At 42.1% G+C, this 52,464-nt stretch overlaps 1 protein-coding gene across 1 annotated transcript; it reads right to left on the bottom strand.

Moving 5' to 3' along the window:
* Positions 1-19,141: 19,141 nt before the first annotated feature.
* LIPK (lipase family member K) lies at positions 19,142-51,493 on the bottom strand. The gene is made up of 11 exons (XM_080822470.1): positions 51,378-51,493; positions 46,025-46,168; positions 40,570-40,685; positions 38,333-38,447; positions 35,519-35,717; positions 34,284-34,393; positions 32,999-33,135; positions 27,591-27,737; positions 25,680-25,751; positions 23,355-23,426; positions 19,142-20,000 (listed from the first exon to the last, which is right to left on the bottom strand). Exons 3-11 carry the CDS (start codon positions 40,672-40,674, stop codon positions 19,761-19,763), a joined length of 1,197 nt encoding a protein of 398 aa, XP_080678596.1. The 5' UTR covers positions 40,675-40,685; positions 46,025-46,168; positions 51,378-51,493; the 3' UTR covers positions 19,142-19,760.
* Positions 51,494-52,464: the final 971 nt, after the last annotated feature.

Genomic DNA, 52,464 nt, shown 5'->3' with positions numbered 1-52,464 from the left:
TCAAGTGGACCCTATCATCCTCACCGTATGGATTAAAAAAAACCAAGGCTTAGAGAGATTTCAGATCTGCCCAGGTCACAGAGCCCACAGGTGCCAGAACTGGGTGGAGAAGGCAGGCAGCCTCCCAGCAGCGCCCGTGCATCTGACCATCACCCCATCCCGCCTCCCAGTTGTGATAGATTTGACCTTACCTAGCTCAATGAACGTCCTCTGCTCCAGAAGACTCCGCACCGACTAGGAACCTCTAAACTTTTGGATGGGACGTCAGGTTGAAGAACGAGATGTAGCTGCAGTGACAGTTAGCAGCTAGAGAGAGCAGAGACCAGAAGCCCATGGCAATGAGGAAACCCGGCCGGTGGCGCCTCCCAGGGCGTCTTCCTGACGCACCAAATGCCCTGATGTGCTTGCAGATTGGGAAATAGTGGTCTGCGGGGTGCCAAGTAACCAGTATGACTGAATCCTTTATGTTTCCTTGGAGTGGCAGCTGCTGTCGGGAGGGTTCAGCGATCTTTTCCAAGCCTGGCATGAAATGGGGAAGTCGGACGGACTCGGGATCCTAATGGACAGAACCAAGACTCGGGATCCTAATGGACAGAACCAGGCATAGAAGCAAAATCTACCTCCTCAACACCAGACCACTTCTGCTGGAGTCAGATGAAGCAAAGTCTGGAAAAGCACTGATATCAACCGAGTGGTGTGGAGGGGGGTCACTGACTGTGGGCTAAATGGTGAGGATGAGGCCACCCTGACTCCCAGCTCCCGGGCCGGCAGGACCTGGAACTAGCAGAGCATCAGGGGAAACTGACACATACGTCCAAGGGAGGCAGTGACCCTTGTGGGCGCCAGACCACAGAACAGTTCACCTCGACTTAAAGCAAAGCAGAAGCAGGCACACGTGGGGGGCTCAGTGGGCTGAGGGTCCCGCTCTTGACTTTGGCTCAGGTCATGATCTCAGGGTCTTGGGATTGAGCCCCACATCGGGCTCCTTGTTCAGTAGGGAGCCTGCTTCCTCCTCTCCTTCTGCCCCTCCCCCTGTTCTCACTCTCTCTCCCTCTCTAAAATAAATAAATAAAATCTTAAAAACAAAAAACAAAAAACCAAAAAACAAAGTAGAAGCAGAAGCCAGAGGAGAATGACAACTTAGCTCCACCCCCTTCCCCAAACAATAGTGGAGGCACAGAAGCAGGGTTTCTGTTTCACTCTGTATTCTGTACCCCTCTAGGGCCCCAGGAATGACTGAAGCTCTCCGGGACGAGAAAAGGGGAGACAGTGAAGTCCTACCGAGCAGAGGCAGTAGTTTCCGTTCTCTGAGTCTGGACTCGTTCTGCACCCCTTTCAAAAACAAAGCTATTACTTGCATTTGTCCAAACCCTCAGATCTGTTCCACTGGAATGGGGAATTCATGCCAGTTACAGCAACGTGAAGTGAGAGGAAGCACTCTGATTGTTGGAAGAGGTGGGAGGATTATGGGTTATTCTGCCCCCCCCCCCTTTTTAAAAGATTTTATTTATTTGAGAGAGAGACAGAGACAGTGCAACAAGCAGGGCACAGGGAAAGGGACAAGTAGACTCCTGGCTGGGCAGGGACCCCGATGAGGGGCTAGATCCCAGGATCCTGGGATCATGACCTGAGCTGAAGGCAAATGCTTGACCCACTGAGACTCCCAGGCGCCTAGATTATTTCCCCTTTGAGGCAAGACTCCATTGTTCCTGACCCTGACTGCCCAGTGACAGAGGTGAGGACCTGTTGGGAAACGCACATGGCTTCTGACTTTCAAAATCACTTCAAACAGAACTTAGCAAACTCTCTGGGGAGTTCTGGGAGGCACAATGTTATTAGTATTAATGTAGATTTGTGGCCATGCTTGGTGTGGGAACAGCAAGAATGGAGCTAAACGCCTCCAGCCTTGACAGGCTGCAGACCAGGGCGAATTTCAGAACTCTACCTGGTGGCCCTACCTCGTGGCCTTCTCAGATCGCCTCTTGAATGCTTTCAACATGTTGAAACGAACTAAAATGAAACACATTGCAACTTCTTCCTTGGCCCTGTGAAATACAAAACTATAGCTCCTACTCTCTAGAAGCTCAAATTTTCCCTGCCCTCCCTGCCCCGTCCCCAATGAGGTGATATTAGAGCTGGAACATGATCTTGAGCAAAATGTAGATTAAAGGTCAGCCTTTCTGAAACCGGGTGGTGTTTCTGATACCTTGATCCAAAGATCATATTGCTGTCTGAGCCAATTTTTTAATGATGGCTCCTCATTCAAATATCAAGGTGTCTAAAAATATGTGCTTGAACATAGAACATAGATCCTTGAACTTGGTATCTATTGGTGACAATGATTATTATTTTCCTTCCGATGTTCTAATTCAAAATATTTTATTTTTTTTAAAGATTTTATTTATTTATTTGATAGACAGAGATCACAAGTGGGCAGAGAGGCAGGCAGAGAAAGAGGGAGGAAACAGGCTCCCCGCTGAGCAGAGAGCCCGATACGGGGCTCGATCCCAGGACCCTGGGATCATGACCTGAGCCGAAGGCAGAGGCTTAACCCACTGAGCCACCCAGGCGCCCCTCAAAATACTTTTGCTATTACCTCATCTTTTTTTGTTTGTTTGCTTCTTTCTCCCCAAAGATTGATTTTTTTTTTTTTTTGGTAACACCTAACTTTGTATCAAAGGGAAATCGTTTTCCCTTGAAAGCAACTCGAGGTTAAAAATAGAAAGGAATGAGAATTTTAGAAAAAGAAATAATTAAACCTTACCCCCTTTAGACAAATTTTTCCCTGGAATAAAAGACTTTGCATGAACAGAAACACAGAATCTGTTGCTTGCTCACCAGATAATTTATCTAATTCATTATGCATCCTAAAATTCAAACCGAGCTTTAAGCGTGCACGCACACACACACACACACAATGATTGATTAGCCCACCTTGGCCTTAGAAAAGGCACTTTAAATTACATTTAACTATTTTATTTCTTTACCCATAAAGCAGAGTTGGCCATGCTCGTGACACGTATAAGAAACAATGCTGTTTCTGAAGGGACCTATCAGAATGGAGCGCTCTCTCTTAAATGCTGGCTGGTGTTGGTGAATCTCCCAGCCAGCCCCAGTAGACTGCACCCACCTTTAAACGCCGGATGGCTATAGGATAGAGAGGCAGAACAGAGAAAAGGCAAGTGAAAAGTTCTATCATAAATAACTGAAATATTAAAGGTTTCTGAAAAGAGGTCATAAAAAGCTAATTGAATGGACGCTCATCCTGATCGGAAATGAGCAAAGGAAAGATCACGTCCATTTAAAGAGAAGTAATTACCAAAATGCAGGTGTTTGCCTTTGATGACTTCCACGTCCTGGAGGGGCTGGATCAGGACCGCATTCATAGCAAAGGTCAAAGCTTCAAGGGAATGAAGAGGAGGGGCCGTATCATCTGCAGGGAGGAGATTTACAGCATCCAATCCTCCAAGCCTGTTTACCTGCCTACCTGCTTACTTTAATGTGCAGAATTTATGTATGGTATTCCCTACAGCTCATTTTGTATTTGAATTCCTGTAGGAGGTATGTTCAAGTGGGAATTTTGTTTTGTTTCGTTTTTTTTTTGTTGTTTTTTTTTAAACATGCACAGACATGCACAGACACACACACACAGGACACCTGGCCAGGAATTTACGTCATATCTAGTTTTAGACACCATCTCATCAATTTGTGTGGGTAAATGAAAGGCAGTTGGAAAGAGCAACAAGAAAACACTATTTTGATACATGCTCCTGTTTCTTTTCTGAACTAATTTTCTGCTGTGTTACATTGCTGTTAAATCACCTTCAAATCCCCTCAACACCCCTGAAAAATGGGTCAATGGCTTTGATTTCATCCCTCCCTAATCACCATCAACCTCTAATATATTTGCTGGGTGAGTGAATAAACGAACAGATGAACCCAGAAGTCCAGAAAACATGGCTTAATTACTGAGGAATTAACTATTTAACTATTTAACTGAGGAATTAACTATTTAGCTATTTTTTATTATTCATAAAAATAGTGAAATCTTAACTATTTATTATTTACTTTGTGTCAGGTGTTTTACCTCGTTACTCTATAGATTTTACTGGATCTCTTTGCTCTTAAGTATGCCTCGAAGAACATTTTTCATATATAGTAGATTTAATAAGAGAGTAAACTCATAGGAAAAGTCAATCTTGTTTTTGTTTTTGTACTAAATTAGAATAATTCCACCGTTAGTCATAGATTACACTGCATGCTGATACAATAAAAAATTACTACTGGATAGTCATTTTTCTGTTATTATTAATATACCCTTAAGTCTATTATGGCATAATCAGATATCTTTCACGCAACCTCTCTTCCTTAATTTCTCCATACACTAAAAAAAACCTCTTAAATGCAGAACCATTCAAGTTTTTTTCTACAAATAATCAGATTTCTTAGGAGATAACCCTTTTCTGTATGCCAGCATTGTCCAATAGAAACATGATGTGAACTACACATATCATTTAAATTTTCTTATAACCACATTTTTTAAAGAATAAGGAAATTGGTGAAATTAATTTTTATATTATACTTCCTTTAAACCATTAGACCTCCAATATTATCATTTCAATATATAATCAGTATTATTAACAAGAGCATTTCTTTATTTTTATGATTTTTGCACTAAGTCTTTGAAACCTGATGACTATGTGACACTCACAGCACATCCCCGTGAGGACTAACACATTATAAAAGCTTTAGAGCCACATCAGACTAGTGACTGCGTATTGGAGGGGACAACTCTGTCCTATCAGTCTTGTGCTTGCTCTCTTCTCCAACCAGATCCCTTATTTCTTCACTGGAACTCTACCCAGATACATAGCTTTGTGTCAAATGTCTGACCTGAATTATGTACCTGCCTACGACACTGTCTACTCTCTGAATCATCAAACATATCTTCTCAAGTGCTCAACCTCTGCTCTCCCCAGCTGAGCCTTGAGTCTTCCTGTCCAGCCAAACATCTTGCTCACCAATATTTAGTTATAATACTTGATCAAAAGAACCCCGATCACCAGTGTTCTCCAGCTCAATAAATCTAGATAGAGAGCTGCTTACATTGACTCCATGCCAATAACAAATGCCAAACTGTTATTTAAAAGGTTTTTTTTTTTTTTTAATGATTTCATATTTCCACTGGGTGGCTCAGTCAGTTAAGTGCCCCACTCTTGATTTTGACTCAGGTCATGATCTCAGGGTCCTGGGATGGAGAGCCCCACACTGGGCTCTGTGCTCAGCAGGGAGTCTGCCTCTCCCTCTGCCCTTTCCCCTGCTCATGCTCTCTCTCTCTCAAATAAATAAATAACTTTTAAAAAATGTCGCTAAAATAATTTTGCCTTCATTTAAATTCATTTGCAAGCTTGACAGCTTCCTAGCTCCACCTCTTCTGAGTGTTGGCTGAGTAACAGTAGTTACATATATGTGTGTGATTCATCTAGCTTTTTTTCAGGGGTTTTGCCTTGAGACCAGGGCTATCAGCAAACAGTCTCACTGATTGTCCCTACAAGGCGAAGGAGTCCTTAATGTACAACTGAGAAAGTATTTGTCCATGCCTAGATATGTGGTTCTAAGTAGCCCTGTGGTATCCAAAGCAGCCTTTCCTCCAGCTGGAGTGCTGGAACTTTCTAGCTCCATTCCCTGGATCAGTCTAATGCCTTCTCCACGTGGCAGCTACTGTGATCCCTTTAAATCACACATCTGAGTCTGTTTTGAGCACTCTTGAAATTAAAACTCTTAAATGGCTTTGCATTCAAAATTCTGTGACCGCCTAGGAAAGCCCACAGCCCAGGCTCTGCCTCCCTCTGGAGCTCACCTTGCCCCACTCTCTCCCTGGCTCCCCGTGCCTCTTTAATTGTCTCCAGCAAGCCTAGCTCTTTGCCCCCTGAGCCAGTCCCCTGCCTGCAATATCTAGAACACTTGACAGATCTGAGATGAAATTTTGTTTGCTCAGAGACTTCCTTCCCTGTCCACCTAGATGAGGGTGTCCTTCTTGCCAGTAGATGTATCAATATTATAATTAAAGATTTAATTATGTGAGTAAGCAGCTGTCAGATATCTGCTTTTCTCATGAGTCTATAAGTTTCACTTGGACAGGAACAGTGTCTACCTTATTGCTCTTTGCATTCTGAATGCCCAATTAGGTCGTATTAGGTACTCACAGCCTCAGAACATAAAGATGAAGAACTTGGCAAAGTCAAGATCCCGAATTTTAGAGAACTGATATTGTGGGGGAAAGTTGTCCAATATTTACAAAATTCAGTTCTTTCACCTGGAAAGAAAGGATGAGGAAATTACCACTTTATAAGATTATTATGAAGATTAAACATAATAGATGTAAATAATAGATATAAAGTGATGAGACTGTTATTTACATGTGGGAAGGACTCAATGTTCTTGAAGGATGTGTAGATGGTGATTTTTGCCAAACCATATACTTTCTTTGTGTTTGTTCCCTTGCACTCCAGGTAACATTCACATACTAGGACTTAGGTGTTTTATTACAGGGAAAGAATAATTTGGCCAAAAAATTGATACAGTTCTTTTGACAGCTATACTTTCCAATGCAAATTATAAACACATGTTTTAATTTATGTTTTGCACTTTCTGGTACATTTTAGTTATGTGGCTCAGTTCTATGTAAGTGCCATCACTTCTGGGACACTGCCAGGAACAAGAGTCAGCATATGACTGGCTGATATGCCATCATCACCAAAGAGGGTCTTTGCTGTGAAGTCTTCTGGTGCCCTGCCAGCCAAACTTCCCCATTCAATACCCTCCCCCTCATATCTAAAGCTCCTTTATATATGATAAGAAATTCTTGAGAAAGGAGTCTTGGTCAAAATATATTAATCATATGTCTTAAAAGCACCCCAATTCCTACAGGACCTAAACCAGTGCTAGAGGACAGAGAGGACACTCCTAGCCATTCAGCAACTATATATTGATGACTGATTTTGTACAATCATAATGAGACACATCCACAGCCATTAGGGTGTCGGACTCCTGCCCAAGTTCATTTGGAGACCAGATTAATCTCTATATTCCCTGTCCCTTCCTCTTTCTGTAGATACACCCAAGACTTCCTTTACAACTCAGGCCATTCCTTTTCTCCTCTGGGCTGTCTTCTCTACTCTCAGCCTTCTGTGATCTTTCCTTTCTTTGAGGTTCAGTAACACTTTGGGCTTAGTATCTGTTATGACAAGCTATCAGCTTCTATGTACACGTGATTTTATATCCACTCCTTGAAAGCATGTGGAAGTGCTTTTGGGAATTAGAGTAACCACCTGGTTATTTGTTATTTGACCTTGGGTACCTTAGATAATTGTTTCTGGTACTGATCTTCTTCACGTGTAAAGTGTGTATACTAATATATAAGTCATAAACTATCAAAAGGATTAAGGGAGATAATGTGCGTCTTGTTCAGTATGTCACACAGCAGGGATGCTATGAGGATATTCATTCTCAACCCCATGTCACACTCAGTACCTCTTCCCCTTCTCTCCCTGTAGCACCGGAGAGTAGAGTGTCAGACAAAGTATCAGGGATGATTTAATTGACTGTGTGAATAAATGGGGAATGATTGATTGATAAATACTATGATGCTGGCAATATGGCACTGTGATTCAGTACTGGCTCTTGAACTGATAGATAGCTTTGGGTTATCCTCTCTACCCCCCAAAAATGACTCCATCACCTCAGAAAGTTATTAGCTTTTCAAATATTCCATCTTCTTAAGTGGAAAATGGAGGAACCATGGAATCCTTCTTCAGGGTCAATGTGAGAATGCAATGAGAGAACCATCTAGAAATCACTGAGCAGCATGCGTGGCAAGTGTTAGGTATCTCAAAGAAATAAGTAGAGATGACTTCTATTAATGTTACTCAGATAAATATGTCCAGGGAAACATGTCTTGTGATTAAATAGGACTACACATGTGCCATTTAACATCTTGGTAATTTCTTTCTTTTTTTTTTAAGATTTTATTTATTTATTTGACAGACAGAGATCACAAGTAGGCAGAGAGGCAGGCAGAGAGAGGGGGGAAGCAGGCTCCCTGCTGAGCAGAGAGCCCGATGAGGGGCTCGATCCCAGGACCCTGAGATCATGATCTGAACTGAAGGCAGAGGCTTAACCCACTGAGCCATCCAGGTGCCCCATCTTGGTAATTTCTATGTGAAATAAGGATTCTATTTTTCCATATGGGATATAAATCATGACTGGAAATATGAAGCCATAATGTACCCAGCACTTTATGAATAATAATACCTACCCACCCCTTTCTATGGAACTGGCATTGTGCTAAATTCTTCTGCATTATTACCTCACAACAACTCAATAATAGAGGTGCTTAACAATATTTCCATTTTAAAGGTAGGAAAAATGTGGATTAGGGTGACTAACTAACTTGTCTAGGATATAAAAATAACAGTGGACTGGGAACCAAACCGAAAGACTTCAGGGTCCATGATGAAGTGCTGTCCTCTACAAATTCACTTCATAAACAGCTCCAGTCTTCATGACAGCCACATATGGCTGAGGCAGGAATGAGGTCTCCATTTTGTGGGAAAAAAAAAAAAAAAAAGGAAGTAGCTAGAATCCATGAGAAATGACTTTTCTAGGGTCACACAGCTAATAAATAGTGGCATTAGCTCTGAACCTCCATTGTCTAACATGACCATGAGGATCGTTTCCATAGGAATTCCATGTTCCTGCTCAGTCAAGAGAAGAGGTGATCATGCATGAGAAAACACTTTAAAATTTATTTTCTTTTATTATTTCTTCATTATTGAAGTCTAACCGCCCTGCAATGTTATATTAGTTCAGGGGTACAACACACTGATTCAATAATCCTTTATATTCCTCAATGTTGGCCATGATCTGTCTGTTTTGAAAAGAGCATGAGGTGTCATAGAAAGAAGGGTTTGTTGTTGTTGTTTTTGTGATGACGATCTTTGTAACTGTTCAAGGGTTCCCACGATACCCTTGAAAGGAAGGGCTGAGAACTGGTGGTTCATTTCACTACACAGAACGCATCCCTCTGACGCCAGGCTGGGGGGTGGGATCGCAGAGGCCACCAGGCCCAGAAGAGGAGCCCCGAAGACGGAAGCCCAAAGGTGGGAAAACACGCAGCCTCGGTTAAGAAGGCTCAGGTGAAGAAGAAGGCAAGGCCTGTGACTGCCGAGGACGGCAACCTCTCAGATTCCAGTTCTCCTAACCACAGAGGGCGCAGGGCTCTGTGGAAGGTTGGGTAATTCTCCAGCGGGGCAGGGCAAGGCTTCCCTGACAGGAATCGGGTTGCGTGGGGTCAAGGGGATGACTCCTGGCTGTGACCCTGATGGGTTGTGGTTGCGGGAGAACCACCCTAGCACACCTGTCAGCAGATCCGTCCGAGGAATAACAACCCAGCTGCCCAACCTGGCTCTCCTCGCTGCTGGGCTGGTTTTGACTCAGAACTGGGGTGTCCTGTTTCACCTACCCGCCCCCTGCCTGCTCCGTTCTGACCCCGCCCACTTCCCCCCGCCCCCGGGACTGGCTCGGCCGCTCCCTTTCTGCAGTTCTGGTGACACAAATTTTGCTTCACTGGCTCTGTTTCTTAAAATCTGTATGAAATTCTGGCCTGGCCCCCTGTGCAAAGCCCCCAGGCACCCCCATACCAGACAAGAGCCTCCCTGACCAGAGGGTCTCGCCTGCGCTTTCTCGTCGGTTCTTTATGGAGACAACACAAGGAAGTGATGAGAGTTGGAATCCAGATTCAGAGAACTCTTTTTTTTAAAGATTTTATTTATTTATTTGACAGACAGAGATCACAAGTAGGCAGAGAGGCAGGCAGAGAGAGAGAGAGAGAGGAGGAAGCAGGCTCCCTGCTGAGCAGAGAGCCCGATGCGGGGCTCGATTCCAGGACCCTGGGATCATGACCTGAGCCGAAGGCAAAGGTTTCAACCCACTGAGCCACCCAGGTGCCTCCAGATTAGAGAACTCTTAAGACCCAGATTTGCCTCTGATTGGCCCGAGCTAGTATGCAAGGCTTCTGAGCCTCTGTGGTCTTTAAAATAGCCTAATCCCTTTATCACCGAGATATGGGCAGGGATAAGTGGCTCACGACACCCCTTTGGTAAATCCCCTAGAAGTCAGTAAGTGCAAAATACTGTTTGCTATTTTTTTTAAAGATTTTATTTATTTATTTGACAGACAAAGATCACAAGTAGGCAGAGAGGCAGGCAGAGAGGCAGGCAGAGAGAGAGGAGGAAGCAGGCTCCCTGCTGAGCAGAGAGCCCGATGCGGGGCTCGATCCCAGGACCCTGGGATCCTGACCTGAGCCGAAGGCAGAGGCTTTAACCCACTGAGCCACCCAGGCGCCCCTGTTAGCTATTTTTATTACTACCCACATTGGGTTGAAATTCCCTAGCATCTTTTAAACTCTGTGTAAGTCATAAGATGAGGACCACATTTTCCTTGTTTAATGTCCTATTATCTCCAGCCTCTGACACATAGGAGGTGCAGAGTAAATTATTATTATTACTTTTAAAGATTTTATTTATTTATTTGACAGGCAGAGATCACGCGTAGGCAGAGAAGCAGGCAGAGAGTGAGGAGGAAGCAGGCTCTCCACAGAGCAGAGGGCCCGATGCAGGGCTCGATCCCAGGACCCTGGAATCATGACCTGAACCGAAGGCAGAGGCTTTAACCCACTGAGCCACCCAGATGCCCCAGAGTAAATTATTTTTTGAGATTTTATTTATGTATTTGTTTATTTAGAGAGAGCACGAGCAGGGGCAAGGGCAAAGGGAGAGGCAGAATCTCAACCAGACTGTATGCTCAGTGCAGAGCCCAACTCGGGGCTCAATCTCAGAACCCTGAGATCATGACCTGAGCTGAAGCCAAGAGTTGGACACCTAACTGACTGAGCCACCCAGGTGCTCCACAGAGTAAATTTATTTCAAAAAATGACTTGTAACTCTAAGGAGTTGTTTGCAAATTTCCTTGTTGGAAATCACAAAGACAGCCCTAGAAGGAGACCCCTTAACCCCTAGTCCTGCACAAAGTAGGCTTAGGGTGGAACTGAAAAGTGGTTCCATGTCAAAAGTTTCTCCCCTCTGGAAGCTGCCAATATTCAGATTCCTGAACACATAATACAAAATCAAACTAAAAATACGATATTTACATGATTGATGAGAGTGACAGCGATGTGCCTTGAAAGTTCTACCAAAAATAAATTATAAATTTAAAGAATATTTTTAAGAGACAGCACTAAAGGCAAGAAAATCCAACCTAATTAGGAAATGCAACATTGTGACTTAATTTTAATTGAATTCCATTCTGTTTAGGGCAAACAGTGTGTTGAGGAGAATGAGTAAGATGCGTGGGAAGACTTCAATAAATAAACCTCATTCCAATGAAAGACGGGCATCTGGTTAGAGAAGCAGAGGCAGATGTATCTAGAAAAGCAAGTGCAGTCAGGTTATGAGGAACTGTGAAATATAGCTAAGGAAGCTGGAGTTTGGTGGAAGAAAATGAAAAGCAGCAGAGTCATGGTAAGTTTTGGTACAATGGTATTTCATGGTGAAAACACCCTTGGAAGGAGGGATAGGGAAGATGAGTCAGTGGAAAAACTCAAAGATATTAAGGAGGAAGCAATAAAGCTTTTTAAAAAAGATTTTATTTATTTATATGACAGAGAGAGAGTGCACGAGAAGGGGGAGGGGCAGAGGGAAAGGGAGAAGCAAGCTCCCCGCTGAGCAGACAGCCTGATGCAAGGCTTAATCCCAGGACCCTGGAGACCATGACGTAAGCCAAAGGCAGATTAACCAACTGAGCTACACAGGCACCCCAGGAATAAAGCTTTTGTCGAGAAAAACTGACACAGTACAAATACTATATTGGCCCACCATGCTGGAAATAGAGTTCCAGTCCCAGCTTACTCACTAACTCATACCCATTGGGCACACCACTTAAACATATGGCTCGTAAAAGACAATTTTAGGTAGAACATAGCAGAACTTTAAGATTGTTAATAGTTGTGCTTATTTTAGTTACTTTCTTCATGTCAGGAGTTACACTAGCTCTGCATTAGCACAGTGATATAATCTTGAGAAGAATCATACAGTCTTAAGAATCCCACCCACCAGCATGGTATCAGAGGGGTACAATGAGTTTAGTGACATGGACCAACCAGTTCTCAGCCCTTCCTTTCAAGGATATCGTGGGTATGGCCAGCATGCTTCTAGCTATCAGACAACAGCAGGGTCTGGAAATACCATCCTGCCATCAAAACTAGAAGATTGGAGCCAAAGTAATAAGCAACAGTTTTCGGACCTTGGAAATCTGGTTGCACAGGACTGTGATTGCTGAGAGGAAGGAAACAAATGAGGTGTTCTCTAGAAAAACCTGAATGTTCTGCCTACCGATCATTTCTAGATCACAACAAAGGGAGGGGAACCCACTCAGGAGGAGTGGGGTCAAATCATGGATGTCAGGGAAGCCCCTGGTTGTGAGAAGAACCTGAACCAGGTGCCTTTGGATCTGTGCACCTTGGGTTCTGCTCACACAGACCGCCATCGCTGGCACTTCCTGGAGGACTACTTCCTGGGTGAGGAGGTAAACCTTGTCAAGAAGATGGGTGAGCACCTGACTCACCACCATGAGGTGGCTGGCCCCCAGGTCGGCTGGGAGAGGAGCTCTTCAAAAAGGCTCACCCTGAAGCACAACTAGGAAACTCTGGAGCCCAGCAGATGTTGAGGGGTCCCTCTGGCATCCCCCTGGTGCCCAGGTTCTGCCTGAGCCTCTCCCTGCAGCCAAGAGACAACTCTTCAGCCACTGTGGAACATTCTCCCAAACCCTGGACCCAATGGAAACAGTACAAGCTTTTTGCAGAAAAAGAGAGAGAGAGAGAGAGAAAGAGAAAAAGAAAGGGAAAGGAAAGGAAAAAAAGAAAAGATAAGGAAAGAAAGAAAGAAAAGAAAAGCTCAGTGGGTTTTATGCTTTATGAAGCCAGAGGCTGGTATTCAGGGATGATGAGGATGATGAAATCTGGGAGTCAGAATACCAGAGAAAGAAGGGTAATACAGAGGAAGGGCTTCTGAAATATGGAGAGGTCTACCTTTGAGCTTTTGGCTAAATAACACTGTGCCCACACAGAAGGTGAAATATCACCAGAGTGGACAGAGTAAAACTTCCAGAGAGAGAGGCACCTGGGTGACTCAGTGGGTTAAAGTCTCTGCCTTTGGTTCAGGTCATGATCTCAGGGTCCTGGGATCAAGTCCCACATCGGGCTCTTGGGCTCTCTGCTCTGCAGGGAGCCTGCTTCCTCCTCTCTCTCTCTCTCTGCCTGCCTCTCTGCCTACTTGTGATCTCTGTCTGTCAGATAAAACAAACAAACAAACAAACAAACAAAACTAAAATTTTCAGAGAGAGAACAATTGCCAGCAAAGTGTAAGCAAAACAATTTCTAGAGTGTACCTAGTATGGCAGGGATGCATTTGAATTCCCACCAGCTGGCATGGAGAGAGGTTTCCGAACACCCGGGAGCATTCAGTAGAGACTTCCAAAAGTGCATACCTCCTAGAAGGGCAGAGCTTCCTCAGAGGAGAGATTAGTCTAGAGCAGCCCTTAAGGAGATGAAAAACCAAAACCCAAACAAAGAAGTCTCAAAGCAATCAGGCTTAGTTTCAAGCAAACAAACTGGACCCCAAAAGAATTTCCAACCCTATTTAAAGGAAGACAATAAAACTTAGCCCTCAGCAATGCAAAATTCAAAGTCTGATATCCAATAAAAAAATTAAGCAGACAACAAAGCAGGAAATATAACCCATAACCAGGAGAGAATCGATCTATAGAACGAACTCATAAATGAGAAAGGTAATCCCATAAACAGAATGTATGTTAAATAGGTTCTGAAAGATGCTGACTATGCTCAAGGATTTAAAGGAAAACATAAAATAAGGAGGGGGAAAAATGGAAGATATAGACAGGAGGAGCAAGATGGCAGAGGACTAGGAGCCCAAATACCCCCCTGTCCCAGGAGTTCAGTTAGATACCAAACCATTCTGAAAACCTACAAACTCAATAGGAGATAGAAGAGAAGAAGAGCAGCAACTCTAGGAACAGAAAAGCAACCACTTTCTGGAAGGTAAGATGTGCAGAGAGATGGATCCAAGTGGATTTACGGGAAGATAGACCATGGCGGGATGGACTGGCCCCTGGCAAGCGGCGGAGCAGCAGAGCACAAAATCAGAACTTTTACAAGTCTGCTCCACTGAGCGACGTCACTCCAGAGGCTAAGTGGGGGTGGAGCCCTCGTGGGGACAGTGTGTTCTCAGGACCTATGGGGTCACAGAAAGACCGGGGGTGTTGGACTGTGGCAGATCTCTCAGGTTTTGTATTGGGGAAGCCGACTACAGAGACGGAGCCAAGGAGGGGGCTCTCAGCTTGGGGTTACCATAAACCATGATCCACTGCACAGTTGGGTCACTGCTCTTTGAGCTGGGACCCCACAAGTGGCAGATCCGGGGAGACTCACCTTCCTCCTCTGGAGGCAGGAATCTGCTGGGTTTGGAGACTCCAGATGGGGCTGTGCTCCAGAGACAGAAACACTCAGTCACAGGCTGGGTGAGCGTCGAGTGTGGCCAGAGACCAGGGAGAGGGGAGGGATTTACTGCCCTTCTCTGAGGGCGCACTGAGGAGTGGGGCCCAGAGCTCTAGGCTCTTTCAGCTGGATGTTGGGAGGCCGCCATTTTCATTCCCGTCCTCCAGAGCTCTATGGAAAGTGGAAAGCGTTTAGGGAACAAAAGCTCCCAAGAGCAAAACTGCGCAGATTACTTAGCCCGGCCCCTGGCAAGGGCAGCGCAATTCTGCCTGGGCAAAGACATTTGAGAATCACTGCAACAGGCCCCTCCTGCAGAAGATCAGCAAGAACATCCAGCCAAGACCAAGTTCACAGATCAACAAGAACTGTGGAACTCCAGAGTAGGGGAAAGCAACACATAGAATTCATGGCTTTTTTCCCATGATCCTTTAGTCTTCCAAAGTTAAATTTTATTTTTTTATTCTATTTTTTAAATTTTTCCTCTTTCCTATTTTAACCTTTTTAAACTATTTTATCTTATCAATAACTTTTTAAAAAATCTTTTAAAATTTTCATTGTTATAGTCGCATTCTGTCCCTTCACTGTATTTAACCTTATTTTTTGTATACATATAGGTTTTTCTTTCTTTAAAATTTTGGGATACAGCTTCTTCTAATAGATCAAAGTATACCCCAAATCTAGCACATGGCTTTGTTCTAGTCTCCAGCTCTATCACATTCTTTCCTCTTTTTTTATAACCAACTTCTTATCAATTCCTTCTTAAAAACTTTTAAAATTTTCATCTTTACAGTCGTACTCCATCCCTTCATTGTGTTTACCCTTATTTTTGTATATATATATATGTTTTTCTTTCTTTAAAATTTTGAGAGGCAGTTTCTTCTACCAGACCAGCATACACCCAAAATCAAGTGTGTGGCTCTGTTCTATTCACCAGTTGTATATGTATGTATGTGTGTGAGTGTGTGTGTGTATATATATATATATGCACACACAAAGATATATACAGACACTATATATATAATATATATTATATTTATTATACATATATATTATACACATATATAATATATATGTGTGTGTATAATGTATAATATATATATTTATTATACATATATTATATATGTGTGTATATAATATATACATATATATTATAGATATGTGTGTGTGTATATATACATATATATAAAATATATACATACATATTTCTTTTTTTCCCCACCTTTCTTCCCCTCTGGTTTCAGGTCTCTTCCAATTTGTTTAGTGTATATTTTTCTAGGGTCATTGCTACCCTTTTAGTATTTTGTTCTCTCATTTATCTATTCTTATCTGGATAAAATGACAAGGTGGAAAAACTCACCACAAAAAAAAGAACAAGAAGCAGTACCAATGGCTAGGGACATAATTAATACAGACATTAGTAAGATGTCAGAACTAGAGTTCAGCATGTTGATTATCAAGGTGCTAGCTGGGCTTGAAGAAACATTGAAGATACTAGAGAATTCCTTTCTGGGGAAATAAAATCCCTTTCTGGAGAAATAAAAGAACTAAAATCTAATCAAGTTGAAATTAAAAAAGCTATTAATGACGTGCAATAAAAAATGGAGGCTCTTACTACTAGGATAAATGAGGCAGAAGAGAGAATTAGTGATACAGAAGACCAAATGACAGGGAATAAAGAATCTGAAAAAAAGAAAGACAAACAACTACTGGACCACGAGGGGAGAATTTGAGAGAGAAGTGATACTGTAAGATGAAACAATACTAGAATAATCAGGATCCCAGAGGAAGAAGAAAAGAGAGGGGCAGAAGGTATATTGGAACAAATTATAGCAGAGAATTTCCCTAATTTGGGGAAGGGAACAAGCATCAAAATTCAGGGGGCACAGAGAACCCCCTCAAAAATCAATAAAAATAGGTCCACACCCTGTCATCTAATAGTAAAACTTACAAGTCTCAGGGACAAAGAGAAAATCCTGAAAGCAGCCTGGGACAAGAGGTCTGTAACATACAATGGTAGAAATATTAGATTGGCAGCAGACTTAGCCACAGAGACCTGGCAGGCCAGAAAGGACTGGCATGATCTATTCAGAGCATTAAATGAGAAAAATATGCAGCAAAGAATACCATATCCAGCTAGATTGTCATTGAAAATAGAAGGAGAGATAAAAAGCTTCCGGGATATGGGGCACCTGGGTGGCTCAGTGGGTTAAGCCTCTGCCTTTGGCTCAGGTCATGATCTCAGAGTCCTGGGATCGAGCCCCACATCAGCCTCTCTGCTCAGCAGGGAGCCTGCTTCCCTCCTCTCTCTCTATCCGCCTCTCTGCCTACTTGTGATCTCACTCTGTCAAATAAATAAAATCTTAAAAAAAAAAAAAGCTTCCAGGATAAACAAAAACTAAAAGAATTTGCAAACACTGAAAGAGCCCTATAGGAAATACTGAAAGGGGTCCTCTAAGCGAAGAGAGAGCCTAAAAGTAACAAAGCAGAAAGGAGCAGAGACAATATACAGTAACAGTCACCTTATAGGCAATACAACGGCACTAAATTAATATCTTCCAATAGTTACCTTGAATGTAAATGGGCTAAATGTCCCAATCAAAAGACATAGGGTATCAGAATGGATTAAAAAAAACAAGACCCATCAATATGCTGTCTGCAAGAAACTCATTTTAGACCCAAAGACACCTCCAGATTGAAAGTGAGGAGGCGGAAAACAATTTACCATGCTAATGGACATCCAAAGAAAGCCGGGGTGGCAATCCTTATATCAGTTAAATTAGATTTTAAGCCAAAAAAAAAAAAAAAAAGGAAGATATAAAGTAGACCTAAATGGGATCTCTAGAGATGAAGAATATAGGCTCCAAAATAGAAAATGCATCAGATAGGATTCCAGCAGACTAGACACTGCGTAAGGAAAAATTTGTGAATATGAACACACAATGGACATTATCTAAAAGGAAGCACACTGAAGGAAAACAGTGGGAAAAACATCCAGCTTTAATGACTTGGGGATCAACAGCAAGTGGTCTAATGCATTAGAGATCCAGGGAATGTGAAGGCACAAAAGATGTTTGGAGGGAAAAAAAAAGATGTTTGGAGAAATATTTTAGTTAAATTATTAAATTAATAATAATTATTAAATTATCAAATTTGATGAAAACTTTAAGTCCACAGATTCAAGAAGTTCATTGAATTCCAAGCAGAATACACAACCAAACCACCCCAAGGCTCAATCAAATCAAATTGTGAAAAATCCCTTGGTGAAAAGAGAATCTTAGAGTAAAGTATTTGTGCAACAAATACAAAGAAGGAATAGAAGAACTCACATAGTTACCAGAAACTACATGCCAGGAGATAATGAACAACATTAAAAAACATTAAAAAAACATTAAAAAAAGAGTGGTGCCTGGGTGGCTCAGTCGGTTAAGCATCTGAGTCTTGGATTTGGCTCAAGTTATGATCTCAGAGTCCTGGGATTGAGCCCTGCATCAGGCTCCTCACCCAGCACAGAGTCTGCTCAAGATTATCTCTCTCATCCTCTGCCTCTCACCCCACTTGCATGTGTGTGCGCATGCTCTCTCTTGTTCTTTAAAATAAATGAATATAATCTTAAAAAAAAAAAACAACCCTGTGAGAATAACAAAATAGGAAGCATATCAGTCCAAGATTCTCTTATCAGAAAAAAGAATTTTAGAAATGAAGGCAAAATACCTTCACCGATCAGCCCAGGTGGAGATTCTGGGAGCCTCTCAAACTTTTTCTAAGGATGTATGCATTGCCACTTCTCATGCTTGCTCCTGGGGGACAGGTCCCAGGGCCAGGCACCTTCTCTGTTCATTGCTGACCATCAAGGAAATGCGAATCAGAACCATGAAAAGCTATCTTCTCGCAACTGCTGGGATGGCTATAACAACACCACCACTACCAATAAAACAAAAGACAAAGAAATAAGTGTTGGTGTGGATGTAGAGAAATTGCACCATTACACAGTGTCAGTGGGAATATAAAATGGTGCAGCCACTATAGAAAATGGTACGGAAGTTCTTCAAAATATTAAAAACAAAACTCCTCCATGATCCAGGATTCACACTTCTGGGTATATATTCAAAAGAATTGAAATTAGGACCTTAAAGAGATACATGTACTTCCAAGGTCATCCCAACATTATTTGCTGTGGCCAAAATATGGAAACCACCTAAATGTCTATAGATGGATGAATGGATAAAGAAGATCTACTTTAAACATACATAAAAGGGAATATAATCCAACCTTAAGTGATGGCAAAACAGAGATTTTTTTCAGACAAACACTGTCAATTGATTGCTAGCAGATCTACAAAACAAGAAATGTTTAAGGAAGTTCATCAAAACAAGAGAAAGAAGGTAATAAGGAATAGGGTCTCTCAAGCTTTTAACCAAAGAGACAAAGTAATAATAATAATAATAATAATAATAGTAATGGTTTGTTATTACTATCAATAGTAGTTCGCTATTGCTGGTAAGACACAAATGTGGTGGTTTTAAAGAATATCCATTTATTTTCTCACTCTTGCTGTGGGTCCACAGTCTGGACATGGTGCAGCTCCCTCCTCTGCTCAGGGACTCCCCGGGCTGCACACGAGGTGTGGCCAGCCTGCTTTCTCCACTGGAGGCTGCACTGGGGAAAAATGGGCTTCCATGCTCACCCAGGATCTGGCTCTAATTTATCCCACAGCTGTACGACGGAGGATCCATCAGTTTGCTGGTTGTGGGCTGGAGGCCACCTGCAGATGCCGGATGTCACACGTGGCTCCTTGCCAAGCAACCTTCCATATCTGTTCACTTCGCCAAGCCGACAAGAGGAAGCTCTTCTCCAGTCTACTTAGATGGAGTCTCATATAATACAACGCAATCAGGAAGTGACATCCCATCACCTTTGCCATAAACGTGATCTAACCAAGGGCGTGGCACCGTTACCTATGCCAGTTTTGTTGGTCAGAGGCAAGTCTCAGGGCACTCCCATACTCAGGGGGAGAGGATTACCCCAACACATGGACGCTAGAAGGTGAAAATCACCGGAGGGGTCACCTTAGGGGTTTGTGTGCCATGTTATTAGTTTGAGAATCCACTTACTTAGAGAAGGGAAAATGCATTTACTTTTGCAAACATTCGTCCATCAGTCTAATAAGGTCTTGGTAAATTTCCTTGGGCGCGTCCTGTCCGAGGTAAAAATCCACATGATTGTAGTGTGGGATCAACTTGTAGTAAATAAGCCTGGTAATCTTAGGGAGTAAATTCTCAACATCTTTGAGATCAGCCACACGGTCATGCCCTCCACTCCACACAGCCGTTGGTACCTCCATCTTTGTGACGTCATATAAGGGAGGTGTAAGCTAGTTACAAGTAAAGAGATAGAGAAAAAAAAAAAACAGTTTTTACGAAAACCACCTAATGAAGTAGCATTAACCATTAATTGTTTTTTTTAAGAGTATATTTATTTAACAGAGGGAAAGAGATCACAAGTAGGCAGAGCAGCAGGCAGAGAGAGAAGGGGAAACAGGCTCCCTGCTGAGCAGAGAGCCTGATGTGGGGCTCAATCCCAGGACCCTGAAATCATGACCTGGGCCAAAGGCAGAGACTTGACCCACTGAGCCACCCAGGCGCCCTAACTATTAATTGTTAAGCAAGTTCCTCAAATGCTCCAAGCATGCAGTTAGAATACACTTAGTGATCTATAAACATTAAAATGTTCAAAGTACTTAAAAACATTTTTGTGCAATAAGTTCAATTGTGAGCAAATGAACAATGATCAAAAAACCCACAACCATTTTATTCCTGATTTGCACTTGGAGGAAAACAGGAAAGAATTCTAGGGGAAGGGGGCCCTTATTTCTATGGGGGCCATCTTTCTAGTAACACTTGCATGGGGACTATGTCCTTTTCCAACAAAATAGATGTGTTTATGTATTGGATACATGTAAATACTTCTTCTCATACACGGAAATCTGGACAAGGAGTTACTGACACTTGAGCAGGCTCTTGGGGGAGCATTGAAACCAACAGAAGAAAACATCTGAAATGTAAAGTTAAGAAGGAGACAGCCTGTTCCAGAGAAGAGTGGCTGTGGTACTAATCTCTTGTCCCTTCTCTCTGGACATACAGCGTTTCTCACGTGGATCCGACGAATTCCGTCCTCCAGTTTATCAGTGGTCCAAGATGACCAGGCCTGGCCTATCCATCCTTCATCCTTCTGGCCTCTGTGACTGGATGAGAGATGGGTACATGGCTAAAAACCAAGCCAGAGCTCTCTCTGGAACTTTCGGCTAGAGTAATTGAGAAAAATACTGGCTTTTTCTTTGGGTTTGCGGTTGGAAGAATGCTATGAGCTAAGTACAACCAGGCACCCTTTCACTACTATTTTTTAAAATAGCTTAAGAAGGGAAAGGGCATACACAAGCAGAAGTGGGGGAGAGAGAGGGAGGGATCGAGGGAGCAGGAGAGCCCAGAGGACAGTGTTTAAGTTTCTACCTATTGTGAATTTCCCACCACACTTCTTAGCTCAGTAAAGCATACTGCTTTTATATTTTTTAAACTTAAAATAGAGTTGTCTTCTGTTTAAGCCTCCAACTCTTGGTTTTGGCTCAGGTGGTCAACTTGGGGTCTTGAAATCAAGGCCCTGCATGAGGCTCCATGCTGGGAGCAGAGCCTGCTTGAGATTCTCTCCCTCTGTCTCTGCCCCTCCCACTCATGCTCGCTCTCTTTCTCTAAAAATAAATAAATACATCTTTAAAAAAGAAAATGCACCATCATTAATTTTGGCAGCAACATTAGGAAGAAAAGGTCATACAGACAAAGGTACAGATCCTTAGGAACTTGTAACCTTGCCCGGGAGAGGTTTCCTAGATGAGAAATGCACACGGAGGGCTGTCCCTAACTCGGTGAATGTGCACCCAGAGTTCCCTGAGCAGGGCGGTATTCAGGCAGAGAGCATGGCTTTAGTCATTACAGAAGTCACTGGCAGTCCGTGTGTTGGTGTCTGGGTCTTCGCATCGCTAAATATCTTACTGTTTCCGCGTAGGCTCTACTGCTGGGAGACTGTGGCCTTGGGCTTAGAAGCAAGTGGTCAGTGAGAAGGTCTAGCGGCAACAGGGAGAAAGGCCGGGAAGCAAGTGAGTGTGGGTCGGCTGCGAGCAGAAGGGCTCAGGGGAGCAGAAGGGCTCAGGGGAGCCGGCGCAGTGCCCAAAAGCAAAGAACAGCAGAGACAAGTAAAGATGCGCTTCCCCTGACTCTGTGGGTTTCTCAGCGGGATCATACACGGCACAACGACCCGGATGCAAGGATGGCGAGGGCACAACCCAGAGGGAGCATGTGCATGTTAGCAAGTTCATGGCAACAGACTGGGTCTCTGCAATGATTTAGGACCCTGTGAAGGACGAAAGGGGGCCCAGAAGATGGCAAAGCAAACATGAACATGAAAATCAGGATGCAAATAAGACGTGCTGGCTTTGGGCCAAGAAATTCTTTTTTACTCTCGTGGTAATAAAGGATTGGTGATTACATTGATAATCACGCCTGCCTAATTTAGGGCTATTACTTATACTTGTGACAAAAGCTATTGCTTCGTACACTTGATGTCGTCTACCCTCAGTTTGGGATTTTCCATTATTCATTCCCTCCAAGGTCCCAAGCAAAAGATTGTAAATGAACTTGAACTACCCCCTCACCCCACCCAGTCTTCTGAGGATCTGTGAGCACAATGGTAATGCTAAGCCTTGTGACTCAGCTCTCAACCAAACTGATGTCTGAGGCCACGGGTAAGTTCATCAACCAAGACACTTTCCTTTGAGCAACTATCTACTCTTTCAAGGATGAGGAATCAATCAATTACAAGAGTAAACGGCACTTGGGACATAGTGGTTGAGTCTGTGGGTGGCCAGCAGTTTAGGAGAAAACTATAGAAGTTCGGGAGGAAAATTGAATTTTTCACACCAGCCAAAATTATGCAATTTCAATACTGCAGTTGGGGTAGCACTGAAAATTTGCTTTTTAAAATTTTGCTTTTTAAATTTTTTCCATATTCCTGATTTGAGGAACTCATGTGTCTTTGATGACCACTTGTTTAATTTCAGCTCAGTCTATTAGCATGAGGCCAAAATTATATACAGATTTCCTTATAAATACTGGAAAAAATAACAAATAGAACATAACCTATTGCCATTTAATATAGAACTTTGGCCCCAAAAGTTTTCAGAGACTGTGTTAGGAAATACCTTGACTCCCTATATCTCTGACAGATAACAGCACTTCTTCCTCAGAGTGATAGTTCTGTCTGGTATATCTTTAATGATCCATATATATATATATATTTATATATATATATATTTTTTAAGGAGTCATACATGGCATCCCAAAGTGCTGAGAGTTTCTATTTTTTGAGAAGGAAGAAGTGCAGTGGAGGAAGAATGGATATAAAATCCAGGAACCCTGGGTCATAGTCAGGTCCATTACTAGCTAAATAATTTTGGCAATTTATGTAACCTCTCTGAGCCTCTGCATAATGAGGACAATCATATTTGCCTTGCACGGTCCTCGTGAGGATCACAGCAATGATATGGAACCTGGCAGGGAACTGAGAAGTAGCATCTGATTGATATAAAATATCTGGGGTAGTGCTGGTGTTTAATGAGTGAATACTACTTTATTAGTTTGCAAGCAGGTGGCACTGATGATTATTGTCATCTCTGTACCTGGTGGAAGTGCCTCATATTCTGATCAGGGTTTCCCCAATCAAAAGCTTGGAACAGACCAGAATTAGCAGCCTATAATAAAATAAAAATAAAAATGCATTACCGTGATATAAGAAGACAGCACACATTGAAAGACAATAAACAGAAAATATACAAAGAGGATGACATCACATCCCACTGTTTTGGCACAAGAGCTAAAACCCAGTAAAGAGGAATAAATCCGATCATATAAATGATAAATATTGATATACCAATTCACAGAACTGACCATCTTTCAATCCCTTCCCTCATACTTCTCGCACGAAAGTCCTCAGACAGCAATGTCCTTAAATGTTCTAATGCCTATGAAATGTTTATAAGGATGCTGGGTCACATGATTCTTGAATATCTTAGCTTCAGGAATTTGAATATTTTTTTTAAAAGGCACCAGCTAGACATCTCCTACATTGAAAAGTGGCTGCTTTCATGTACAAACAGCTTTGTACGTTATTCTAGTCAGGCGGTCTAGGATATTAGGACCATATTCCTTATTGTTAAACATTTTTGTCGCCATTGCAAGGAATGTTCACTCGGAGTCTCCTCAGCGCTTTCTGTTTGAGGTACAGTGTTGCTGTCCCCCATCTGCAGGGCCAGGCAGCCTGTGTCTCCCGTGTCATCTGTTCCGGTGGCCACAGCCTCCGGGTCTGAGACACCACACGCTCCCACATTTGCATTTTAATGTTTAGACTTTGGCTATTAGAACAGAAACATTCATAAGCTTCTACACCTAAGGGTTCCTTCTTCTGTGATTTGCCAGGAAGCAGGTAATGTTCACATTTGTCTCAAGGGCTTCATGAAATGATTCTCAGGCTACTCCAAGGGTTTTTTTCTTAACTTGACTCTCTGATTTTTTTTTTCTACCCTCGTTGATTTTATCCGATTTTTAGTTTAAAATTAGTCCCATCGTGATTTCTAAGGACAGATGCAGTGGTCTGCTGCTGTTGGAATTTTGCAGGGTTTTGGCAATGGGAGGCAACATCGTGGGCTACTTAGCTCATCTTCCCCCAACGCTCATCTGTGAAGTGGGAATGACAACATCCTCCTCACGGGGCTGTGGAGATTTTTTTTTTTTTTTTTTTTGGTTGTGAAGATTAAATAGGGTAACGCAACAAGATAAAATAAATAAATAGGGTAATGCATATGAAGTGAGTGACACCTAATTACCACCCTCAGCATCAGCCTCATCAGCCCTGCCGTAGCTGTCCGTGTAACTTATGGCCACGTGATTGATCTCATCCCCTCCCCCCATCGTCCTGACTTATTTCTGTCCCGAAGAGGATTTTCTGTCACAGGAGAAGAGACCTTCTGAAGAGCAGTCAGCTGGGAGATGCGTAAGCGACTGGTGAGGACATGTGTAGAATAGGGGTCCCAACACCTCCATGGAGAGACTGTTATTAAGAATTCAGTGAGACTGAATGAAATCACACATATGAGCAGCAGGAACACATAGTAAGTGCTCAGTAAATGTGAAATTGAGGTCGCGTCACCTGGAAGGCCACGCCCATCACAGGCTCCAACCGTCTCCTCACCGGAGGAGGCCTTTTTCCTGCAGGAACTTGAAGGCTTAGCTCCTGGGGGTAGAACTCTTCAGAGGAGTTCAGAAATCCTCAGCTAGTATTTCAGGCTATCGAGAGCAGTGCTTCTCAACCTTAAACCATGGAACAAATTTAGTTGGGTGGAGGTTAAAGATTCCTAGGGATCTCAGATACATTAAAACTCTGGGAAGACCTTTCTCTCCTCCTCCTTTCCCCCCCTCACACACACACACATTCACACATACTTGGCTCAGAAAGCTCTACTAATTGAATTTGACTTGTCTCTGCACTTGCTGAATATTGAGTAATAGGGTAAGTAGAACACTTAAAAAAATTTTAAACTGAGGGTAAAACCAGAAACCATTAATCTAGTTTAGTCCCTCTCTAACATTTAATTTGCTCAGAATAAAGCATGATTTCCATACTCTGAAACGGCCCACATGCCAATAGGAGGCTGAGCAGATCTTTCTGGAACAGCCTGTACCATGCTGTATAAAGTTCTGTTAGAACTGACATTATTCCAAAAGAGGAAATACAAGCTTTCCCAGAAAAGGCAGTTTGGAGGGATCCAACAATCAGAGTTCAGTCAGAATCTGTGGGAACCAGGCCTGTACACCAGACACTACTGAGGACACGAACAGAAGAGAGAACAGGAAGTCGCCGCACAATCCCACAGTGGGCTCTGTGAGACCACTCCTCAGGGGTCTCCGAGACCTACGTGGGCCTCATCTCAGGAATAGAAAGCTCTTACCTGGGCCCAGTGTAGCATATTCTGAACAGATGTGCCCGCGGAGCTCTGCGCTAAGTAAACATCCAAGCGACTCTGCAAAAGAGAGATTTTTTCCTCATCTGGAGGCTACTCATGTGACCACACCACAGATAAACCTGAATATTCTCTCTCTCTGTCAGGAATAAACACGTACCATACCCTCTTGAAGAACTTTCTCCTCCCTTGGCTATAGTCTGCCCTGTGCAGCCGTCCGAAAGTTCAGAGGCCATCCCACGGGGTCGAAGGCACTAACAGGTATTCTCTCCAGTCTCACCTCAGACAGGTCCAAGAGCCCATGGGGTCAAGGGGTAAAAGCCCTGGTGACCTTCCTCACCCTGGGTTGAGTCCCAAAAGACATTCCCAGAGAGTTGTTTATCATGAGGCATTGACAAAAGATCTGAATGTTTGCTTTCTAATTTTAACAACGTGGTCAATATTCTATAGGGCTCTCTGAAAGTTTGTGGGACATAATCCAACCAGTATTGTAACCTCCATTAACATTTAGATTTTTTTTCTGAATTAAAAAAATTTTTATTTTTTTTCATATTTTCCATTGTGTATTTTTTTTGCATATACAAAAGAGTTATATATTTCCACCAAAGTGAGCCTAGAAGCATCATGGAGCTTTTAAAAAAACACAACCCTTCATGAGCTATCCAAACCTATTGAGTCAATATCAAAACCTCTAGGGGTGAGTTCTGGACTTGTGTATTTCTTCGAAGTTCCACAAACTCTTACTTATGCGTCCCTGCTTATTCACTAAAACAAACATCCTTGTAGAGACGGTAATATTCCATAGGATGGTCCCCAACAGTGAAAAATAATGGGCCAATCTGACTGTAAAAGTGTACAATGAAGGCCCTCCATGGATGTCCAAGGGGGCCATTCTGTGAAGTCTTTCATTAGCAAACTCTTAGGACATGCCTAGAAGGTACTTTTGAAATGATCTCAATTGGGTGTGCTTAAAGTTCCTCTTACTCAGCTCTGCCTACATGATATGCCTCCATCGAAGTGATAAACAAGCACAGTTCCCTTTAGTAAACTGAGTATAACATAGGGGAGGAATGTGGAAAGCCAATGACTAAGGCACGCTTTCCATAAACTGCCTTTTGTAAGTCTTGCTTGAAAGTAAGAGAGATGTTATCAGTGCCTTCCACTAACAGAGGGAGATTAGGCTCTGGGCAGAAGTCTGGGAGATAGTCAAAGACCATTTTCAGCTTTGTCCTGCCCCTGGTTCCGAAGATACTTCCTCTCTGGCTGGGGAGTAAAGAGTACACAGTGGACAGTAGCTGACTCTTTGGCTCAGCTAGTGGGGACCGAGGAAGAAAAGGATTTCAGCTGGAGAGAACCCACCAGTAACCCAGCTTATCCCTCTCAGTGTCCCTTAAACAGTGAATCTATACTTATCATTGGAAAGCCATCCCTTAATCTCTTTGGATTAAAGAAGTACATGGTTCACAAAATGATTATTTCCAAGTCACCTATGAAAGAGGAAAACTGGTTCAAAAACAGACACCTGAGCTTACTCCCTGAGATTCTACTTTGGTAGGTGTGGGGTAGGGTTTAGGCATAGCAAGATAAGTTTCAAAATCATAGACTTAATGCAAGTGAAGGACTTTCCAAGGACGGCATGTTGGCCAATAGCAAGAGTTGGTGAGAATGTTTAGCGGCCAAGCCTTTTCCTCAGATCCTCCTACTAAAGCAGGTGGACTCCCCAGCTCCAGCTTTGGTTGGAAACCACCACCATGTATCTTCAATTCAGAAGACAAAAAAAAAAAAAAAAAAAAAAAAAGAAAGGTCTTGAAATGCGGCCTCCACATGATTCAGTACAAATTCTCTTCACCTCTGTGCAACAAAACAATTGTTTTTTTGGCTCTGACTACTTACACATACCATGTTTAAGTTTTTCGGGTCAAATCCACTCAAAGTAAACAAGAAGTTGCTGCAAATATGACGAAATAGCTTCTGGTTGCACACCTTGGTGGCAATGAATTGGTCAAAAAACGTATGAGGGTAGAACATCTTGTCACCAAATAGTGCCTGCAGGATGAGTATAAGACACCATCAGATTTCACGGATGTGGACGTCAAGAGTGGAAAGGGACAGACAAGGACTGGACAGCGGTGGTATCTGCCCTACACTAGTCCTCAGTGAAATGGAGAGCTCTGTTAAATTTTGTCTTTGGTTCTCCCAACCCACCCTGGTGGTCTTCCCAACTTTCCTCTTGATGCCTTTTCCCAAGATCCTCTACTTGGGGTGTTTTGAGAATGCCCCTTGTGAAACCAGTCCCTGTAGGGAACTGGTAAGTCTTTGGAGTTGGGGATACCTTGGTTCAATTCTGGACTCTGTTTCTTATACCTTAAGGAAGTATTGAATTTCAATTATCCGGAAGATTCTCAACTATGACATGAAAAATTAATATGCAGTATGTAGGGCTGTTGTGAAGATAATAGGTCATGTTTAAAAGGAGCCTTCTGGGGGCACCTGGGTGGCTCAGTGGGTTAAGCCTCTGCCTTCGGCTCAGGTCATGATCTCAGGGTCCTGGGATCGAGCTCCACATCGGGGTCTCTGCTCAGCAGGGAGCCTGCTTCCCCCCTCTCTCTCTTCCTGCCTCTCTGCCTACTTGTGATCTCTCTCTCTGTCACATAAATAAATACAATCTTAAAAAAAAAGGAGCCTTCTACAGTTTCTAGAATCTAGTAAACATTCCCCAAACAATAACTGCTATTATAATTAGTGAATGATCGTTCCAGAATCTTTCAGCGAACTCTTCCAGAGGCAAAAGCTTAACCCCCCCAAATCAATCTCTACTAATGGAATTTCAGGCAGTGTTGCCAGTGAGTTGAATTTACCTTCTGAACTTTGGGAATCCCTTCAAATCAGAACACAATTCATATCTAATTCCTGTGCATAGAAGATGAATCTTGCCTTTGTTTCACAATAACTTGGTTTATAATCTTAAATTAGATATAAAGATGAAAATATTAAAAAAAAAAGACTTTATTTATTTGAGAGAGAAAGAGAGAGGCAGGAGGGGCAGAGGGAGAGGGAGGGAAACAAGCAGATTCCCTGTTGAGTGCAGAGCCTGGTAGCTCAATCCCAGGACCCTGAGATCATTACCTTGAGCTGAAGCCAGACAACTGCTCCTTCACCCTGACCGAAAGAGAAAGGATAGCAATGCAGTCCCCCCAGCCATGAAGCACCCACCCATTCCTACGGTGTGGTCAGCGTGACCTGTAGACTGTAATTCCAAGTTGGTTCTGGAGGGGGCGTGCTTGTCACATAGCAGAATATAGTTCTAGTCGCTGTGAATTTAAGGTGTTCCTTCTAGGTACATGGCAACATGCCGGGTCACATGGTTTGCCAAGCAGAACATGGGCGGATGCAGCTCTCAGTGGCCTGCTGAGCTGGACACCATGTGCATGGCTGTGTAAGGATCCAGAACTGACTTTTTCAGGTTGGCATTGGAAAGGAGGGGAAATGACTATGTAGAAGAAAGAGCATTGACCATAGATGGCCTGGACAGATTTGGGTTCAAGTTCTGGTTCCACCACCCATTCGCTGGGTCATTTGGCACAGGGTGCTTAGCCTTTTTGAGCCTCAGGTTCTTCTTTTAAGAAATGAAGACAGGCGCTTTGTTGGCTCGGTCGGTTAAGCGTCCGACTCTTGATTTTGGCTCAGGTCATGATCTCAGCGTTGTGAGATCGAGGCTCACCTTGGGCTCTGTGCTGAGTGTGGAGCCTGCTTTGGATTCTTTCTCTCCGTCTGCCTCTAAAGAGAGAAAGAAAAAAAGAAAGAGAGAAAGAGAGAAAGGATGGAAGAAAGGAAGACAATACTAACAATCCTTACTACTATAGATAACATGTAAAAAGGAAAGGGTCAAAGCAAGCTGTAGGTCAGAAAAAAGATAGAGGGGCAAGAACACAGAAAGGCTCGGGGAAAAACAGGGGTGGGAGAGGTGGAGAGGATAAGCAGCTGGTAATTAGGAGATCTGAAGCACCAAGTGCTGAGGTTTTCAATCTAAAATAAACTCAAGTAATAATACTAGACAATTCTTACTAAGCACCTGCTATAGGCCAGATATGATGCTTAAACATATATCATCTCAATCAATCTCCAAAAAAATTTGACAAATTTTACCCTTCTTTTTAACTCATTCATTCATTTTCAACTTTACTGAGGAATAATTGATATCATAAGACATTAAGTGTCTTATAAATGGAAGTTTGTACGCTTCGACCTACATTTCCCCATTTCCCCCTCCTCCAGCCCCTACTAACCACCATTCTATTCCCCTTTCCCATGAAATTGGTTTTTTAATATTAGATTCTACATATAACTGATTCAGTACAGTACTTGTCATTCTCTGTCTGGCTTATTTCACTTAGTGTTGTGCCCACTAGTTTCATCTAGGTTTCCTTATTCTCTTTTGACTTTTTTATGTTCTTTTAAATTTTCCCATTTTAATTTGTCTTTACTGTTTTCCAGAAGAGCTATACTAATTTACATTTTCACCAGTAGCGTACAAGGGTTCACTTTTCTCAACATCCTTGCCAACATTTATTTCTTGTCTTTTTGGTAAAACCCATCTAACGAGTATGAGGCAATATGCTTCATTGTGGTTTTGGTTTCCATCTCCCTGATGATGAGTGAGGTTGAGCATCTTTCCATGTGTCTGTTGGTCATTTGCATATCTTCTTTGGAAAAATGTGCATTCTTGTCCTTTGCCCATTTTTAATCGGATTACCTGCTTTTTTGGCTATTGAATTGTACGAGCTTTTTATATATTTTGGTAATTAACCCCTCATCAGATACATGGTTTGCAAAGATTTTCTCCCATTCTGTAGGCTGCATTTTCAATATATTAATTGCTACCTTTGCTGTTGAAGCTTTTTAGTTAGTCCCATTTGCTGATATTGCCTGTACTCTTGGTGTTTTATCCAGAAAAATCATCCACAAGACCAATGTCAAGGAGGCTTTTCCCTATGCTTTTTTTTTTTTTAAGATTTTATTTATTTATTTGACAGAGAGAGAGATCACGGGTAGGCAGAGAGGCAGGCGGGGGGTGGGGGGAAGCAGGCTCCCCGCTGAGCAGAGAGCCCAATGTGGGGCTCGATCCCAGGACCCTGAGATCATGACCTAAGCCATGGGAGCCACCCAGGCATCCCTCCCTGTGCTTTTTTCTAGGAGTTTTATGGCTTCACATCTTCAGTGTAAGTCTTTAATCTACTTTGAGTTAATTTTTGTGAGTGGTGTAACATAGGGGTTCCATTTCATTCTTTTTAAAAGATTTTATTTGACAAAAGAGAGAGAGAGAGCATAAGCAGGGGGAGCGGCAGGCAGAGGAAGCAGGCTCCCTGCTAAGCAGGGAGCTTGACACAGGACTCGATCCCAGGATCCTGGGATCATGACCTGAGCCGAAGGCTTAACAGACTAAGCCACCCAGGCGTCCCTCATTCTTTTGCATGTGGCTGTCCAGGTATCCTAATACCATGAATTGAAGGGATTGTCTTTTTGCCATTGTGTGTTCATAGCACCCTTGTCAGAGATCTGTAGACCATAAGTGTGGGTTTATTTCTGGTTCCCTATTCTATCCCACTGGTCTACGCACCTGTTTTTATGCTAGTACAATACTGTTTTGATGACTACAGCTTTGTAAGAGAGTTTCAAATCAGGAAGTGGGATGCCTCCACTTTTGCTCTGCTTTCACAAGACTGGTTGGGCTATTTGGGGTCTTTGTATTTCCGTACAAATTTTAGGATCATTTTTTCTATTTCTGTGAAAATTGCCATTGGAATTTTGATAGGGATAGCACCGAATCTGCAGTTCACCCTGGGTTTTATGGGCACATTAGTGATATTGATCCTTCTAATCCGTGAACACAGGGTATCTTTTTATTAATTTGCATCTTTCTGGGTTGTATAGGTATGAAACTGAATCACCATGGGCTAACTTACTTATTTCTCACAAGCCAGAATCCCTGGCTTCTATAAAAATGCTCTCCCTTCCATCCACTTTCATTGAAATCACTGAATACAACAATCACTTTCGGTCTGCCATGGGAGAAGCCCATATTAATCTGTTAGAGGAAAACACACTAAATCAATTCACTTCAGCTGAGTAACTGATAAGATTAGTTAGCTATCAGCACACAGAGGGAATCTGGAGTTCAGGATATTGCCCAGATTTTGAGGAGTTGACAGACTGAGAGTCTATGAAACATGGGCAGTTGAGTAAGGCTGGGCTTTTAGTGGGGCACCTGGGTGATGCAGTTGGGTAAGGATCTGACTCTTGCTTTCAGCCTAGGTGGTGATTTCAGGGTTGGGAGATCGATCCCCACATCAGGCTCCGTGTTCAGTGGGGAGTCTGCTTCAGATTCTCTCTCCCTCTCCCTCTGCCCCTCCCTGCTCATTCATTCTCTCTCTCAAATATATATATATATATATATATATACATATATATATATATATATATATATTCTTAAAAAGGTTGGACTTCTCAGGTGGGAAGAAAGTCGTTTCTAGGCATATCCTGATAGCAGAGTAGCTGACATTTATTAAAATTTTATAATGCGCAAGACCAGGTTCTAAGGGATTCAAAAGTCTGAACTCAATCCTCACAGCAGTCCGAGGAGTAGGAACTATTAATATCCCCTCTTTGGGGCACCTGGGTGGCTCAGTGGGTTAAAGCCTCTGTCTTCTGCTCAGGTCATGATCTCAGGGTCCTAGGATTGAGCCCCACATTGGGCTCCCTGTAGGGAGCCTGCTCCCTCCTCTCTCTGCCTACCTCTCTGCCTACTTGTGATCTCTGTCTGTCAAATAAATAAAATTTTAAAAAATAAATCCCGTCTTTATGGGTGAAGAACATGATTCATAAAACCCATGAGGTCTTGGCCAAAGTTACCCAGCCAGCTAGGATCCAACCGCATTCCACCCACCGCCATACTGTGTTCTCAATCCCTATCCCATATTGCTCCTGAAAAACCAGGGGTCACTAGGGAGAAATTTAACCCATGAGATTAAACAAATCAATTAATCACCTCAACATTGGCTTTATCTGTGTGTGAGGAACGACATGGGATAGAAACCCCTGATGTAGATTTAGACAATAGGGTAGAATGGTATGGGCGTGAGCTCCCTGAACCCTGTTGGTAAAATTATCGATAGATCTATGTAGACATCTTACATCTGTGATAGTCTCAGAAGCTTGTAAAATGCCATTTTGTCTAAGGTTTTCTTCTCTTGAAATCAGTGAAAATAAGTTTTAGTTACTACAGATTTAAACTTGGAGGCATCACATACCTTGACTACTTCTCTGGAAAGAGTTTTGAATTTTTTCATAGGACTTTGGGTGTATTTCACCGTGATGACTGGAGCCAATGCAAAAAATATCTTAATCCTTTTAGCCAGCTCTGGATTGGTAGAGAATGCGATGAAGGCTGATGGGGAAGAACAGATTCTATAGATTTAAAACAATTCTTCATTCACCATAAATGAGAGCAAAGGAGGCATGTTAAAAGCAACAACAGCCACTACAAAAACAACTCAAAATAACTACCACTGGTAAGGAAAACTTTCCTAAACTTCTCAAGAAGAAAACTGGGTAATTCAAAATGCAGTGACTTTCCTGTCCTTGGAGAATTTAAGTCTCATAGTGCTACAGAAAGGGTTCAAACATCCACTGGGGGGCATGGCCAGGTGGACTCCAAGGGCCATTCTACCTTGACCATACTCTTTGGTATCAGACAATACTTGGCCCACAATTTTGGCTTCCCATTCACTAGCTGTGGCAAGTCTTAGTTTGCTCAAGCTGTAACTGTGGAAAACAGAATCCTCACAGGATGATTCTTTTGAATCACATATATATAAAACGGAAGGTATTCTTTGGCATTCTCACAATTGGGAAGGATTTTCAAATTCAGCCATTTGTAAAACATGGAGGATAATGGTCTCAAATGTTTCTAGGTTGCCATGAGAGATGGTACGTAAGATGCACAGCATCCAAAGACCTACTTTACACCAGAAACTTGGTTAGGATTCAGATGCAGAAAAGAGCCTGGTGGAGATGCTGTTAGTATTGTTGAGGTGTCTAGCTACACGGGAAGCAGGGCAGGGGGCGAAGTGCCTCATGCCATTGTCAACATGGCCCCATCTACCTCTAGCCTATCCCAGGGCCTCTGGGAACAAAAAGAAACAGTAATTATGGCATATGATTTCCACAGTTTGTAATTCTCTGATTTCTTTTTGGTGTCCTCATTTGACTGAAAGCTCTTTAAGGGAAAGACTGTATCATTTTTATCTTGGCCTTCCCTGCATCTAAACCAGCATCCAGCAACCGTGTGTGGTGTACACACACGTGAATAAGTCCCTCTCCCTCAGGCTTATCTGTCCATTTCCAAATTCAGTCCTGGGGCAGCAGAAATCCCTGGTGTCCTCCTCACTTTATTTACTCTCCAGAAACCAGAGGGAATGGTTTCCCAGGCCAAGTCCTCAAGCTTGAGACTGCATAGAGGGAAGAAGTCCTGACTTCTTTCATGAATCTGGAAGGTTCTCTGACACTTTCAGATCCCACCTGCCCCGAACATACCGATGGTGGTGCCTTGTGAATGGCCCACATAATAGAGTCGCTCTTGTCCAGTTTTCTCTACGATAAAATCGATTGTGGCCGGAAGGTCATAGCCAGCCATCTCGTCCACACTGCCAAAGAGAAAGAACAACAAAACTGGGAAAAGAAACCATCCATTGTCAGGCCTGCTATGTTTAGACACATTGATTGCAGGCATAAAGACATAGCTTTTATAGAACTTTTGGCATCTCGGCAAGTTTTGGGGATGTTCCCTTGATTGTAAAAGTCACATGGTAAAGAGACCAGAGCCAGAAAAATGTGCTTTGCAAAGGTCCAGAGAGGATTTTCCTGTAAGGCTCGTCATAGTACACTTAATTCTACGGCCATTTTACCAAACCCCCTTGAAAAGAACAATGCCTGGGATGCTTATTTTAAAAGCAGACTAAAGCAAGCAGATCTGCAGGCGTCAGCCCGGACAGATGGAATCAGAATTTCCAGGGAAGCGGCATGGTGATCTGCGTATTTATCAATCACATCAGCTGCTTTGCTGATGTAGCTGGGAAAATGCTCAGCTAGGGAATGATCATGGTACCTGTACTTGTGCCGTGACACGGTGGTACTGGGGTGAGGAGTGAGGAAATACCAAGAAAGGCATCAATGGGTTTAGTGGCCCATAAGGCATGCTTCTTAGTTCCTGGGCCAGAATGGGGGGGGGGGTCGTCCCTGGCTGCCGTGACTTGTAGAGCAGACCGTGCCCCAGGTGCTGTTGCTGGCAACTCTGCTCTCCCGTCAATCTGTGCTCTCAAGCTTTCTTTTTATTTCCCCAGGTCTCAGCCCCACCTCAAAATTTGGGCCTCAAAATTTGCACCTAGAACCTTGTTTCTGGTCCCATTTCTCCATCAATTTCCACTTGAGCAAGCACCCCATGTAAGCTTCCTTTGGGGTCCACAGTGGCCAAGTGATAGTCCTGGAATTAACCTTCCTAAAAATGATCTCTGCATTTGGATTTTTCTTTTTGCATGTATACTTTGTGCGCGCGCGCACACACACACACACACACCCCCCAGCAAGTGGGGTTTTTAAAACAAACAGCAATGCAGTGAATAAGGGTATTTCTCCAGAGCCTGGGTAGAGGAAGAAACGTTTGTTTCCTTCTTATGGATTCCACTGGGTTGTGTGTGCACAGAAAGGGGAAAACCCAAGGGTGTTCGCATCCATGAACAAGGTATACCTTTTATTAGGATGCAGCTCCTTACCTGAAGGCCCAGTATTCTCGAGATTTGGGTGAGAATTTCAAGTGTTTCCTGGACCAGGTGTTCCCCCGGCTGTTCCCCATCCACACATCATAACCGCGATCTGCCAGAAGGAAAGCCAGGCTGTTGTTCGGGAGGTTGCATATCCAGTTAGTGGCAGACGCGATTAAGCCGTGTTGCAGATACACGACGGGCCTCGCAGCTGAAACACACACGGGCAACAAGACTCTCATGTCCCCATGCCCTCAGGGTCTGCAGGGGAATCCTCTTTCCTGACTTCCTCCAGCAGAACAGAGGGCAAGGGATGGCATTTGGCACCTGGCACACCTGGCTTCGAGTCCTTTGTGAACGACTTACTTGGGCAAGTGATTTGTCTTCTTCTGTCTTGTTTTTCTCTTTGTAAAATTTGGATTATATATAATGTTTTACATTGTTCTGTGGGCACTGGAGTCAGGTTGTTCTTGCTCAAAGTTGATTCTGCTACACATTAACCCCTTGTGCCTCAGTTAACTTATCTGTATAATGGGCAGTGATAATAAATGCTATCTCCTAGTGTAGTCGTAAGAATTAAATTAGAATTAAAATACTTAGGGGCGCCTGGATGGCTCAGTCAGTTAGGTGTCTGCCTTTGGCTCAGGTCATGATCTCAAGGTCCTGGGATGGGGCTCTGTGTTGGGCTCTGCACTCAGTGTGTAGGGGGGGTGTCTGCTTCAGGATTCTTCCTCTTCTTCTCCACCCCCTTTCCCCGCACTTACCCTCTCTCACTCTCTCTCTAAAATAAATTAATAAATCTTTAAAAATACATAAAAGACTGTCCAGCATAATGAATCATTTCTCTCTTATTATTCATATCAATAACGTTTGCTATCTCATGGAGCATCTGACTACCAAACTAAATTTTTCTCGAAATAATAACAGAAACATTAAAAAGTGCCATTTGTGAATACTGACTGAGTGCCAGACACTAGGTTCAATTTTACACACGCCACATGGTCTCATTCACGTTGTCAGAAAGCTAAACAGCAAAAGGCAAGGTGTTCAGGGAAATGCTACACAACGTGAAATTGCAAAGTCCTCTTCACAATGTGGAACTGGGACAGCTTGATGAGGAAGAAGGTGAGGAAGTGGTGTTGAGACACAGACAAGAGAGAAAGTGAAAACGGTGTTCCTGTCTTTTACAAAGGGGTTGTAACTGTGCTGGTACCCAGGACCCCCTCAGCTCCCCTGGGCTGGACCAGCTCCCAGGGATCGGGCGGCTACACCGGGGTCCCAGAGAGCCTTCTGTCACCCAGACACAAGAAACTAAACTCTATGTTAATTCAGTCTACCTTTGGAGGAAAAGGAAAGAAGGGGTGTTACTAATTCTGCTCAGTTATTGCCAAAGAGCAGTCATAAGCCATAGCCCTCCCCACCTCTGGATCTTTTCACTGCAGAGTCAACTGTCCAGCTCGCACATTTCAGCAGCTAGCTGGCAAACCGAAATAAAAGTTTGGGCAGACAAAGTTCTCAATGACTATTTTCAAAGCTCATGGGGTTACCTAGAATCTAGATTTTTCTCTTTATACGATAAACCATTCTGATATTGGTAAGATTCATTATACAAGACTCCAAAGGATCAAAGGAGCTAAGATTTGAGAGAAGAAAGCAAATGGTTCTTGCCAGATGCATTCCCCCTTTCTCTATAGAGATCAGTCTGTGTTGTAGGGAGCTAGGACTGGCTCATTAATCAAGTTTAATTTTAGCACTAGTTGGGCCCAACTTAGGACGTCTGGGTGGCTCAGTCAGTTAAGCGTCTGCCTTCAGCTCGGGTCATGATCCCAGGGTCCTAGGATCGAGCATCCCACTGGGCTCCCGGCTCAGTGGGGAGTCTGCTTCTCCCTCTACCCTTACCCCCTGCTAATGAGTTCTCTCCCTCTCTCTCTTTCTCTCTGTCTTTCAAATACATAAATAAAATATAATCTTCTAAAAAATCGGGTCAGATTTACTTAAAACATGAAGTCCCAATGACTTAAGAAGAGAACTAATTACAAATGAAGTAAGTTGGAAAGCTGTCGGGATAGCTGAAGCAAAAGACAGTGATTATGTCCAAGCCTAGACTTGAGGAATACTGAAGTGGAGAGAAGTTTTCAGATGAGAGACAGATTGGAGGCAAAATTGGTAGATCTTGGCAACTCACTGCGTATAAGAAGTGATGGAGAAGAAAGCGTCAAGTTGACTCCTAGGGGTCTGGTTGTTAAGCCTGAAAAGGGTATCTCCAGAACAAGACCAAGTTTTCTTTCATGTTTTTTTGGAAGGAAAAAGTGATAGAGTATAAAAAGATTAAATAAATAGTATACAGTTAACCTTTGAACAACATGGGTCCACTTATACGTGGGTTTTTTTGATAAATCCAGTACAGTCCTATAAATGTATTTTCTATTCCTTATGATTTTCTTAACGTTTTCTTTTCTCTACCCCACTTCACTGTAAGAAGACAGTATATGATGCCTATAACAGACAAAGTATGTGTTAATTGACTATTTATGTTATTGATGAGGCTTTTGGTCAACAGTAGGCTATCAGTAGTTAAGTTTTGTGAGTTTTCAGCTGCTTGCAGTGGGGGTAGTGGTGTCCCTAACTCCCATGTTGTTTGATCCAACTGTGTCTCTAACTGCTTGAAAAACTCCAGAAGATTCTACAAGCAAAATGAAGCAAGACTGGTGGAGGTGATGAGTTTCTTATTTCAGAACAAAAGCTGCGCATCTGCTCTGCTTCTCTCAGCACCCCTAGAAATCTCTGTTGTGGGCATTCTTCCTTCCGTAACAAAATAAATCCTACTTGTTCTGGGACATCCTCTTCCATGAGGAATCCGGTAAATTCCCAGGACATATCCATCTTTGGTCACGACATCATACTCTTCACAAGGGTAACCCCAATAGGAAATAATCTGGCTCTGAAAAGAGAAGAGGAAAACAGACACAACCACGATGTCACCTCTCGGTTCGTATACCTACACTGCAATATAGCACTTTGAATTACACAACCTTCTGTTCAGCTAAGTACTGGGACAGAATGTAGCAGGAAAACCAGGATCACTTGAGGAGGATTTTAGAAGAAGGATGCATGCAAAGGCAGGGGAAGGCAAGGTAGGGTGACCATACCTCTTGGTTTGCCCAATCTGGTATTATTAATGCCACCTGGGTTCACTCTCAAAATGTTTGGAAAAAAAAAATTGTATGGTCATGGTTAGCTACTGAGGGAAGCCATGGGGGATTGTATAGGACCCCATGGCGGGTAAGAAGTGAGCTATGACTAGACAACCTTAAAGGAAGGTGGGAGAAAGTGGTCACCAGGCCCAGAATGAGATAGGTAGAAAGGGCCACATGGAGAAGAAGGAGACAGCCCACCTAAGGTGACCATATGGAGGGAACGAGGGCAACAAATTATCCGACCTCCCTTTTGTCCTTCTGATCTCCACTCAAGATTTCAATGGGCTGAACTGCACTGAAGTCAATGTCAAAGGAGCTTGTGGACCTAGGTCAGCTTCCTGAGCTGAGGGAAAGATGCAAAGAAGAGAGAGTGAACCCAAATGAAAGATACTTCCCGCACAGATACACAGGCAGGAGGGGAAATGCTGTTTGCTGGTCACCTTCTGCAGAAAGAGCGTGGTGTATATGTTCTGCTTTATTAATCCTTACAATGAGCCTTTGAGATGGGGTCGTACCCACTTACAACGGAGAGAACGGAGTGTCAGCGAGCTGCACAATCTATCTGAGATTGTACACTAGGAAGAGAGAAAGACAAAATTAAAGCATGAGGAAGTTTAGCTCCAAAGTGCATGGCTTTACCACGCACGGGATTACGCAGGTACCCATGCAAAGTGCACGGAAGACGTGCGGATGCATTTAAAGCAATGGTTATGAGCCTAGACTCTAGAGACAAACCACATGGCATTGAAAGCTAGCTCTTTCTCTTAGCTGTGCAACTCCGGACGACTTATTTAACCCTTTTGTCCCTCAACTGTAAAATAAAAACAATACTGGTATCTCTTTACAGACTTGTGCTGAGGACTTTACATAAAGTATCTAGAACAGTGCCTGGCATCCAGCAAGTGCCCTGGAGATGTTTATTATTCTCATTATCTTTATAGAACAATTACGAACCCCAAAGCACCCAGACCAGGAAGGAAGAGAATGTGTGTGAATATGAGAGAAAGAGGGAAATTTCCATATGAAGACATATAGTCACGGACTGTGAGGTCAGCCGTGTAGGAGGTTAGGGGTGCCTGCTGCTCACCATGCGGAGAGGAACAACAGGACACACTAACTAGACACTGTGACAGTTTCATTCTTCTTAAAGTCCTAACACAGCCTTGACATGGGTGAGGACATCAATGGTGCAGAATGTGTGCAAGAGTATGGAGCAACCGACTGGAATGAAGACTATGGTGGAAACTGGTCATTTGCTTTCCTTCCTTCTTTTCTTCCTTCCTCCTTCCCGTCCCTTCCCTTTCTACCTTTCTTCCTTTCTCTTTTCTATTCTTTTCTTTCTCTCTCTTCCTTCCTTCCTCTCTCCCTCCTCCTTCTTTCTTCTCCTTTTTTGACTAGCACTGTTCCATTCCACTCTATTCCATTCCACCTCTGGTATAAATTTCCGTATTTTAAGATACTTTCAGTTATAAACAACAGAAACCATGTCTGGCTTATTAAACTAAGAAAAACACTGAAACAGCTCACGAATTAAGGAAATGACTTTAGAAAGAACTTCAGGGAGAATGCAGAGATACTCTTTGGAGGTCGTCAGTGTGAACTCATGGAACTGTTCTTCAGGAAACCACCATCAGACGGTAGCTCAAACCACCAGGAAAGGGAATATCACTGCCCCAACTTGGCTCAAATCTTTAAAAGTTTAGATTAGCAACTTCCAGACCTGGTTAGCCCATGCCAGGGAACAGGGGCGCGAACACAGATTTAGTCAATGCAGAACTGGTTGCAGACAAGCACACCAATTAGATCTAAAATGATGGTACATTAATGATTTCTTATCTTAATGTTTGTTCTTCATGAAGGACTTACAATATTCATATTAGCTTCAGGATTTGTGATACTTCCTTTCTTGTGATAACCATATACAGGTCCAAGAAGAAGCATCCAGTATGCTGTTGCTAAAAGCTGCCGCATTTGGGGTCTGCCTGGGAAAGGAAATATTAATATATTTGTCATCAGAGAGAATGCTACAAGTGAACTTTGTGTAATCCTTCTGTAATACGAACTGCAGGAGAGAGTAGAAACATGATTCTAGGTTGTGCTTTAGCAAGCAATAAACTTAATGCTCAAGACTAATTCCAAGAAAAATCTGAAATTATGAATCTTTAGTAAGAAAAGAAAGAAGGAAGGAAGGAAGGAAAGAAGGAAGGAAAGCATAAACATCAAATAAGTCTCCACTATACAGCTGGACAAAAGAAGGGAATGTAGAATTTGCAGAGAAAGAAAGATAGTGGCCAATATATTCATAAACCACATTCAATATCTCTAGTTATCAAATGAATTAATTCCTTTTTTTCTGATCATAGGAGTAAGCACTGGCACAACCTTTACGGAGAGAAATTTATTACCATGACTTACAAATTTTAAAATATTCATACTTTTCACTCAGTGATTCGTTTTCAGCAGTCTATCCAAAGGAAAAATAATATACATAATAATAAAGAAATAAATATTATAAAATCACTCCTGATTATATATCTTAATATAGAGAAATTTACCAACTAAGAGATTGATAAAATAAATTATGGGCGAGGAAGAATGGTATTATCCACCCACCAAGTACAATGTTTATAGGTGTTATGTGAAATCTCTGTTATATAATATTAAGGGAAAAGCAATGTGAATTGTGCACATATGTTGAGCCCAATGAAAAAAAAAACGACAAAGAGAGAAAAAAGGCTGTTCCCTGCCAAACCCCACATGATTGACCCTAAGACCTGACCTTGACTGCCCACTGCACGTACCCATCCACATTAGCCCCACATTTTCCTTAAGTTCTTTTTTACAGCCTATCTAACCCAGGGGGAAAAAACAAACTATGATGGGTACATTATTCTATGACAGAAACCGAAACTACACCCCTCCAGCAGTAACTATCGCCAAGAGGAAGAGCTCCGGTCGCCCAGAGCACCCTAACCGGTGTGAGCTTAAACCCGGACTCACGCCTGCGCAGATGGACGGTGGAGTGCCCCGGTTGCCTCTAGCTCCTTATAACCCTAAAATCTCCATCCAAGGAGGGGCACAAGCTTATTTACACAACGTGCAATATATGTGCAGGAAGGTTCCTCAGTGCGGACGCTCAACCTCATCCCTGCCTCTAGTAGGTCCGACAAGGCTCCTGTATTTAAATCACCCTGTATCGTCACCCTGAGTAAAAGGAACCCATCCACTCTTGCGCAGGGGTCCCAGCTTTGGGAGTTATTATTCCCCGCGATCTCCTTATTTGCTGCAAATGACGTTTTCTTTGTGCGACAACACACCTGGTGTAGTTTCTCTCTGTGACTCACCAAGCAGCAAACTCAACGTTAGTTCAGGTGCATAAACACCAAATTTTAATTACGGTTATATCTGGATGGTGAGTATTTGGGTGATTATTGTCTCATCTCATTTTTCTGGACTTTCCATTCTTTATATATATTTTTTTAATATCCAGTATTACTTTGTCATAAAAAAGAAGTTACTTTTCAAATAGAAAATTCTCAGAATGGGGTGCCTGGGTGGCTCAGTGGGTTAAAGCCTCTGGCTTCGGCTCAGGTCATGATCCCGGGGTCCTGGGTTCGAGTCCCACGTCGGGCTCTCCGCTCCACGGAGAGTCTGCTTCCTCCTCTCTGCATGCCTCCCTGCCTACTTGTGATCTCTCTCTCTCTCTCTCTCTCTGTCAAATAAATAAATAAGTAAAATCTTTTAAAAAAAAAAGAAAATTCTTAGAATGGTGGGGGAGAAAAGATGATTATATTCCCCATTTGGCTTTGAAACCACTTAAGTTTAAAAGAAACAAGCAAGGAAAGGATCGCAGAAATAACACAGGGGGACACTTTGCAGGATGGAGAGTCTTCGATTCAAGACACTGAGGTCCATCACCACTGCGGACTGCCTCTCCTGTGTGTGCTGGGACCTTGGATCAGGTCATTTCTTTGTGACTATCAGCAAGACCACATTTCCCAGAATTTTCAATAATTTAATATAAAAGTCTACAAGCTAACAAACTAATTCAAAAGACGTCGGTCACCTTGCCGCTTCCTCATTCCTGGCCCTCTGGTAAAAAAATGGGAAAACTTCTTTATTCAAGAGAAGGAGAAATGACTCATCATTTCTGCACACCATCTCAAAGGGTTTGCTTTTTTTTTTTTTCCTGTCTCTCAGTATCTTCCTCTTTCCCTCCCGTCTTCCCTCCTTTTCTTTCCTTCTTTTTCCTTCTCTCTACGTCATTCTCTTTTTCCCTTCTGCCCTCCTTCCCTTCTCTGTAGCAGGAAGAACCACATCAGCATTTGGGTTTTTAAGGGCTTTTAGGGGCGCCCGGGTGGCTCAGTTGGTTAAGCCTCTGACTCTTAATTTTGGCTCAGGTCATGATCTCATGTGGTGGGATCGAGCCCCACCTCGGGCTCAGCAGGAAGTCTGCTTGAGGTTCCTCTCTCCCCCCTCCCCCCCCCTACAATAAATAAGTAAATAAACTCTTAAAAAAATAATGGGCTTTTAAATAGGACTGTTCTCTCTGAGGCCAATAAACAGAACTGAAAAGTGGAAACTGCATGAATAAATCAGATTTAGATACCCACAAAGGCTGTAATTAGGCCGAACAGGTGCTGTGGTTAATGAGAAGAGGAAACAAACTTTGGCTCAAATGACTCACAGTGTGGAGTCTGGAATAATAAAAACACGCTGTCTGAAATAATCAGGAATTAGTCTGAGGATGCTGTAATGTAGTTTTACAAGCATTCTATCTATTCACTGTTACCAGAATTCAGGCCATTAATAGGTGGCACTTGGCAGGTCTACAATATGGATTTGCTGAATAAATGTGAGAATGGTAAGCAAGTAAATGTAAATTACTTGCATTTTTAGAGGTTGTTGTCATTGCTGGTTTCAACTCTTTCAGCTGAAAATATTACTGAAATGTACATTTCTTATCTATTTAAAAAGTAAGAAAAGAAAATCTGATTTTAACTGAGAGAGTTCAGTTGGTATACTTTCCTTCCTGATGAATTGTTCTTAATCTTCTGAGTGGATCCTTGGTAGCCAAGATTATTAGAAGAACATGGAAATTAATCAAATTAGCAAATAAGAGATCAGTTTCAAAACTGGAAAATAGATTTGACAAAGCTCAACTCCTCTTCCTAACCAAAACTTGTCAGCAAAGTAGAAATAGAAATTCCTCAATTAGTTGAAAGACTCTGATGAAAAATCTTCCAACTGCAATTATAATCAACAGTAAAATACAGAATATTTTCACCTTAAGAATGGGACAAAAGACAGGGTATGTGCTCTGATCACATCTATGCAGCATGGCACAGCAGGTGTCATTAAATAAAATAGAGTGAAAAGAAGGGAAAAACAAAACCAAAAAGCAGAAAAAGGTGGGAAAGTAGAAGTGAAAAGGTCTTTGCAAAGGACATGATAGTGCATTTAGAAAATCCTAATCTGCACAAAAATTACTAGATATCATGAGTAAATGCAGAGAAGTATCAGAACACAAGGTCAACATAAAAATAAGCAATGGTTTATCTTATGCTAACAAAAGAATGTTTACAAAACAAAAATTTTAAAATATAAGTTAAATGACATAAAAAACAAAAATCTTAAGTAACAGCTTTAACAAAAGACCAGCAAAATCTTCACACTGAAAACTGCAAAACTTGAAGAAACCTAAATGAGTGGAGAGATATTACCTACTTTATACATAAAAGACTCCATATTTCTAAGCTGTCAGTTCCCAAGTTGAACTATAAATGGATTAAGTTCCAGGGACAATTCGGGCAGACTTCTTAATAAAAAATGACAAGCTGATTTTAACATTTATATAGAAATATAAAGACCCTGTAATAGCCTAAGCTACTTTAAAAAAGAATAACAAAGTTGGAGGACTTATATACAATTTCACTGCAATCAAGACAATGTGGTATTGGCAAAAGGATTGAGGAAGATCCATTAAAAGAACAGAGTACAAAAAAAAAAAAAAGAGCAGAGTACACAGAAATAGACCAAATTATATGTAATCAAATAGCTTCTGACAGATGCTCTAATGAAGTTCAATGAGAAGAGAAAAACGTTTTCAGTAGTTATTTCATTGGAGCAACTGGATATAAATTTTGAAAAAAAAAAACAACTTGCTACATTTCTTAAACCAGACATAAAATATACTTGAGATGTATTGCAAATAAAAAAGTGAAAACTGAACTACAAAGCTCTTAGAATAAGGCAGAAGATAACATCTTTACAAATTTGGGATAGATAACTCATTACAAAAGAAAAAATATTATAAATGAGTGTTTCTTTAAATATCATAAACAAGTTTTTCTTAAAATAAACTTCTGGTCATCAACAACACCATTAAGAAAATAAAAAGGTAAATCACAGACCACATGAAAACATTTCAATTGATATCTGGTTTATAAAGTACGTATGTGTACGATTTTTCAAGATTTAAGTAATAATAAGTAACAATTATATTTAAAATTAGCAAAATACTTGGATGGTTACTTCACGAAAGGATATATGAAGAGCCGATAAACACACAAAAAAGATGTTCAATATTGTTAGTCATCAGAAAAATGCCAATTAAAATCCTTATGAGCTACTACTGCACACCCACTAGATTGGCTAACATTAAAAAGACCAGCAATAGGGGTGCCTAGGGGGTTCAATGAGTTCAGAAGCCAGCTCTTGGTTTCAGCTCAGGTCATGATCTCAGAGTCCTGGGATCGAGCCCTACATTGGACTCCCCACTGGGCATGGAGCCTGCTTGGGCTTCTCTCTCTTTCTCCTTCTGTCCTTCCCCTCCCCCCCCCCCAAATAAATAAATCTTTAAAAACAAACAAACCAAACTGATAATAGTAAATAGTGGAGAGAAGGAGGAGCAATCAGATCGCTCATACATTGCTGAGGGGAGTTTATAATATTACAACTGTCAAAACTGGCAATTTCTTAAAACCCTATGACTGCAATTCCTTATTTAAGTAGTTGCTCAAGATAAAAGAAAATACAGGTCTATATAAAAATTTGTTTACAAACTTGTTTCTTGAAGCTTCTTCAGAATAGTGAATCACTGAATGTGATTCAGTGATGTGATGGACACCAAAAGCTTCTTCAGAATAGTGAATCACTGAATGTGATTCAGTGATGTGATGGACACCAAATGTCCATCAATATTAGAAGGGATACACAATTAGATTACATTTATATAGTGCTACTCATTGACACATACAGCATCGATAAATCTCACAAACGTTTGCTGAGTGAAAGAAGCCAAGCACAAAAGAACACTTACTTGATAATTCTTTCTCTATGAAGATCAAGAACAGGTAAAATGAGGGGCTCCTGGCTGGTTCAGTCGGTGGAGCATATGACTCTTGATGGCAGCGCTGTGAGTTCGAGCCCTGCGTTGGGTGTAAAGATGATTTCAAAACAAAATCTAAGGAGAAAAAAAAGAACAGGTAAAATAAATGTGTTGGAATAGAAAAAACAGCAGTGTTTGGTGGTGGCATTGACTGGGAAGGTACAAGAGCTTCTGGGTGATGACAGTGCTCTATATCTTGATCAGAATGATTGTCAAGACTCACCAAACTGCTCACCTAAGATTTGTGCATTTTTATTGTATATAATTACAACTCGATTAAAAAAAACTGGAAACTATGTTGCAAAGCAGGTGTTCTCAATGATTACTGGTTCTGGAGTAAATTAGTGCATGTCAGTTGGTAAACAACATTGCTACGTTTGCCAGGACTTCTTTGTACAATTCATACCTTATGTCCCGGAGGTTCCACTCGATGAATAGATATTAAGAGAATATGTCTTTCACTTTGAAGGTGGGGCTGGGGGGGGCATCTTTTTTACAAAGTTGTTTTCAGGCTTGTTATTTGAATTAAAAAAAACTTCAAAACAGATGCTCGATTGAAAAGGGCTGCTTAAATAAAATGTAATATGTTAATTAAATATATTAGATGATTAAATATTGTAGAGAAAAACCATGAAAATGTTCCTGAAAACTACATAATAACATGAAGACACACTTAGGATATTACATTAAGTGAGAGAAAAATTGTCAGGAGGAAGAACTGCACATACCAGTGGTCTTCACTCCAGGATATGAGATGACTTTCCAGGAAATATGTAGGCATGTAAATAGTTTTTTAAAAAATCAAGATTATAGATCTTTGACTCCTGTATATTCTTTCCTAAAACTGATATGACCTGAGAATTTCTAACTTCAAGCTGGTTCCCCTTTTTGAAGTCCACAAAGGGAAGGTCCACCTGTCCCATCTCCCGAATCCTAGCACCACAAATCGTGCAGAGGAACACTTGACAATATCAACATTGGTATTGGCCAAAGCATTGCTGATAAGGTAGCACTCTTTTTCCAAGGGCAAGTTACCTCTGCAAATGTGTTGGTTTTTAATTCTTTGATTTCAAAAAATTGGAAAAAAATCTACTTGGCTTGTCAGGAGGTCAATCATTAAAAATAATTTTTGTGGATGCATTACCATCTGATTTGTGACAGCTTCAGAAAGAATTCAAGGAACTGAGTAACACTATATAAACATGGTTTTCCAGCACTTACATCTGTTGAATAAATGGAAAACAATTGATGCTGAATTTTGTTTCATCTGTTAATAAAGAATCATCCTCACTGGGTGTATGGATTAAAAAGAGAAATTCCTTTCATGTTGTTACAAGATTCATTCCTAATAAAATTTGGTTTTAATGCTTAATAATTATTCATTAAACCTTTAATATATTTATGATCCTTTGATTACATGCTAATGAAAATGACAATGGCAAGTCATTAAAAATTAAAAGAAAATGCAGCTTTATGATCAGAAAATGAAAACAATTTTAATTTCAATGCATTTCCACTGTTTCAGCTGCAGAGAAGAAACACGAATTGATCAATAAAAGACTTTTTAAGCATACAACTACTCTTGGATATATATTTATAGAAATATATAAAGCACCTGAAGAAAAAAAGTGGAATGGGAATATGAATTCAAGGAACAAACACAAGATATAATCTTTTAATCCATTAAATAAGAGATGTTTTTTCAAAGGAGGATATTAAGTTTCAAATCACATTCTATTGGGTATATTTTTTAAATTGTGTAATAATTTCAATTTAAACTGTCTACAATAAAGGGCACCTGGGTGGCTCAGTGGATTAAGCCTCTGCCTTCAGCTCAGGTCATGATCTCAGGGTCCTGGGATCAAGCCCTGCATCAGGCTTTCTGCTTGGTGGGGAGCCTGCTTCCCACCTCGCTGCCTGTCTCTCTGCCTACTTGTGATCTCTGTCTATCAAATAAATAAATAAATAAATCTTAAAAAAAAAGAATTACCTAAACTGTCTAAAATATGCCTTAAGGTGCATCCCTTGCAATCATTTAAAATTATGGTAGGGGAGCCTGGGTGGCTCAGTGGGTTAAGCCTCTGCTTTCGGCTCGGGTCATGATCTCGGGGTCCTGGGATCGAGGCCTGCGTCAGGTTCTCTGCTCAGAGGGAGGCTACTTCCGCCTCTCTCTCTGCCTGCCTCTCTGCCTACTTGTGATCTCTCTCTGTCAAATGAATAAATTAAAAAAATCTTTAGAAATAGAAATAAAATTACGATAAAAACAATTTTATGTCAACCTACAAATTTGTACATATTTATGGAGTTTTGCACAATTTGGGGCAATAGAGGGAAAAACAATTTTTAAGCAAATTACAGATATATTTTTAAATATATACTTTCAAAAGATCTCAAAAAAATAAACCAAAAAGTATGATCTTCAAAGAGACTGGAAGGATTATTCCAAAATGATAATGATTATATTTGGATTCTAGGAATAAACACTTCCCCTCTTCTGCTACTTACTGGTTATACATTTTTCCTCGATGACTTTATTATATTGAATTACGCTTGTAATATAAATATACTTAAGACATTTAGAAATAATTAGGTATAAATTTAAACCCAATGACCTCTGAGTAAATACCCTAGTGATGTGGGAGACAAACGCAGAAGAAAAATGACTAAATTTCCCTACTACTTACAGCCCATTGTCAAATCTTTGAAACAGGACTGCCTGGGCAACAGGCAATCTTAGCCTTGACCCCCAGGATCCTGCAAGTCTACCTTAACATAAAAAAATTCCTTCGGAAACTTCCTTTATCTCTACCCCCAAGATATATGTTGGCAATCGTCTCCCAAGTGTATGACCCACCGAACATCTGAAGGGTCTCATTGAGTGAGGGACAGGCGGGGCTAGGGAGGGAGAGGTAGGTAGGGGGCTATAGGGTCAGGCCCACAGAAATCCCAGAAATGCTGAGGTGTAACAAAACCATAGATAAGGGAGCAAACCAGACCACCCTGCCCTGAGCCTCGGAGGTGGGGTCCTTTTGTGGCAGTCACACTGTGACCAGACCCCAAAGAAGTAAGCCCTTAAACATGCTATCACCAGCTCTCACTCAAAACAAGACATCACAGCAATGGTAAGGTCACAAGCTCCCGGGTCAGTTCCAAATAAAAGATTGTGGATGGAGGCCCACAGTGACAACCCAGTGAGGGACCCCTCTCACTCCTGAGAGCTTTTTCTGTATCTTTGCTTAATAAAACTCTGCTTTGTTTTCTCCAACACAATGAGACAAGAGCCTCACTCTGCTGCTTCACTAGAAGTCTTCTGAGGGGGCAAAGCTGACAAGTTTTAGTATTTCTATTTTGTAATAACCATATCAGCAGCTCCCTATCCCCCCTCACTTTTTGTTGATTACAGGATTTGGGGCAGTGATGCCAATGACTGTGTTGGCCGGAAGACTGTTGTCTGTCAGTGAAGACGTTTTGGTGTTTGCCACACTTTCCCTTTTTATCCGACATATTCTATCCAAAACCAATGGGGCCTTTACAAAAATTTAAATTCTGTCTCATCCTTTCCTGAGCGTCCTCCACAAAGCTCTGATATTCTTATCTCTTACCAAAGAAGTGTGACTCACAAGGCTGAATCACTATTTAGCAACCGGGTTAATCAGAATCTGGATCCAATCTGGTTCTCTGTTTCCTGAAGTCCTCCACCCAGAGTGAAAGAGGGAATGGGGAAGAGTGAGGACATTATTATCAACAAGTGAATGGGAGGAAATCATTACACAACAGGACATCCAGGCCTGCAAATCTGGGATGTGAGGATTAGCATTTCGTGTGAAAGGAAGAAGGACTCCTGAAGCTTTGACAGGATCTTCAAATGGGGTTGAGAGGCTAATAGCTCTGGGCGTCAAGGCCAGGGGAATCCCAACAGAAAAGACTTTCATATCTTCCTTATCCATTCGTCTGTTGAAGGGCCTGGTGGTGGGTATTATGGAGGGCACGTAACACAGGGAGCACGGGGTGTGGTGCATAAACAATGAATCTTGGAACACTGAAAAAAATAAAATAAAATTAAAAAAAAAAAAAGACTTTCAGGCCGTATGGGGAATAAAATGCTCAAGGGGAAAAGGAAAAAGAGCAAACACTAGAGGGCAATGTATTTTCACGTCTCTTCTACTATGTTGAGGACAAAGCCCTTGAACTCTGGAAAACCGTTGCATCAAAATTTATAAAAAGATAACAAAGGAGGAGCTGTGGAAGAGATAATTCTTTTATGAAGTAAAGGAGACATAGAATAGGTCAGTGAAGGAACACTAAAGCTGGTTGTGTTAGAGTAAAATGACTCCTTTGACGCCATTTTCCTATCCCCCGTTAGCTCCACAGGGTGTCATATTTCTGGTCTGAAGTGTTAAGTGAGCTCAGGGGATTCTACATTCGAACAACTGTCTTTTTCCAAACATGAAAGTCTGGTAACAACTTTCTTGTTTCTGAAAACAGAGAATAAAAGACAGGGATATTGTAAAAGCAAGAAAATAAACCTTTGGCTTTGACGTGTAGACTGAGAGGACCATCATTTCATCTCTGATTCCCGGGGGGTTCACACAGGTCTGCAATTATGAGGGCTGGAGGAGCACTTGACTCTTATATCTGCATTCATAGGAACCACTTTTTCACTCCTTGCCCAGTGAGGCTACTCATTACAAAGCAACAGAAAGGGAGAATGACACGTCCTCACATATTGTTGGAAGAATGTTCATAATTTCCATAAGTAAGAATGTCACTTAGTACAGCAACGCCAGCCAGTCACTTGGCCCCACATTCTCCCACAGGTGACCCTGCTTTTAAGAAGGAATATTCATGCTCAAGGCCATTGGAAGGAGACAATAAAGGCTTTTTGAAAATTCCAAAAAATTTGAAAACATTATCCAAACATTCTTTCCCAAACCCCTAGATGCACAATCCAAGAGAATGGTCTCTGAAATCCATGAAATCTGCCACTTGCCTTTTCCAGCTGTGGACTTACAATACCTCCTCCTGAGGAGACTCAAATATAGATACGTCTCCTATCCAAATGCTACAGCTTTCTGGAACTCGCTATGACATTCTCTCAGGAAAACTCTGCATCCTGTCTTCTCGGTGGTCCCATCATACCTGCATTATCTCTTGCTTCATGAGGTAGAAACAAATACAACATTCCTCACCAACATATGGTATTTCTGTGCCTCCAAATATTTCCCAAGTCTCATTGAACTACTAGGACCCAGGCTCTGCAAATAGATCAGTAGTCATTACCTACCCGATCCCTGAAGTCTCTGGGACAAAGGGGTCTGCTGTCTTCAAGCCCTGGGAGCTTCTGATGGATTCCAGCTCCTTCCAGCAGCAGTTGCCAGGAGAACATGCTCTGTTCCAGCCAGCCAGGGAGATGTCGCAACCAGAAACTTCTCAACTCGAGGCAGATTAATCATGGCTTCAAATATGACAGAGGCCGCCCAGGCAACCTTGTCAGGTGAGTTCTTAGCTGGGCAGAAAAAAGAAGTATGAATGGACTAAAACCTTGCTCCTGCCAAGCCGGTCCCCGGGTTCTGTGCCTCAAGGGTCAGATGGATTGGAAACTTCTCAGCAGAACACAGACTCTCCATCCAGAAAATAATTCCACCCAAGGATGGATGCCATGACCCAGTCATACAAGCATCTTCATAAAATGCCTCACATCCCGCACCATTAGTTGCAACACCTGTGGTGCTATTCATTCCCAATTCCTGCCTTGGCTTTCCCAAATTTTCTCTACCTTCTTATGTAAATTGAGTCTTAGAACAGGCAGGAAACAGAGAAAGTGTATCCAAGTCTTCAAACGGAAGCCTAGAAACACTGCGTCGCATTCAAGGTCTCCAGCCAGCTAACAGCAGAAGCAGGGGCTTTTGCTCTCTCCAACCAGTGTCTTTCCTACTGGATGAGCAGCTCCTGGGTCTGCACTGGGGGGTGGGGGGACTGGAGGGGTGTGGGATGTAACCTGCAGGGAGTATTAGACCTATGTGGAGTCCTGCTTTCTGTTTTCACAACTGGGAGGCTGCAGATCCAATCTGACGACACTAAACCAAGCAAACTTCTAAAAGGATGCAAACACTAACATTTGACATGCTTGAAAGTCATCTGAAGAACAATGAAGTCTTCCTGAATTAGCTCCTGAGGTTTCCCGATTGGTTCTGGCATCTCTGTGGCCCCTCAGAGCACAGGACATGGTTGCAAAGTCACAACACGATTGCGGGGTAGCTCAGTCGGTTAAGCAGCCCACTCTTGATTTCAGCTCGGGTTGTGATCTCAGGGTTGTGAGATCGAGTCCCGGGTCAGGCTCAGTGCTCAATGGGGCGTCTGCTTGAGGAGTT

This window comes from Martes martes, assembly GCF_963455335.1.
Source record: "Martes martes genome assembly, chromosome: 14".
In the NCBI taxonomy this organism is placed as follows: Eukaryota; Metazoa; Chordata; class Mammalia; order Carnivora; family Mustelidae; genus Martes; species Martes martes.
Note: the sequence above shows the minus strand (reverse complement) of the source record. Positions and strands in the feature narration are given on the sequence as shown.

Bases quoted from the DNA above. Each gene is read 5' to 3' on its own strand.
- LIPK (XM_080822470.1), bottom strand. From the start codon at position 40,674: ATGCGGCAGCTTTTAGCAACAGCATACTGGATGCTTCTTCTTGGACCT. The intron at 33,136-34,283 runs GTATGTTCGGGG...CTTCCCCATCAG, and splicing joins TTCACAAGGCACCACCATCG to CCTTCATCGCATTCTCTACC. The intron at 25,752-27,590 runs GTATGTGTAAGT...TCTCTTTTGCAG, and splicing joins ACCCGAAAAACTTAAACATG to AGTCGCTTGGATGTTTACTT.